Genomic DNA, 72,089 nt, shown 5'->3' on the forward strand with positions numbered 1-72,089 from the left:
TGAGGCCGAACAAAGATCGTTTGAAGGGGACAACCAGCAAGACTGCCCCAAAGAAGAAGAAGAAAGTCCCCCAGACCTTAAAGGGGGCTAGTACCATTGTTGCCGTTGTCTAAGACAAGAAAGCACTACCTCCTCGGTTTGAGAAGAAGAGGTCGATTGACGACCATCTAGTTCTTGCTGAAGAGGAGGGGGATATACCAAACCTCCTTTGGAACCTATCTCCCAGAAGGCTCGGGAGGATACTACAATATCTTAGTTCCTCCTAGGCTCCTCTATTGTTGAGGCTTTCTCGTCTCAGGGGTTGCATGCTCTCCATCCAGATTTGTCATCAACTGCAGACAGCACCATTCTGAGGGACCCCTAGGGTCCTCCACGGCTAGGGAGTGGTTGACAGGAGTCACTCTCGTCAACCAAAAGTTCCTGTGCGGTCTTGCTTGCAAAGATGTATACGATCTAGCCACCCGGTAAGTATCTCTTCACAAGTCCTCTTGTTCAGATATACCCTTGTCTTATTTCGTCTTATACTAAAACTTTTTCGTCCTGTGTAGGCTCCTGTGTGCTGCCATGCAGCCCATTGGCGAGGCCCTACACTGTGGCTAGACCGACTCCCTCTCTATTTTAAAGCTGCAAGAGGGTTTGAGAGAAAAAGAGGTCAAGCTTGAGGCTGCTAGCTCGTCCAAGAAGAAGTTGCATGAGAGGGAGACTTGAGTCCTCAGGGAGGTGTATGTCCTAAAGAGCAATATGGAGGAAATAAAGAGCGAGACAAACACCCTTCGCAACTGAATTGCCTAGCAAGATGAAGAGCTGGCCGCCAAAGACAAAGCCCAAGCCTTCAAATGGTTCTGGCAAAAAATAACTAAATTTCTCCCAAGACTCCAACATGGAAGCAGCAGACTCTTAATGATAACATAAGCAAAATATGAAATGAAATCCAGAACTGGGTGGAAGAAATCTCATTAATAATACAAGGGTGGTTGCTGCAATTGCAGTGCCAAGTCCTTATGAACCTTCAGGCAATCACAAAAACAAGCATACAAAGAAGCAATTAATCTTGATATTGACTATGAACAAGATGGACCAAACAACCCATAATACAAAATCCTTCACACCATCATACTTCATTATTTTCAGCAGACACGCTGTCTCTGCTGTCAAGAAACGCAGAACCAGTCTCATTGTTGCTCTGTTAAATGCTCAATCACATGAGGTTGTCTCATGGGTTTTTGTTCTAAACAGAGCTCTGCATGCACTTGGGTCCCATATCCATCATCAGGACTGGGTTCAGCTTGGCTTGGTCCAGCAATTAGATGAGCTTCATTTTCCAAGTTGTGATCTTCATAAGGGGTAGAAGAAATGGCATCATCTGTTGTATGAGCCACAGTGGACTTTTCAGAAGGCAGTTTGGGAAGAGACTTCCTACAAGGTTTCCTGTTTTGTGAAGGGGATGGTCCTTTTGTGAAGCCATTTTGGGAGACTCTCTCATCAAGACTCAGACGGCCCACTCTGCAACTGCCGCTGCTATTTCCTTCAATGTTTACTGTTGAGTTCTTATGGCGGCCAAGCTTGGGAGATTTTGCTCTCGTTGGAGGTATCTGCATCATCAGTTAGTCAAATATATAAAGCCCAGATAATTGTGGAACACTTAGTAATTCTTAAAGCTATACCAGCAGCAAACTTTCACCAGTAATTTTTAGGACTAATAGAATCAATCAAATGCCAAGCATCAACTCCTGGGCTGCAAGCTGAGCTCTTAGACTAAAAGCAACCTAATTTTCATTTTCTTAGCACCCTTCCCTTATTTATTTATTTATTTTGAAGGATGGTGGTGGTATTGAGGTGGTGCAGGTTTCCCTGTGTTTATTAGGCTTTTAAGTTGGGGTTTAAAATGAAAAATGATTGTATACAGATTAGAATTGGCTGTCAAACAGATTAGAATTGGCTACAACTTTGACAGAAGGCAGGGGAGATGTCAAGGTTTACGTGGAAGTTTGGTATGATCTTAATGGAGGGTTAGGCAGATATGAAGCTTCTTGATTATGAAGGAAGAATGGTTTGACCCAGTATGGGCATCAAGAATAGAAGTTGAGGGTGTAAGATGGAGGGGATGGGATCTAGGCTGCCAGATACCTACATGGGGGAGCCTTGTGAAGCTTTGAATTCAAGTAAAAAAGAGTCTTGAATGGCGCTTGTTCAGGCATGGCAAAGGTCTTGACTTGATCCCACCAAGAATCTTAAAAGTTATTTTCAACTCTTGGAGGTACTTGTCTGAGGTTCACATATCCAGCAATTGCAGTAGCAAACAGAACCACACACAAAGCACTTGCACTTGACAGAATATTTTTTATTAATCAACTGTGGCCTCCTCTAATGTGTTGTTTTTATTTTTATCTTTTATCTTTTTATTTATTCGTGTCTTTTTTTGGAGGGTTGTTCTACTTGAAACACTTACAATCCACAAATAACTAAGACCTAGAAACAGCAACCAATTAGGTCTTATAATCTGCCCTACAAGGACCTGAGCACCCAAATCATGGACTGCTTTATTGAAACAAAACTCCTGCATTAACTGCCTTTAAGTTTGTGCAGAATTAATGAACTGCCCCTGCCCAACCAAGAATTACCACGCCTTAAAAAGACTAGAATGCTATCCATTTGTCGGTGTGCTGCTGGGCTGCAAGCTTAGTGACTTCTCCAGGCCCTGGACTTCCACTTGGTGTGGGAATTCGGTCCTGCATGACCTAGACCTGTTCATGATGAAAGAAGCCTACTTTGGAGATGAATCTACATCACCTACCAAGCCAAAGCTCTCATTTTATAACTCAAATTGTGGGCATTTATTTATAATGAAAGAATGGGTTACCAAATAGAAAGTGTTTGCCACCATGTAGCTTACAATCAAATAGGAACTTCGTATAAAATCATGCCTAACACTATCTCCACGCCCTCACCCCATCTCATCACAAGAAGCTGCTATAATAGGAGAGAAAAGAAGAGGTGAGAAATCGATGACAAGGGGGTTGTTTTCGAGTTCTGACTCATGAACCATTCTGATGCAATCTTGCATTGACATCATCCAAGCTTGGAAAGCAAAAAGAGTTGATTTGGAAAGCCTTGGCTAAATTATGCTGCTGCACATATCTTTAATTTATTAGTATATTCATTATCCACCCAATTAAGTAACTAGTATATTTGCTATCTTCAACTCCGCCAGTGTTTTGCTGCCGGTCCCAAGCCTGGGTAAAGGAGGAGGGTTGGTGCGTCAAGTCAGCAGCCAGCCCCAGAAAAAATCTAGCCAAACCCTTTTCATGGATTCGACCTTATCTGATAACCGTTATGCTAGGCATCCCCCAACAAAAGAAGCAACACACTACACTATGGCCTGGGTGTAGTGATAAGCAGGCAAGGGTTAGCTAGGGCATCCCTTGTAAGCGACGCATCTCATCGATGCCTGGATGCGATGATAAGTAGGCAAGGGTTCCTATGATGTGGACAAGTGCAGGTAAAGAAGCTAGTCCAAAAACGTAGGATTAGATTGACATCTTGGAACATAGGATCTTTAACAGGTAAGAGCGTAGAATTAATAGATGTCATCAGGAAAAAAAAGATTAATATAGTTTGCATTCAAGAGACTAGATGGAAGGGTAAAAAAGCTAAAGAGTTGGATGACTTTAAACTTTGGTATACTGGAGATAAAACTAATAAAAATGGAGTAGGTATAATAGTGGATAAGGATTTAAAAAATGATGTGGTGGATATTAAAAGAGTGGGTGATAGGATCATTGCTATCAAACTTGTAATGGAGAAAGAGTTCATAAATATAATTTGTGCATATGAACCTCAAGTAGGATTGGATGAAAGTCTAAAGCTAAAATTTTGGGAAAATATAGATGAATTAATGCAAGGAATTCGTCAAGGAGAAAAGATTATCATAGGAGATGATCTAAATGGACATTGTTATGGACAATTTATAATAGATATACTTAGGTCGACCCAAAGAAGAACTAGACCGTTCAATCCTTGGGCGGACCACGAATAAAATAAAGGCACAAAGCAACGTGTACAATTTGAATCGTATCTGACCTCCTTAAATATAGGGATAAGGATTCCGATCAAGTCAGGTATTTTGAATTGCTCTTAGAGTCCAAATCAGATTCCACAACTACAATCCAAGTAATACACTCTTTGAGGATAAGATTCTTCTCCCCAGGAAGTTAGCAACAATTATAGAGTTCCATTTGAACTCCATTACTGCATAGTTAAGGTAACATCTCCTAAGATCATAAATACCCACACCTTTATCATTATTAGGTATGCACTTTTGGGTTACTCTCTGGCATTGAGAGCTCTACAAGTTATTTTCTTCTTCTAAAGCTATGAACTTCCACTAACTAGATCGTCGTAGACGTTCCTCAACCAACCAGGTCAAGCATATTTTCTGCAGGTTGTTCGCTCGCATTGCCGAACGGATTTTTGCAACAACAATTGGTGCCGTCTGTGGGAAAATATCAAGAAGTCATCGTGCAAACCAGATTAGAAATACGACTTGGGAGTAACCTGAATAAACAGGATGGACCATGTCGATGAAGAGGATGCAACAAGAAGGAAGAAAAAATATCCCTCCTCATGATACTCTTGCAGGTTCATCTAACCACTTTGTGATCAATCTCTTCTATTATTGGATGAAGCCTAGAACATTAAAATTTATAGAAGCAAGTGGCTAGAGCCTGCCAGGGGAAATTTAAGCCAAAAGGAGATGGTGTTTGTCAAGGACACCTATCCAGAGTACCGTTGATGATCTGTATAGTTACTTCAGATTCATCAAATATGATCCATATGCTTTCTATAAGTCATTCTGCTCAATGATAAAGGTGCCAATCACTAAGCATCCAACAACTGGCTACAAGAAGCTACAAGCTGTGCTGAAAACAACAAATTTGTGCTGCACCAAGGCCACACTTGTTGATGGGCAACCAATTATTAACTTGCCCCCAAAATCAATAGAATTAAAGATGATGGATTTCTCGATGGAGGAATGAGAATTCTATTACAAAATGAGGCTGATTCACGTGCACGATTTGACGTTTATGCAGTTGCTGGCACCATTAAACAGAATTATGTTAACATTTTGTTGATGCCCTTGTGTCTTCATCAAGCATGCAACCACCCTCTTCTTGTGAAGGAATATGATTTCTGATTCCATTTGTAGATCCACTGAAGAGGTGGCTAAGAAACTTCTTGGGGAGAAGCATATGGATCTGTTGAATTGTTGGAAAGCTTGTTTAGCGATCTGTGGCATCTGAAATATGCTGATTATCATGATATGTAGCCATGTTTTCTGCAGTCACTGTATTTGTGAACACTTGACATACGCTTGACAGGTGATGACAATCTGTGCCTTGAAGCGCTCCGCAAACTTCAACCCACTGCAACATTGATGTTCTCTAGAGCCGCATTAAGTAGTTCTCTCTCTGTCAAAATTGACGAGGAATTTGCCCCTGAAAATTCTGGTACTGAACAATTGAAAAAATGTAAACCGTCTCCAAGAGCGGTTTCACTGCTCCAGCAGTCGCGGTCCTCTCTTTGTTCTGCCGCACCGTACAGAGCTTGTAAAGCGTAGTAAGGACTAAGGAAGCTTTTCTTCCCGCAAAAAGAACCTTTCAAGAGAAGAGACATCAATGGTGGAATAGCTCCACATGTAGCGATTGGGATTTTGTTGTCTTCAATCAACGCGAGACTAAGCAGAGCACAAGCAGTTTCTGCTTGTACATCTCAGTGCCGGTTTTAAGAACATAAATGAGAGGCTTTATAGCTCCAGCATCGGTAATCAAGGATTTGTTGTCTTCATGGAGAGAGAAATTCAAAAGAGCTCTACGGCATGTTCTTGCGCCCACGGATCACTGCAACGGAGAAGCAGAATCAAGGCTGGAACAGCACCGAATTTACCAATAACTGCTCGATTCTCAGATCTGTTCTTAGCAAGAAGCCGTAGCTTCGTGGCAGCCAGGAGGTCCGTAGCAATGAACAAAGATTGTAGACGTTCAATGCATGCCTTCACGGCTGGTTCAAGATTCATCGGAGCAGCACTAGCATCATCGAGGATTTCCAAGGAGAGATTCTCTTGCTGCACTACCTCTAGCCGACTCAATCAACATCTCAATGAAGGCCGACAGGAATCTTTTAACTTTGATCATTAAAGCTCTCTGGTTCAACTGCAGTGTTTTTTAGCTCCTGAACACCCATGGAACTAGTCACCGTCGTTTCTACAAGCGTGGAGTGACACTAGTTCCATCATCGGAGTAAATTATTCTTGTGTTCTCTACGAGACTAGCAAGTCCTCTTGCCATGACTTTGCTACTGTGACTTCCGATAGCTCAACTAACACCAAACGCCTACATTATTGCTGAGATCATCAACACTCCCAAGTACCAATCATACATTGCATTCCTTGATTTCGGGGTCAAGAAAGTGATTGGAGAAGCAAAAGCTCCATGACTACAACCTTTTCGATCCAGAACTCGAACTTGGGGTATTCAAAGTAGCGCAGAAAACGAAGCCAACTAATAAGCCCAACCTTTTGACTTTTATGATGGCCGGTGATGGAGTCAAGGAAAGAAACATTGTTCATCAACAAAAAAAATTCAAAGAAGAATTCTCCTCCTAACGGCAAAGTTTCTTCAAGAGCTGTTTTCATCTTCTTCAGAGAAGATGAGTCTATATTAGAGATTTCTTATCATCATTTCTTTTTCTGACAGTATTTGAAATCTTCAATTTGTAGAGATTCTTTCTACATTTGATGCGTAATCAGGAGTATTTGCCATATACAACCTAGAGTTGCATGTGGAATATCAAGCAGAATATATTAAGAATTCCAAAGGAATGCGACTCTTTACCTGCAAATGATTACTTACTTTTGGCCAAAAAAAAAAAGATTACTTTATCTTCGTCAAAGGCCTTAGTTTTCGTCATAAGGCCTTAGTTTTCTTCTACGATGGTTGATCCGCTGTTTAACCATCAATGTAAATTCCTCTTTTTGAGCAAGCCTTTTCAAGATGGTTCGAGCACTAGAATAATTCTACTCAACCGGCACTGGAAGGACTATGCTTGACCAACACTAGAGTGTTTATGCTTGGGCAAGAACCAGTTCAATGACTATCAACAAGTCGCTTCCAGAGCATATCATCTACGAGACCCAAAAACTGGGCAACAAGTTCCTCGATCATGAAATTCAAGCAATCTCAGAAAATACAATCAAACGAATACCATTCGCTGCAAAGATGAAGTGCTCGACCATGGATTCTTTACAAAAAGTGCTCGACCAAGGAAAGTTCAAAGGATTCTGCAATCAAAGCTGCGTCCGACCAACAAAAGTTGTGATTACATTCACAAAATCACAAAGGAGTAAGACCTATGAGATTAGGCTTCACAAAAAAGACCTATAAAATTAGGCTTCACAAAAGAGTAAGATCTATAAAATTAGGCTTCACAAAAGAGTAAAACCTATGAAATTAGGCTTCAAAAAAGAGTAAGACCTATGAAATTAGGCTTCACAAAAGAGTAAGACCTATGAAATTAGGCTTCACAAAAGAGTAAGACCTATGAAATTAGGCTTCACAAAAGAGTAAGACCTATGAAAGAGCAGGGCAGTATCCTAGGGAACTCCCCTTGCTCGAGAAAGAAAGAGCAGGACAGTATCCTATGGGAACTCCCCTTGCTCGAGAAGAGAGGAAGGTAGTATCCAAAGGGAACTCCCCTTGCTCAAGAAAGAAAGAGCAGGGCAGTATCCTAAGGGAACTCCCCTTGCTCAAGAAAGAAAGAGCAGGGGGCAGTATCCTAAGGGAACTTCCATTGCTCGAGAAAGAGAGGGCAAGGTAGTATCCTAAGGGAACTCCCCTTTGCTCGAGAAAGAAAGAGCAAGGCAGTATCCTAAGGGAACTCTCCTTTGCAAGAGTAAGGCAGTATCCTAAGGGAACTCCTTTGCTCGAGAAAAGAGCAAGGCAATATCCTAAAGGAGCTCCGCTTGCTCGAGATATATCTAGAAAGAAATAGCAGGGCAGTATCCTAAGGGAACTCCCCTTGCTCGAGAAAAGAGCAGGGTAGTATCCTAAGGGAACTCCCCTTGGTTGAGAAAAGAGTAGGGTAGTATCCTATGGGAACTCCCCTTGCTCGAGACGAGAGTAGGGTAGTATCCTAAGGGAACTCCCCTTGCTATCAAAGCTATCATACTCGAATCAATACATCAAATAATTGATGATAAAGACTTCAGCATCAAGTACAAAAGGATTATGCCCAATTTGCAAAAGAGGACCCACTAAAAATTGGGCTTGGCAAAAGAACAAAGATTTGCTATCAATTCGCTCTTTGAGCAATTCCCAACTTACCATGCTCAGGGGAAGTGATCAAACATATATCTACATATATCAAACAAGTAACTATGGCAACTTGGCAAAATCATCGTTCAAAGAGGAGGATGATCAATGATAATTCAATGAATGAGTAACCATGGAAACTTGGCAAAGTCATGAACAGGATTCCATAGCAACTTGGCAAAATCATCGTTCAAAGAGGAGGACGACCAATGGTAATAGCCAAAGTGGCAATGAAGAAGACCAAAGGATTTATGAAAGGGGATTTATGAAAGGATTAACATAATGCTTAACTAATACAGGGTCAACCAAACAACTTGGAATGAAAGTTCAAAAGCTCGACCGATTTGATGATTCTGCTCGACCACAACTAGTTTGACCAGATCAATGGTTTGAGCACTATGAAAATTCAAATGCGTTCGACCAGAACATTGGCTTAAATAGAGATGATACAAAAAATCTTATCCCCATGAATGCACCACTTGCAACATTGGTGGAGCAAAAGTCAGATAAACTCTACCCAACCAAATCAAAGCTAGATTAAGAGAAAAACTTAGGCTGCGTTTGTTTGCAAAGGTGGGGTGGGAAAAAAGGGATGGGAAAAAAAACATGTGGGTCCCATGTGTAATGGGGTGAGGGAGAAGGAAAGGAAAGGAAAGGGTTTTGTGGAAAAGTGATAGTGGTGGGTCCCACTTTTTACTTTTCCCAACTTTCCCACAAAGTCCCACCAAATATGTGGGGTTTTAAAATGGCTTGGGGTGAGAAAGTTGGGTTGCCACATCACCAGACAAGTTTCCTTGATTCAAGGAATCAATCTACCATTTTGGAATTTAAGGGAAAAGTAAGAAATCTACATTTTTTTCAAGAATTTTCCCACCCCACCTTTATTCCAGCAAACAAACGCAGCCTTAGTCCCTTGGTCCGAGCATGGAGCCACAATGACCAAATGGCTTATGGTCGACCTCAAATAGATTGACCAAGGTCGAGATGACAAAGCAAAGAAGTTGCAAAAAAAAAGGTGAAAACCATGATCCAGGGCAATGAAGGAATTTTACTACTAAATAAAGTATAAATCAACCGAGGGCAAGATCAACCAACAAAAGTGGTTGATCCAACACAAGCATTAATGCAAATATTTCTCTTGCTGAGCAACTCTTCGCCTCGCTATTTAGCATGTGCTTCTCAACTACAGAAACATGGTGACTTCTCAAACAAGTATAGAACATTTTTCGACCACAAAAACTGGTGGTTGATGAACCAAATCAAAATATTCCACTCTCCGACCATCCAAAATGATCAAGCAATTTTGAGGTCATCATAAAAGCCAGGGTCAAAGGTCACTCCACAAATTAGTAAGCCGCCTAGGTTGTCTTCAAATTTGATTAAGCACAAGTCAAGCCAAAAATTGCTTGACTAGATCGAATCCTGGTCAGGAGAAACTTAGTCCCATGGCCCCGAACACGGAATTAACGTGACCACTGACTGGGGGGTTCATGTTATGGACAATTTATAATAGACATACTTAAGTCAACCAAAGAAGAACCGGACCGTTCAAACCTTGGTCGAACCATGAATAAATCGAAGGCACAAACCAACATGTACAATTTGAATCATATCCAACCTCCTTAAAGATAGGGATGAGGATTCCGATCAAGTCAAGTATTTTGAATTGCTCTTAGAGTCCAGATCGGATTCCATAACTACAATCCAAGTAATACTCTCTTGGAGGATAAGATTCTTCTCCCCAGGAAGTTAGCAGCAATTATAGAGTTTCATTCGAACTCCATTACTGCACAGTTAAGGTAACCTCTCCTAACATCTATAAATACCCACACCTTTATCATTATCAAGTACGCACTCTTGGGTTACTCTCTGGCATTGAGCTCTACAAGTTATTTTCTTCTTCTATTACTATGAGCTTCCATTAACTAAATCGTCGTAGATGTTCCTCGACCAACCCGGTCGAGCACGTTTTTTGCAGGTTGTTCGCACTCGCGTTGCCGAGCGGATTTTTGCAACAAGAGACATATTGGAAAATATCAAAGAGGCTACAAGAGTGTACATGGAGGATATGGTTTTGGAGAGAGGAATGAGAAAGGGATCTCAATTTTAGATTTTGTTATTGTTTTTTATCTATCCATTATAAATACTTACTTAAAAAGGAGAGAGGAGCATTTAATTACCTTCAAAAGTGGACATCATAAAAGCCAAATAGATTTCTTCCTAACTAGAAGGAAGGATAGATTGTTATGCAAGGATTACAAGGTGATATAGGGGAAAGCTTAACTGCACAACATAGACTTGTGGTCTTGGATATGTGCCTAACCCCAAAAACTCATAAAAGGTGCAAGGCTAACTATCCTAGGATAAGATGGTGGAACTTGAAAGGATAGTGTTCGAAATCCTTTGCTAATAAAGTAGTCAAACAAGGAAAGTGGGATTTTAAAGGGGATACAAATGCGATGTAGAATAAGATGGCTATATGTATCAAGAAGGTGGCTAAAGATATCCTAGGTGAATCAAAGAATAGCTCTATTTTTATAGAGAGACTTGGTTTGGTGGTAGGATAATGAGGTTCAAGCTGCCATTAGGAATAAGAAAGCTAGTTTTAAGATACGGCAAAGAACTAACGATGTCGAGGATCTTCAAAGTATAGGTTTGATAGAAATGAAGCTAATAAAATTGTAGGAAAACCAAGGGAAAAGAAGTAGGAAGAGTTATATAATAAGTTGGACAGAAAGGAAGGGGGAAAATCTATTTATAAGATAGTTAAGATGAGGGATAGGAAGAGTAGGGATCTTGTGTTGGATGTATTAAAAATGGAAATGGCAAAGAACTAGTATGTGATGAGGATATTAAGAAAATATCTACTAAACGAGCATACTTCAAGCACCTACGATTCAGACAATTACACCATTCACCAACGCACAAATTTTCAAACTTATATACGGAGAATTTCGATGTCCAAAGTAAAAGAAGCACTAAGGAGGATGAAACTTGGCAAGACAGAAGTTCCTAATGAAATCGCAATAGAAGTATGGAAGAGCTTAGGAACCTATGGAATAGTTTGGTTGACTAAGTTGTTTAATAAGATTATGAGCACAGGGAAAATGCCAAATGAATGGAGGAGAAGCATCGTGGTTCCAATTTACAAAAATAAATATATTCAAAACTGTATAACTATAAGGGCATTAAACTGATGAGTCATACTATGGAATTATGGGAGAGAGTAATTGAAACCCATTTGAGACACTTAACTACAATTACGGAGAACCAGTTTAGGTTATATTGGGAAGATCTACAACGAAGGCTATATACCTAATTAGGAGACTTATAGAAAGGTATAGAGAATGTAGGAAAGACCTTCAAATGGTATTTATTGACCTATAAAAATGTACTAGAGAAAAGAAGTGTTGCAAGTAAATACGTAGACATAATTAAGAATATATATGATGGTTCTACATAGTTAAGAATATGTATGATGGTTCGGTGACAAGTGTAAGAACAATAGGGGGACAAGGTAATGAATTCTCAATTACAATTGAGCTACATCAATGATCAACTTTAAGCCCATATCTATTTGCACTTGTAATTGATGAATTAACCAAAGACATTCAAGATGAGGTCCTCTAGTGTATGCTTTTTGCTGATGATATTGTATTGATAGATGAGACTCAAATGGGGATTAATATAAAATTAGAATAATGGAGAGCAACTTTGGAATCAACAGGCTTTAACTAAGTAGAACAAAAACAGAATATCTAGTTTGTAACTTTAGTCATAATCGGGTAAACGATAAGGTGGTGATACTTGATGATAAGGAGATTCCTTAGAGTGATTGTTTTAGGTACCTAGGTTCAATCATAAATAAAAGAAGTGACATAAAGGATGATGTTTCCCAAAGAATTAAAATAGGGTAGATGAAGTGAAGAGGTGCATCCGGGGTTTTGTGTGATCGGTGTATTCCATTAAAGCTTAAAGGAAAATTTTATAGGACCGTTGTTCGACCAACTATGATGTACGATGCAGAGTGTTAGGTTGTTCAAAAAAATCATACAGATAAACTCAGTGTAGCAGAAAGGGGTTCAGCCAGTGAGATTTCGACCTTCTAGCCCCTTTTTTCTTTTCTTTTTTTTCTTTTTATTTCTACCCCCATTTCACCTCATTTCCACAACTCTTTTGCCTTTAAACCAAGGATTGAGGTTTTAGTTTCAAGGCTGGTTTCAACCTAGCCAAAAACCGAAATTTCGAATGAAACCTACTACTTTTCCAGCATAGTTTCGACCCTAGGTTTTTAGGCCTTATATATGACCTCCATTTCATCTAATTTCTTGCTTCCTACCTATTTTAAGCATAATAAACACAATAGAACTAGTAATTTTCCCTAAAAACCAATGAAAAGTAATCATTAAGTATACTAGCAAATGACTAGTTCCGAGAAATACAAACTATAATCATGCAGGCATAGAATCATCAACATAGATGAATTGTTTGATAGAATGGTTACATAGACAACAAGTCAACAAAAGTTAACAAAATTTCCTTATAATCCATCCAAGTTGAGTGCCATGGTGGATCCATCCTATAAGCCAAGTAGTATTGTGCTTGTATGATTCTCTCCTCCGACCATTGGACATACACATCCCATGACATGTTCCCCTATGGTTGTCGATGTAGTCTACCATTGTAGCTCTATAGGGCTCATCATCCACATGCCTAAGATATCTTGCCTAAGGAAAAATGTAATACAAATATAAAAGAGGAGATGGCTCTCATGGGGGGGGGGGGGGGTCGTGCCGAAGATAGACTCCACAAATGTATGTGCCCCTGACCCAGGATCCACAAAAGTAGCACCTTAGTACCAATGTAACATCCCGTCAGGGCCTAGAAAATAACTTCGAGTGTGTCCCACTAGTACCTGATAACCGGGAAGGATACCATAAGGTGCATAATAGTACGCCCCAAAAGTAGATGCACCATCGTAGGACTAGAAATCTATGAGTCTCTAGCATCCGGATCCTCTAGCTGTGGAGCCTCTAGACTCATCCAAGCTCATGGATCCCATCAAGCCTACCAAGTTGCCCACTTCTATAGGATGGTAAGACTCATATCATGAGTTGTCATCCTCATATCCATGTCCATGCTTTTTCCCCTTCCCCTTCCGATTATATGTCAAAGCACAACCATGAAATGTTGCTCCTCTTTGATCTTCATTCTATGTGGCATGGCAAAACTGACTCTCCCCTATGAATCTCAGTGCCCTCCCTGTCCCTGACTCTCAACAGATGTTGGTGATAGTGGCGGTGCTGGTGATAGTGATCTCTCTCCCTAGGATCAGCCGAATCCTGATCACCAGGTCCATCATCATCCCCTCTACCAGATCCATCCTCATCATCATCATCATCATCCTAAGTGGGTGCCTGAGTCGCATCATCCTTGGTGTCCGACCACAAAATATTATCCTCATTGTGGGTGGATGCACCAGGGTGTGGCACGAAGGGATAGGTGGGCTCTATATGCACTCTCCCCACCTAGGCCAAGAAGTCATGCACATCATCCCCCATCTGCTTTACAATATGTCCACTGGGACAACCTCCCTACACATCCAACAACAATTGTCCTTTATCCCTGACCCACTCAAATAGTAGGTTCTCTAGTTCTGGTCACACCTAGTGGCAGAACATGCCTGTTAGAGCACTTATATGCAATCATAAACAAGTTGAATGAGTCAGTCCCATATTGCAACCACCATTCAGTTTGCAACAAACATTTGCAATTCAAATAGAGTTTGTCATAGACTCAGAGTCATATAATACTTAAGTAACTAATTAAAAGATCATATATAAATATATAGTGAACTGACTTACCCCCAGGGATGGTTTTCTGTGCCAATATTGTCACGGAGCGACCGAAACTCCCAATAGGATCCCTAAATGACTTAATCTAATATAAAGCAAAAGCCATAACTAGGTTAGTATCTAACTATGAAACAATGAATTATAAAATCACAATCTCACCTCTGAATTGATGATTGTTGTCTAGATCAATCTGGTTCCATCCTCTCTACTACAATATGGACAGCATTTATCAAGTCTTGCCTCCTCCTAAGCATGTCTTTGTAATGGTACTTGGAATTTAGATAATATATTGAGTAACAAGTGACAAAAATAAGTGGGAATAATTTGATAATAAATTGAAAATTAAATCCACCACTATACTTAATAACTCACCAACCTCGTCTAATGGATGATGCAGTTGCTTCTCCCATCTGTTTTGGATGATTTCGAGGATTTTCTTGTTGCCCCATGGGTAGACCATCGCAATATACTACTTCATCTTATCTTTTGCAGCCATATGTGTAGTAGAGTTGGTCTTCTTTATTTATCTATCGTCCTAAAAACATGGAAAACGGGCTCAAGCAACTTCACTACAATCCTCACATTATCCCAGAAGGTGTCATTCAGTATAGTATTCTATGTTATCCTCCCTCCTGGGGTTGAAGAACCCTCCCAATCAAACCACTGCTCCAATGCGAACATGGACTTGAGGCCAACCTACTTGCTCTCAAGCTTGGCCTCAGCCAATTTGTTGCAAACCTGGTTATGCTTGGCCTCACCAAGTCACCTTAACACTAGTCCCTCATCATCTGAAGTGCATATCCATGGTTATAAATGAATGTGCTAACTTGTCGGGCTTGATACACCACTTTCTTCACAATCTTGCTTTAACCCATGTTCTTCAAAATAAGGTCAATTCAATGAGCAGCACATGAAGTTGAAAAGAGCTTATATCTGTCCAAAAAAGCCTGTCTAAATGAGCTTTTTAGTAGAAGGCTAGAAGCAAAAAGCAATGAACCATTAAGCATGTATGTATTTAAAATTAGTACTAGAAGCATGTATTTAATACCTAGGATTCTCCATCATTTTTAGCCCAGTTTTTTGTAGTTGGATCCATTATCTATCACAAACTCGATTAGATGATCCACTCCAACCTCTATCACCTCCAGCTTCAACAACTTATGTATGCCTTTTGCATCCTTCTCCTTGGATGCATCCATTGACTTAGAAAAATTGTCCTCCCATCACAATTCAATGTAAAATTGATGGACTATCTAGTGGGACCAGTCCAACCATCACACATAACAATAACCCTATAATGAGCTCGTATAAGCTTCAATCAGGCAATCTATTGATTCAAATCTTCCTCATGCTTACGGAAGTACACATTATAGATCTCATGTGGGTGGGCCCTGTATACCACTCCCAACTCTACCTATCTCCTCAAATATATCCATGTGGTAAGTGGCCCATTTGGAGAAAATGAGCCCCCCTTTCTCCTTCACATTGCCCTACATGTGCTTTAGTTTCTCTACTTATGCTCTGGCCTCCTAAATAAGGCCGATCCATACAAAGAATCTGAATATCAGGATTTGTAGCTGCTTAGGATGAAGCTCAGTCCCATGTTGGGGCCCATGCGGGTGGGATAGCATTTCCTCCTTAACATTCTGGCTCCTCCTCATAGGCTACTAGGAGCTACCTCCTAGAACCTTTGGCTCTCTAGAGGACCCTACTCTCATGGCCCTTTGCTGCCTCTCATCTCATCCATCCTTTGTTGCTCCCTGCTCATCCTCATTATGCTCCTCATTTGTGTTGTCTCCGAGTCACCATAAAGTTCATACTCTTCTGGCTCCTCTGGATCAAAGTCCTACTCTCCTAGCTCTGGGAGGTCATCTAGGCAAGTATCCTCAAACTCCTCCCTCTATAATCTCTTCTCCTTCCTCTTTGGCTTTCCACCTCAAGCATTGTGCCATTGCCTGCTTGGTCTCTACGAGCACCTTGGGACATCCTGTGACATCCCTATCTCTGCCAGCTAGATGAATCTTCAATCTAGTGGCCCCACCTCCTCCTATCTTTTTCTTTCAATAATTACACTCTCTTTTCCCTAAGAGCTGTCAATGGCCTATGGCCAAACAATGTCTGACATCTTTCAAAAAGTATGCTAGATATAAGAAATACACACCAAGTATCTTACAAATACTACAAAAAATCCGAAAGTTATATACATCTTCTACTAATATTCTCCTATTTTTAAATATAAATCAAAAACACATTAGTATTTTTAATATTTAAATAATTATAAATAATTTAAATAATTAAAACAATAAATTCACAACAATAAATTTAATTCAATAGCAACACAATGTAAATCAAGTGATAGTGTCTCACATATATTAAGTTCAAACCCATACATCATGTATACATATGAATTTCATCAAAATACATAATTTAGAAAATAATTTTTAAAATAAATAAAAAAAATAAAAAAATAGTAGCAATAATCAAAAATAAGTTTGAAACCACACAGTCAACACCCTAGACTAAACATATATTAATTTGAAAGCAAACAAGAGGAATTGAGGCTTGAAGAAAACAAAACAAGAAATGGGAAGTTTGAAATCTCACCTAGTAAGACTCTTAGGGCATGTTTGGTTACTTGAGTCTGGAGATTTCAAATCTATAGAAACTGTTTGGTTAGCTTGAATCTTTGGAATCAAATCTGTAGATTCATCTTGAAAAAACATCTATGGAGTCATGGTTTAAATGTTTAGCGTTGTTATAGTAGGGATGAAATCTCTGGATTTCACCTCATACCCATAAATCTACAGAATTACGTTTTTAGTGTAAAAAGGTGAATCCCTAGATTTCATGAGTCCAGGTATTCACATAACCAAACGGGTATAAATCTCCCATTTGTGAATGCAGAGATTTCAAATTTCTGGATTCATGTAACCAAATAGGCCCTTACAAAATCCCCAATGGATGACAAAATAAGTGTTTGAAGCATGGTACTAATCTTGCTAGAAACGGCCGAAAATTTTGGTTTTGAAACCTCGTAGATTCCGAAAAAATACAATGTTTCAGCTGGTGCAATACGAAATTTAGAACAAAACTTGTCAAAACTTGGGTTCAACCAATTTTGGTCCAAACTTGTTATAAAACTTAACTTTTTCAGTCAAAACCTGCGAAATAACACAGGTTCCGACAGTTTTAAAGGGGTTCTACCATCGAGATTTCGACCTTCTAACCCCTTATTTCTTTTTCTTTTTTTATTTTTATTTCTACCCTTATTTCACCTCATTTGCATAATTCATTTGCCTTCAAACACCTTTTTTGCTCCTCTATTGGGATTTTTTGAGATTCCAAACTTCCCATTATTTATTTTTGTTTTATTCATGCATCAAATCATCTTGTATTGCTTTTAGATTAATATATGTTTAGTCTAGGGTGTTGATCTATAATTGTGTTGTGTTGAACTTAATATATGTGAGACACCATCACTTGATCTACATTGTGCTAGTGTTGAGTTAAATTTATTTTTGGTAACTATTTTAATTATTTAAATAGTAAAAAATATTAATTATTTTATATTTATATCTAAAAATAAAAGAATATCAATAGAAGCACATATGTAACTTTTTGGGGTTTTTGTAATGCTCTTTAAGATACTTAATGTTTATTTCTTGTATCAGGCACACTCTTTGAAAGATGTCAAATATGACTTGGCAACAGTCCACTGAAAGTTGATTAAAAAAAAAAGATAGGAGGAGGTGGGCACATCAGACTGAAGATTCATCTTGTTGGGGGAGATAGGGATGTCACAAGATGTCCCAAGGTGCCTGTAGAGATCAAGCAAGCAATGGCACAATACTTGAGGGGTGGAAAGTAAAAGAAGATTGAGAAGAGATTATAGAAGGAGAAGTTCAAGGATGCTTGCCTAGTTGACCTCCCAAAGCTAGGAGAGCAAGACTTTGATCCGAAGGAGCCACTCGGAGGTAGCACAGAAGAGGAGAGCAATGATGATGAGCAAGGAGCAGCAGAGGATGGATGATATGAGGAGGCAATAGAAGACCTTGGGACCAAGGTCTTCTAGACAACCAGAGGGTCTAGGAGGTAGCTCCTAGCAGCCAACGAGAGCCAGCGTGTCATGAAGGAGGTACACATCCCACCCTCACCGACCCCAACACGAGGCCAAGCTTTATCAGTAGCAGCCACAAATCCTGATATTTAAATCCTTTGTATCTTACCTTATTTAGGAAGCTAAATCATAAGCAGAGGAAGCAAAAGCACATATGAGGAATGTGAAGGAGAAAATGGGGCTTACTTTCACCAAATGGGCCTTCTACCATAGAATTTCAACAAATGCAGCCCAAGGGCCCTACTATAAGGATATGTTTGAGGAGATAGGCAGGGCTGGGAGTAGTATACAACGGCCCACCCCATATGAGATCTATAATGCGTACATGCCTAAGCATAACGAAATTTTAAATCAATACATTGTAGGATTGAAGCCTATATGGGTTCATTATGGGGTTGTTGTTATGTGTGATGGACTAGTCCCATTAGACAATCCATTATCAATTTCCTGTTGAATTATGATGAAAGGACAATGTTCCTCAAGTCAATGGATGCATCCAGAAAGAAGGATGCAATATACATATATAAGTTGTTGAAGCAAATGGTGATGGAGGTTTGAGTAGATCTTGTGATCAAATTGTGACAGATAATGGATCCAACTACAAAAAAGTTGGGCTTAAGATGATCGAGAACCACAAAAATTAAATACATGCTTCTAGTACTAATTTTAAATACATACATGCTTGATGGTCCATTACCTTTTGCTTCTAGCCTTCTACTAATGAGTGCTCAGGAGGGAGGACAACACAGAATACGGCAATAAGTGACACCTTCTGGGGTAATATGAGGATTGTAATGAAGTTGCTTGAGCCCGTGGTCCATGTTTGGAGGATGATAGAGTAACAAAGAAGACCAACTCTACCACACATATGGGCTACAGTAGATAAGATAAAGCAGCAGGTCGCGATGGTCTTCCAATGGGGCAAGAAGAAAATCCTCGAAATCATCCAAAATAGATGGGAGAAGCAGTTGCAGCATCCACTACATGAGGCTAGTGAGTTACTAAGTATAGTGGTGAATTTTATTTCCAATTTATTATTCAAACTATTCCTTCTTATTCTTGTCACTTGTTACTTACCATATTATCTAAATCCCAAGTACCACTACCAAAACATACTTGGGATGAGGCAAGACTTAATAAATGTCGTCTATACTGTAGTGGAAAGGATGGAACCGGATCCATCCAGACAAGCAATCATCAATTTAGAGGTGAGATTGTGATTTCATAATTCATAGTATTATACTTTGTTACTAACCTAGTTATTATCTTTACTTTATATTAGATGAAGTCATTTAGGGATGCCATTGGGAGTTTTGGCTGCTCCATCGCAATATCAGCACAAGAAACCACCTCTAGGGGTAAGTAAATTCATTATATATTTATATTCTATATTTTAGTTAGTTACTTAAGAATTATATAACACTGAGTCTACAACCAACTCTATGAATTCCATATTTTGTTGCAGCAAAATGGTGGTTGCAATATGGGACCGACTTGCCCAATGTGTTTGTCATTGCATGTAAAGTGCTTACACAATATGTTCTACCACTGGGTGTGAGCAGAATTGGAGCACTTTCAACCTCATCTACTCAAAGAGGCATAACCTATTGGGTTTAAAGCGTCTTGAGGACACTGTCTACGTGCATTATAATATGAGACAGAGGGAGGATCATATTAGACAGGTGATGGACAAAGAGAATAACATAATCGAGTTATTTGACATATTTGAGGTAGGGAATGATGATGACAACCCATTATTGGAGTGGGTGAGGGATAGAGGAGAGCCATTGCTAGATGAGGAGAGAGGTCATCCCAGAGACATTACAGAGTAGATGGGGGCTGATATGGATGACTATCATAACTTCTTAGCCCAAGAGGGGAGCGTGTATACACAGCCCGCCTGTCCATTCGTGCCACACCCCAATGCATCCACCCACAGTGAGGATAATATTGTGTGGTCGGACAATGAGGATGATATTGTGTGGTCAGATACCAAGAATGATGCGACTCAGGCACCCACTCAAGATGATGATGATGATGATGATGATGATGATGATGATGATGGACCTAGTAGTGAGAATGATGAGGATGATTACCTGCACCACCACCACCAACACTAGCACCAAGTGAGAGTCAGGGACAAGGAGGGGCACTAAGATTTATGAGGGAGAGTCAGTTATGCCATGCCACACAAGATACAGATCATGGAGAAGCAGCATCTTGCAGTCGTGCTTCATCATATAGCCTGAAGGGGAAGGGGGGAAAGCATGGATATGGGGATGACACCTCATCATGCAGATCTTACCATCCTATAGATGTGGGCAGCTTAGCAGGCTCGATGGGATCCATGAGCTTGGATGAGTCCAGAGGCTCCACAGCTAGAAGATCCGAATACTAAAGAACTACAAATTCCCAAACCTACAACAGTGGTATTTAGAGCATTGGATCTACTTCTAGGGCTTACGGTTATTGACCTTATGGTATCCCTCCCAGTTATCAAGCACTGGTGGGGAACACTTAAGACTTGTTTTCCAGGCCCTAATGAGATGGTATATAGGTACCAAGGTGCTATTTATGCAGATCATCAGTTGAGGCCACGTACATTTGCAGAGTCCATCTTTGGCGTGCAACCACCACCACCAGAGTTGTCTCCTCTTCCATATCCATATTGCATGTTCCCTCAATATCTTAGCCACAAGGATTACTAGACCTATAGAGCTACAATGATCGACTAAATCGAGAACCATAGGGTGTAACATGTCATGGGATGTGTATGTCCAATGGTCGAAGGAGAGAATCATATAGGCACACAGTACTACTCGGTTCACGAGGCGGATTCACCTCAACACTCATCTTGAGATTGATTACGGGGATATTTTGTAACTTTTGTTGACTTGTTAAGGAGTTTCTTGGATCTTGAAGGGTTATTGGGCACTTTTTCTTTCCTTTCTTTTCTTCTTTCTTTCTTCTTTTCTTTTCTTTCTTATCTCTTTTCTTTCTTATCTCTTTTCTTTCTAAATTTTCTTTTCTTTTTTTTTTCTGGATTTCAGATCTGCCGCAAGAAAGAGGGAAGAGAGAAACATGGGCCGAATGGAGGGGGGAGGGAGGTGCGGGTGGGTCCAGGTTGCTACAAGGTGGGGGTGGGGGGAAGGGCTGCAGGGGGTATCATCAGGTTGGGAGGGCGTTTGGGAAAAGAAATAAGTAAACAAATTAGGGAAAGGAAGATCTATCCTTTTGATGAAAGAGGACTGCACAGTGAAAGTTCCACTTCAGCAAGGATCAGACTTCAGAGCTTATTTATCCCAGGTATGTCTTCTTTCGCTGCTTTATTCCTTCTCTTCTGGTTATCACCACTCCTTGATATCTATTGTTTTTTCTCTGAAATTTTTTCCTGATCTCTTTTTTATTCTCTCTGGTTCTGTCCTTCAACCTGTCTCTATTGTTTAACTCTTTTTCTTTTCCCTTCTTATAGACTGCATCTCTTCTACTTTTTTTCTCCTTTTTCTTCTTCTGCTTCTTGTCTGTCGTTCTCTGCCTCTGCTGTTTCCCTTTTATCCTTTTGATTCTGAATTTGCCGCGCCTCTCTTCTCTGCTAACTGCTTTTTGACTTTTCTCTTTCTTTTCCTTTCTAAATTGTGGTTATCTTCTGTTTCTATCACTTTGTACTACTGCTGCTTTTCTTTTTTTCTTTTCTTTTTCTTTTTCTTTTTCTTTTTCTTTTTCTTTTTCTTTTTTCTTTTCTTTTTTTTTTTTTTTTTTAAATTTCCTCTTAAGCGCTGTATCACATGGCAAATCAGCAAAGGAGGAGAGGGACTGGAGGAAGGAGGCAACGAGAAGGGATTTTAGGCTCTGATACCAGACGATGCAGGCCTAGTAGACAGTAATGGTGGGCTGTAACAGGAGAATTATGAGAATAGAAGAGGAAGAAAGGAGATGTAAAAACAACAGAGGGAAAACTCTCAATTCAACAACACTCAATTCGTTTTATTCAATCTGAAATTGTATCCCAATACAAACTATTTAAAAGGAATTACAACCAAATCCTAGTTGAAATATAAAACTCAAAACAGAATCCAAAACGTCTTAAACACTCACACAGGAACACTAAAAAAAATAGAAGACTAAAATTAAAAATGAAATAAAATACTTAATCAAGTCCAACTCTTGTTGGAGAGTTGGAACCAACCCCATTGGACGGGTTCTTTTTAGGGCTGGACCACAACCGGATGAACCGGTTTGATGCTGCATCACCATGCCTAATGCCACTTAAAGAAAAAATCACTTCTAATTTTTGCCTCCAGAAGAAGATGAGGACAGATACTGTTAATTGCAAGTAAGAACAGATCCCTATAATTACTCAAGAGCCTCTTCGAACCTGTCTCATATCTAACATATTCTGATTATGATCCCTTAAAAGTTAGTTACCAGTCTCTTACTGGTCCTCAATGAAGTCCTGAATTGTTCAAGTCGTTTACAGAATTTCGACAAACCATTTTACTGTTGAATTTCCTCTGTGGGCCAGAGAGACCCAAAATCTAGTATGTTGGAACCCAGGATCACATTGATGAACTTATTTTTCCCCTTTTCAAGAACGATTTTCTGACCTGGACCTCGACAACTTGGCGGCTGGTGAACTAGGTCTAGGAAAACCACCTTGTCATCTAGGCATCACACTATCAACTATAAAAAGACGCTAAAACCCATAACATGATTTAACATATTTCCAGAAATGTGAGCCCTTACATCCCTTTTAGGGATGGTCACACCAGTTTTAAGTTAACCTGATGGCTCAGGCGCTGGATAGCTGATGAAAACTAAACTAGAAAGATCAAAACTAATTTACCGCTGCATTTAGTATCACAATCTCTGTAAGTGCAAATTAAGCAACTAAAAGATGTCGAACCCGGTACAGAAGGCCTCTGCACAAGCAGAGTCTGGAGGGACAATATCCGTACAAAGCCTCACCCCTGAAATATTTGCTGAGAGGCTGTTTCGATGCCTTGACCTCAGGCTACAACTGTGGTCCACCAACCATTGCACCAAGGCCTGCCCCTCAATTACGCAACTAGCATGTAGCCAATATCAGAGCAAGTGGCTAGCATTTTACTGAACTTGAGAAAGAAAAGAAAAAAATTATGTCGTGCATGCATATTTTTACTTTTACTAGAAGATTTTCCTCTTGTTTTATTTATTTATTCAGTCTTCTTTTTTTCTTCTTCTTCTTTTTTTGTGGGGTTGGTAGAGGGGGGTAGGGGGGAGCAGGATGGTTTTAAGGGTGGAACCATTAAAACTTTGAGCAATACAAGTAGCACTCTATTTTAAGTCTTTCCTTTCACTAGACACTGTAGAGGATTACAAAAGCACTAAAACTGGATTTACCTTTTTCAACTCCACCTTGGGAGGTGTAGGGTCCTGATAGAAACTTGGCATTGGTGTAGCTCTAAATGTTAAGCTCTTCCTTAGCATCTTAATCTCTGCTTCTTGAGCCTCCTATAAAAGGGTTCAACATCATGTCATTTAAAAGAATGCATTTCTTTGTGCCAATCAAGATCTAAGAAATTTCATCTGAAGTATCCCGGTTCAACCTTTGACTTGGCCTGCAATGTGCTTTTCTCAATCTCTTTTGCCTGAATCTTTTCCTCAAGCTTTGTGTAAAACTACAGAAGTGATTAAAATAATCTCAAATTTATAAAGTACATCTGTTAAAAAGCATATGCTTATTGAACAACGTAAGAACTTTTTCAGAAGATCAATTAACTAACCTCCTTTCGTTTCTCAGCTCGTTCATCACACTTGAAACTAAAGCCATAACTAGGAAGAGTACCAAGCCTTCGGGGAGTTAGGCCTCCTGCGGAGGGGCTTCTACAACGTAATTAAGGATAAACATAGCTACCATAATAAATAAAACCAAGAAAGTGTAGCAGCTCAACTATGCAGTTAGATAGGATACGAAGAAGCAGAATTTGTGTTTCCTTCAACTTTGATGGGTGGTCCTCGTTTCAGAGGCTTCAGGTGTTTTCCAAGCTCCCTATATCAAATGATAGCATTCTTATATAAGTCATAAGGCATGAATCAGAAATTAAAACATCACTCAGACCTAGACAAAACAAATCTTAAATGATTATTAGGACTAAGGAATCCTCAGATGCTGTCCCTAATGAAAGCAAAATTTGAAGCAAGCAATTAAGAAATCGAGGAAAATGAACGGCAGAGGGAAAGAGTGCATAAAAAACTTACTTCAGGCCTTCAGCATGCAAGACATCTGCTGCAGAGGATGCTGCGGCAGAAACTGTGGATTCCTGGTTAAAGAAAAGATTAGATGAAACAGAAAAAGTTAACTTTAAATCACCAAATTATCCAAACATAAGACTTTGAAAAAAATAAAGAAAAAACATATTGAGGTTACCCAAGTTAGAAGCCTAAAGGGGGACAATGAATTACCCTGGATGCCCGAGTAGACGCTGACTTTGTTAGCTTTCTGGAATCCGCAATTGTATTACCTTCAGCTTGCCTCTCATTAGACAATCTCTTGTTTGCAGGAAGTGCAAAAGATTGCTTCACATTTGAAGTTGAGGTGGGTGAACCATTCTGAACAGCGGAGGCCACCCCTAAATGTTTCCCATCTTTGTTCTTCTTCCCAAAACTTGCAACTACACGTTTGGGGCTTGAAAGCTTCTCAATCTTGCTTTCCTTTTGAACCATTAATTTATTTTGGTTAGTCAGGTCCTGGTCTTTCTCTGTCAAAAAATCCTAGGAAGTAGCACGGGCAGTGAGGAGGATTGCAAACCAGGCAAAAAAAATCATATTCACCCAAGCAAAGTTTCAGACATACCGCACCTTAGATATGGGCAAACCATTGCTTTGCTCATGGACGATTGTCCAATCTCCAGATTCCTCTGTAGAAGAGTATAAGTTCACACTCTCTTCAAACTGTGCCACAATTTCTGAACTTCCATCTAGTTCTACCATATCTGTACTGTTAACTTCCTTTGACATTGGAACTTCCTCACCAAGGGTAGAAACTTCCCTAAGAACACCATTTTCATTGAATGTCTTGATCTCGGAAACAGCTATTACGTCCATTGCATGCTGAAAAGTGCAAAAAGTCATAGATAAAATTTTACTCATTCATATAATAATATCTGCTCTTCTACCAACCCAATATCCTGGGAATTCAATACATGTCATATATATTTACAAGAATTAAGAAAGTAATCTGGTTTTCTTTTCCTTTTGATGGAGAGGTTTGGGTGTGGAGTGAAGTCCAATGGCTACAATCAACATAGGGATGCCCTAATCAAAACCTGAAAACCGACAAACTTTGTTTAATTTAACTACCATCCTTTCACAGCAAACATCTTCTATATGCAAAAAATTAAAAATACATAGTTGTACCTAAATATAAGAATGCACCCATCTGGCCCCAGAAGTCTAGTTCCTACTTGAATAAAGATTAAAATAGAAAATGGAATTTCTCCTAAACGCAGCACCATCCTCAAGGTGTATTCTTTCTAGAGATTAACATCAAATTACGAACAACTAAGTTCAATCCACAAAGGGATGAATAAAGTCCAATCCTGAGTATTTCAGACTACAAAAGGAAATTTTCTAAGAAATTATCAAAGACTCCCACACAAAAATTCTACCGCATTCTGTCTTTTACCCACCGCCAACCGATGGGAAGGCCTCTCATTTCTTGGAAAAAGCATCATTTCGACAAGAACTTTGTAGGATATAATGGACATAAAACTAATTCTGATTCCTTTAGGCGAACAAAAGCAGAATCTTGTAGGGCATCAGAGTTTAGATCCTCCAACTAGAAGTGACAGAAGAATTCCACAACAGATTTGAGAGGAATCAAGCATGGAAAGATCTCCAAGACAAATTTGCATACTTAAAAAAGTACCCAAAGATCGAAATGAATGAAACGAATCCCAGCACCCATTGTTTCCAGCAACGAAAATGCGGCACATATATTAAGAACAAAAAAATACGATCTTGAACAAATTTCACTCTCACCTGTACAGAACCAACAATCATTAAAAAGCCATTATCGCTGCAACTAGAGAAGCTTCAGCTGGAATACAGGGATCTATAGATTTGCTACACCAAGACAAATTGAGGGCGAGGCAAAGCGGAAGAGAAGGAGATGGTACTATCAGATCTTCAACATTCTATAATCGCACTGGCTTAGGAAGCAACAATCGAAAATCAAATTTGAAATTTCTCTTCTTTCTATTAAACCCTCGAAAGATAGGAAAATTAACCCCTTACACCTCAAGAATCCAAAAACTTCTTATGAGTTCTGCAGCGGCTTTGAGTTTTCACAGAATGGCAGGCCACAAAGAAGAAGAAAATTAAAAATACGGGTATATATTTAAACACTAATAAACTGTTTTGTATTTTCTTTATACCCAGAATGCCCTTCTACACACAAATATGCATGATCCACTCGTTATTTGGACATTAATATTAAACGAGTTTTTTCCCGGATAAGTATCTAACAAGTTTACACAGTGAGAGAGGATATACCGCTTAGGAAAATGGTTATCATAGTCATACTTTTATTTTTCCTTTTTTTTTTATTTGATAGTAAGAACGAGGTCACGCCGGACCCAACCGAAAACAAAACAAAGAGTAAACTAATTTGGCCTAGCCAATATATCAATCTAAAGAAGTTCCTCTACTTTCCAAGGTGGCTTTCTTAGGATTTTCAGGATTTCCATTTCATTACAGAACATCCTTGAACACCAATCGGCTACTTGGTTTCCTTCCCGTCTAATGTGGATGAAATGGACATGTCCATTTGATATGAATCTTTGATGGATGTCATTAATAATATTCTCAAACTTTCCTTGGATCTTCGAATAAAGATGATGATATGGGAGTTTCCTACCCGACTGGCTCAGACCCGGGCAAGGGCTTAACATGTCATATAGTCGGGACGGTTACCAACCAGCTTGATCAAGGCGCAACATACGCTGGACTTATATGGCAACCACTCTCAATATGGAAGGTCAACTCGACAAGCCAATTGAGAGGGACCAATGACAAGGAGGCATAATCCCAGGAAAAACAACAGCCCTCGTTGGGTAAACTTACCAAATATAGAAAATGTAACACTTACTGTATAAAAACAAGGACAACCCTCTCCGGTAAGCATCCAATACATTCTAAACATAGTCTTGTGTAATTCCTGTACAAGACCTCAATCTATTCATTGTCTGACTTAGCCATCGGATGCGGCTACCGGGCACATGAGCCGGCCCCGCGTCTAACCTTTCTTGCAGGGCACATCGTCCCAAGAACGAGAGGAGGCTTGGTCGGAACTAGAAGAATAAATGTGATGCATCAGTTTTGCGTTATCTATGGGAACGACAATCTTCAAGTCATGGCAAGAAGAGGAGCTAACAATGGACGTTCTCGGCAGGAAACTGCTGGCGAGAACCCGAACTTAGAAGATCAAACATGCCAAGACAAGGGAATCGGACGCTCAACTCGAGTGGAACAAGATCCTCCCGAGGATAATCTGATTCCGAGAAAATGCGACAAAGCGAGGGCACATCCAAAGGCCCCTAGGGGCATGCTACTACAACAGGTGTAGATGAACTTCGAAAGCGGATGCTCGAGATGCAAGGGGTGTTGCGGGACTTGGTCCATTAAATTAGAGTTGAGCAGGAACCAAGACAAAACACTCAGATAGGAAGGCTACTGAGAGCTTTCCAAAATACCAGAAGAGCCTTACAGAGGAGAGGTATTCCGAGAGGAAGACAAGCTGAGGGTCAAAGATCCATCCATACTGGTCCTAACCATCGTCAATGAACACCAAACAGGACAAGGATCAGCACACTAGACTGTATCTCGATACCTTCTAAGACCGTATCTTTGCCTCAAAGAAGTCGTCGGGAAGAAATAGAGCATCAAGGTGTAACAACCCCCATATTTTTAACTCGGGATCCGTATTGCAGGTCCGAGAACCTGAAGGTTTAGTCAGGTAAATTTGTGGAGTGTCCGGATAGAAGCCCATGATCCGTACCCTGAACCCATGGATCTGGATTCTCTTGATGAAGAGCCTGCCTTGCTTGGTAGTTGGACTTCTGGAAGGCAAGTGATGTCTGGAGATGTCAGGAATAAAGGTAAGACCTCCCCCATGTGTTCATTAAGGTTAGGTTGTACTTGGACATCAACCCCCTGAGCAAAGCACCCTTGCATAGCAATATACTAAGGGGCGGTTGCTAGTGGCTGTTGATTAGACCAAGCGACCGCCCCAAACGACCGCCTGGTCCTGGTTGCGGGGTTTTGCCCTAATTTGCCCCCAGTGTCACATCCCCCCAGCCGGTACCCTAACTAGCATACCCGGGAGTGTGATCCACAGCCCCGAAGATCAAGTATCGAGGAAATCATCCTCCCACATATACAATAACATAATCATAAACAGGAAATAATCAAGGTTTAAATATTATAAACAAAAGGTTTAACTCAAGAAATGAATAAATAATATAATCAGAGTGCGGAAAATGATACCAGATATCCGAAGATATCAAAAGAAGTAAAGTGAGGCGGAAACTCACTCCACAAACATAGCGGACGCAGTATGAAAGTCAAAAAGGAAATTTCAACTGAAACAAATGTACTAAGAAATAAACTAGGAACAAGAGTCTTCTAGTCTATAGATAACGTCTTCATAAGTGTGGACTTCATCAACCCAATGAATCCTTTTTAACTCTATGCTGTTTTCAAAAGTAGTACGCAGCTTAATCCACCGGGGGATCATCAAAGTAATCTTGATCGTCGCCAATACTTTGCGTGTAATACGCTTCATCGGCTTGCGCTTCACTGTACTGCTCGTCATAATAATCTGTACCTGCAAGATAATCTAACAAGAAAATATACAAAAAAAAGGAATGAGTTTCGAAGAAACTGTAAGGCAAGTTAATCCATAACATCATAGATAACATGTGACAAAACATAACATGATGCAATGCAATATGAAACAGATAAAGTATGAATGCATCTAAACTCTATGTATGGTAGACATGCTTTAAGTCATAGCACCGTACTTCTTTGGGTAGGTCAATCACTCCCCCTCAGCCATCCTGGCATCTTGGGTCTGCCGGGTAATTGGGTAAAGTCCTCATCAAACCATGGTAGGGGATTTAGTCAACACACTCTCTCACAACCATTTGGCATAAGTACCGGCGCATGTCAAGGAAAAGCCTAGCCCAATGCAAGTCATCTAGTTAGTTATATCATCTCAGTTTTAGATACGTTCATTCCTCGTCCTTGACGATCCTTTCCGGTATCCTTCGCACTAGAGTCATCGTATCCTATGGCACCGACCAACTCGGAATACGGACTCATCAACCCTATCGGTTATCCACATATGGTAAACGGGAAGCTCTCATGTCCTCTCACGGGTTGGTTACCTGTCTTGAGCGCCCATGAGCCCAAGTCTAGCCATATGCAACCCTCCAATAAATGGCCCCCACAATATGATTCCCGTCCTCTCACGGGTTGGTTACCGGTCTTGAGCGCCCGTGAATCACATTGCTACCACAGGTCGTTCGGTCTCAATACCCTTCCGATTCGGGTTTGATATAACAGGGGTATATCCTAGCCAAACACTGCTAGACATCCCTAGGTATGACAACCAATGATTCGGGAAAGCGTCGATGGGCATCTTCGGAAAACAGCCCATACTATTCCCTCCGATGTCCAAGGACAGAAGTGTCAAAAGGACACTCCCCAATCCCAAACCAAACTTAAGCAAAAACATTCTCAGATCAGTCATGACATATACAACCAACAGTTCATCATATACAAGAGAATGTAAAAGCAAAATCAGATTAGGTAATAATAAGTAATTCATATAACATGAATAATGAAAAAGATAATATAAACAAGTGCTATTGTTCTCACAGTAAGAGATCAAAATTAAATTACAATAACAGTAAGTAATCTCATAGTTTCATAAGGTAGAAACCAGAGAACAAGCTGATGCGTCCAAAATCTGCTCAGCCCTTAGATCTCCTCTCGATGACCTGCAAAACCAAAGCGTCAGATGTGGCCCGACCGCGAGGGTCAGGAGTCCACCTTCAAAGGCTAAGTCAGTTGATGAACTTAATCACAAACAGCTCTGCTAGAAGCACAGAGCTAAGGAATAAAGAACTGGGAAAGGTGATCTAGATCATAAGCCGCTGATAGTTTACGTCTATCAATATGTATCTGAATCTGAGTATGAGTCTCAGATTGTGTGTGTTTCAGATCCCCCTCACCTCGTATGGCAGTGAGGTTTATATAGAGTGTACCTTCGAATCTCCTTCGTTGGATGCACTTGAGCCTTCTTCGGGTAGTCGTTGGATCTTAATAGTTAGATCCGTTGAGCAATAGACTTCTACTAGTTTGGACTAGTAGAGGACTTCTGAGATAACCTTTAGGTTATGCAATGATTATCCCTTCGATAATGATTAGCTGCAGCCGTCAATTCGAGTCTACCATCGTTAGGGTAATTAACCTAATCCATAAGTTGGATTAGGGCGTGCTTGTAGCTGAATAAGTTTTCTTCCTCAGCAAGCCATCTTCTGGATCCGGTTCGCTCGGGAGCGAGTCGGTTCCCTCTGACTCGACCGGGGTCGAGGGTCGAACCAGGTATGAACCCGGTCCGATCATAATTTCTCCATATCACGAGCCCCCCAGACCAAGCGTTCGGTCGATCCCGAGGGCTTGGTTTTTAACTGGGTTCTTCGTCAGGCGATAGTCTCTGCGTGTTCCATTAAATGTCATATCACATTTAATGCGGTGGTCACTTTTCCTCGAGCGTTGTGAGGGTAAGGCCACGTGTCTCCTTGCAGTCGATCTGTCGTGGCTCATGTAATCCAAGCGACGGTTTCCGAATGCCTGTTTAGGATTCGTGAGTTCAAACTTTCAAAACGTCTTCTAATCGCGATTGTCGATTTTGAATCAATCTCAATCGTTCAGGTTCCCGAACACTCATGGAGGTGTTTTAAAAGCGGTTCATTGTCTTCATAGGTTTCATTCTTCCTGTCCGGAATTTGAACATTTGTTGTCTGCTTCGCGCCTTCCTGCTCTCAAGCTTTTGCCTCACTGAATCAATAAGTTTATTGGTCTTTTTCTTTTTGTAGTTTACTGAAACAAGTAATAGCAAATAATAGGGCTTCTCAGGTACCCAGTGTTAGTAATAGTAGTGGTAATGAAGCTTTTGCTTCTCCTCCTTCCGAACATCGGATGGTGATAACAAAACCCTAACTGTCCTCTAGCGCGAGTTTGCTGAAGTTTCTCAAAAAGGTTTAGAGAGAAAAATCGAAACTCCTTCTGTCCTCCTCGAGTCTGGATCTTCCAAGACTGCCGAGTCTTCTAGGTATCCTCAAACTTCCGAGTCCGATGGTGGACTCGGCTCTGCTTCCCTCCATTTACAAGGAGGAAACCCTTCTTTCACCATCCAAGATTTTGATTTTCCTTCCTCTTATCAGGTTAGGGCTCCCCATCCTGATGAGAGGGTTGATTCAACCCTTTCGGGTGAATTTTCTCTGTACATAGATGCATTGGAAAGCGGGGTTCGCTTTCCCTTTTTTAATCCTTTGTTCTCCGCATGCTTCGAATCATTGGGACATTTGTCCCAGAATGCTCCTTCCCAATAGCTGGCGTATCATCGTCGGCTTCTTGGGTTTGTGTTTTGAACTTGGCATTACGCCATCTCTTTCTCTCTCTGTACATTTTCATGTTCTTTCTATCTCCCATCCTCCCGGATGGGTTTTTCTATCCAAACGCAATAAGGCTGAACTTGATTGGAGGGGCAGCATCCTTGCCAAAGGAACTTGCCCTTCTAACCACAAAAGATGGCGCGAATGATATTTTTTCTGTCGAGCGCCTCCATCGGATCTTAACTTCCTGACCGCCTGGAGGCGGTGTACTTCTTCTTCCGAGAATAATCGAGGCCTTCCCTTATCCAAAGAAGATGAGGCGGCCGTCAGGAAGATCAAATCCATTCCATGGTATCAAGAGATACATGGACTTGAGGTGGAGTATAACTCCATTCTTCAGTACTGGGGCCTGGCTCATTGTGAGTTTCTAACCATCATCTTTTAATTTTACTGAAGTGATATGTCTTTAATTCTGACTCTTGCTCTTCTTTGCAGTGCCTCCAAGAATGAACCCCAAGAACCTACGAGTGAAGGCTGCTAGGGCCGTTGTGACAGCCGAGCAACGATCACCCAGAGCCTTGACCATTGATCAAGAGGCTTCTGTTCCCTCTCCCGACCCCTCTTATAGGGGTATCAGGAATATCAGGCCCGTGGCTGATGCTTCGGGTAAAGGGAAGAAGCCAATGGTGGAGAGGTCTAATGTCTCCTCCTCTGCCCGAACCAAAAGGAGGCATAATACAATTGATGCTTCCTCCCATAAAAAATCCAAAACCTCAACAGATTGTGAGGAGGTCTTCACCCCCCAGTGGACCCTGAAGTCGACTGACAGGGTGACTCGGGACCCTGAGAAAGCTGCAGAGTGGAGCTCCCTCAGTCTTGTTCCTTCCGGTCGCCAGGAATTTGAAAACCTGGATGACATTGCCCTTGTTAGTCAATCCATAAGGTACCGGTCTTCTTGCTTACTTATTTTTTCATAATTTCTTATGACTTCTTCTGATAATTTCCGCCTTCCCAGGAATGCTGTGTTGAGCTTCTATCAACACATGGAAGCATTGAGCCGGGGTTGGCCGCAACAGCTCCTTGCTGCAAACCTGTGAAGAGAATTTGGCCAAGGCCAATTCTGAGATAGACCGGCTGACTGCAGCTGCCGAGGAGTTGCAAAGAAAGCATAAGGAAGAAGTAATCTCCCTCAAGGAGGCCCTTGATGCTTCAAAGGCTCGTGTCGCTGCTGCCGAGCGCGAGGCCAGGAAGCAAAAGAAGGCTGCCACGTTGTTTGGTGACAGGCTTGAATTTCAATGTAGGGAGAACGAAGAATATCTGAAGTGGGCGGTCCCTAGCAAGCCCGAGCATATCAAGCCAAAGCATCAGAAGGAGTGTGTTCGGAAATACCTGAACAACGTACCTTTCTCCGAGCTGCTAGGTGCCTACAACATTCAAGCTTATCGCTTGGGGCATAATGACATTTGGGAGCGAATTCTCGCATCAAACCCTTCCTTCGATACTGCTCCCTTTCGTGAGGTGTGCCATAAAGAGGTCTTCGGGAAGTTAGGCATGGATCTTCCAGACTGAGCTCGGGAAGAAAATGATCCTTTTCCAGCTGACCCACAATATGAGGCATATCTGGCTGACGAGCCGGCGCTTCCAGAGGAGAAGTCACAAGCCGAGTCACAAGCTGCTGCTAAAGAGGACTTTGACAATGTTATTCTTGAGGAAGGCTCTTCTCAGGATCCTGAGAAAAGTCCTCCCGACCAGGGTCCCTTGGGCAACAATGAAGAAGAGGCTTAGGGAGTTATCTTCTTTTTTTTTTTTTTTTTTTTTTTTTTTTTTTTGTAAAGATTGACCTCCTTGCTAATGAATTGACACTTCTTTTTTATGTTGGCCTTCCCTGTCTCCTGCTGAAATCTTGTCTTGAATATCAAAATATAAATGATAAAACTTATCACTTAACTTCACATTCTTCGACGAATAATAATCTTGTAGATATATTATGAAGATGCGTTTTGGAAAGATGCATTAATCTTCCCCACTACTTCATTTACTGCAAAGTCCACACGTTTCCCTTCTCGTATTTGCGAAGTCCAAACTTTTTCTTGCTTTGGTATACCATTCACTGTTTCCAATGAATCGGAAATACATCCATTATTACAATGGCGGTGCGACGATTGGAGGTATCCCTGCATCGGGTGCTTGCCTCCACATGTTTCCATTTGGCATCCCTCCAACCGTTGATCTTGCTTTCTGCGGATTTCAAAGCGTCATTTCGATCTGGGCCATTGGTTGTCCTTAGCTCTCAACCGTTGTCTTAATACCTGAGGCTATTTAAAGCCTTCGTGGGTACTCTCCATCTATCCTGCTATCTACAAGTTAGATTTGCTAAAGCGACATTCTGTCCTCCTGTTTGCTTCCGTATTCCTCGTACTCCAACAATAACTCTATCAACCTCTGAACATGTGAGTTTTTTGATTACTCATCTCTTTCCCCCTTTCCCCCTGAGTAAACTGCACAGTAGTAGTACTTGGGGTTTAGTTAATCGGGTTTTCATAAGTGATAGAGAACTAGGGTTTTCCCTCTTTTCTTTCGTCGTTGGATTTGTGTACTGATACGGCTTTTCTGTTTATATAGTGGCTCCCAGGATTAACCCGAACTTTATCAGAGCGAAGTCTAGCAAGAAAATCGTTCCGTCGGCGATGGTTGGGGCCAGTGAGGTGGTTTCAGCTAGTAAATCCTCCAAGCGTAAGGCGGCTACTGTTGGTGAATCTTCAAGTCAGATTTCCACAGTTTTTATTGATGCCGTCCCTGCGCCTCTTTTGCCCGAAGTGATCGCTCGTCTTTCCCAGGAAGATCTTGATCACTCCGTTGTTGATGGCGCTGCTGACGCCCCTGTTGCAGAGACCGTTGGTGCACCCCCGAAGGAGACTCTTCGGGCATCTGAGGCAACTATGTTGGCATCTGATGAAGGTGTGGTCCCAGCAGGTGCTGCTCCTATTTCCAATTCTAGTGCTTGTTTGGCATCCTCCTCCTCTCCTTTGGAGTTGGAGGATTTTGCCACTAGGAAGCACCGTCGGGTGACAAGTGATGCAGCTCATCCTTCTCTTGATGTAGCTCATCCTTCTCATCCTTCGCCCGAATTAGTGTCAAACGAGTTTGACAGAGCGTTGGAATGGTGCACTGCTGCTCGAATGACTTCTGAGAGCGCAGTTCTTTCCAAACTTCCAGATGAAGTCTTTATGAAGTCACTGGTGATGTAAGTCTTTTTCATTATCTTTCGATTCTGAATATTACTCTTCTGCTCCTTTTTAACTCAGAATTTGTTTGCAGGAGTCTTACTGGTAACTTCCACAACCAAGTGGAAGCAGCCTCTAGGCTCAATAGGTTGAGCAATGAAGTTTCCAGGCTTCGGGACATCTCTGAAGCTAAAGATGCTGAGATTGCTTGCCTTAGGAAACTAGCTTGGGAGGTTGTAGGAGAAAAGAATTCGGTGATCGATCGTCTCCAGTCAGACTTGGATGATGCCAGGGAGAAGATCCGGCAACTTGAATGAGCAGTTGGAAAGTCAGGAGCCAAAGGATCTGGAACGTTACCCCAAAGGCAAGCTGTCGTTCCTTTGCCCGAATCCCTTCCAACTGATGTTCGCAGAGCCTGCGTCTTCAAGTATTTACACAGTAAGCCTTTTGTTGATATGCTGAATGCTTATAACTTGCAAGTATACCGGGATGGTGAGAACGAAGTATGGGAATCAATATTAAGGAAGGATCCTCATTTTGATACGACTCCCTACAGTGCTGTTTGCCATCCTCAAGTGTTTACCAACCTGGGCCTTCCTCCTCCTGACTGGACCAAAGATAAGATTGATCCTCCGCCTTCTGATCCAGATATTATGCATTATCTGGAAGACTCTCCTGTTTACTCTCCCTTGGAAGGATTCAATTATGACGAGCTCGCCTTGAATGCAAGTTTGGTCGAAGACCATACTTCTCCTGGACAAGCTGAACAAAGAGTATGAAATTGCGGAGGATCTTATGCATACCGAGATATTTTTTGTAATCCTCATTTCTCCTCTTCTTTTCCTTGAATCCACACCAATGGTTGACTCATGTGTTTGTTCTAGCAAAGTTGTGCCGATCTTGTATGACTTCTTAATGATCACCGATGATGACTTTCTTTTTTGATCGAAGATTGTATCCAGCTCTTGTAATCTTATGTTTGATGTTGAGACCGGCCTCTTCTGGTCTTTTGAAGAAATAAGAAATTAACTTCATCTTGAACTTTGCTAGCCACTTGAATCGCTGTTGCATTAGGTCTTAGTTGTTTGAAACAATGCCTTTACTTAAAGATTTCCGGAGAAATACAATAAGCCTGAGAAGGAACTCACTCGGGTTTTAAACCGATGCCTTTACTTAAGGATTTCCGGAGAAATACAATAAGTCTGAGAAGGAACTCACTCGGGTTTTAAACCGATGCCTTTACTTAAGGATTTCCGAAGAAATACAATAAGTCTGAGAAGGAACTCACTTAGGTTTTAAACCAATGCCTTCACTTAAGGATTTCCGGAGAAATACAATAAGTCTGAGAAGGAACTCACTCGGGTTTTAAACCGATGCCTTTACTTAAGGATAATTCGAAAATTCAATAAGTTTTGAAGGAACTTACTCGGGTTTCAAACTGACGCCTTGCAGAAGGAACTCACTTGGATTTTCATCCGATGCCTCGACTTAAGAAATTCCGAAAAAAATCCATAAGTGTTGAAGGACCCACACGGATTTCCATCCGATGCCTTATAGTTGGATCTTGTTCTTGAATGTGGTGTATGATGCCCTCCAATCAAAAGATAATTTGTTGAAAGAAAAAAATTGCATTGATTGAGTTGAAAATGTTTACATCACGAACAAAATTGAAATCATCATCAAGGATAAAAATTTTTGAGATGCCTTGCATTCCACGAACGATCCAACTCTTTCTGGGTGTTGATGTTCTTCAGCCTGTAAGCTCCTGAACCAACTGGTTTTACAACCATATAAGGTGTGAAACCCGGCCCTAACCTTAACCCGGATACTCTTTGATTGTAGGTCCGAAGACCCGAAGTAGAAGTGAAAGTCAACTATGGGCCATATTGGTAGATGATATTAGTAATCTATCTTTTATGTTAATGATTTATTCTTTCTATGATCACTCTCATCTCTGAACTGAGATTATGATGAAGATGCTGCAACCATGTAGTCATATCTTTACAATCTCTTTTCATTCTCTTGTACTATGATCATCTCATTCATTCTTAACATGATTCTTATGATTTCTTCTTAAACTATGATAATATTTCCTATTTTGATTCATTCTAGCATTATAGATGCTTCTCTATGATTATTCATACCTCTGATCTACTGTGTTCTTGTACTAGAATGAGATCTAATCATCTCTAGTTCATCTCTTTCATTCATAGCATGTTTCCAATGAAAACTATGATTTTTACCAAAATAGAAACTATGGTTCTAAATTTGGAAGTAATGTTTTAATGGTGGTTTGATGTCTAAATTATGCTTTCTAGGCTTAGACTATTTGTGTTAGACAATCCCTCCAAGTTTCGTCGCATTCCGGTTTGTGTAGCATAGGTTTCGGATCAAGATTCCCTTTTTATTTTCGGATTTGCCCTTGGGCAGATCGACTGGTCGTGCGGCCAATGCTACCCTGACCAATCAACCCGCACAGCATGAATCTGTTTTCTTCGTCGATTTGATTCGAATCATGCTTATTCTTTTAGGACTACTTCCTAATGATTGTGTGATGCTATTTTAGGGATTATTTGCTAACTTTGGATTCATCCTCTTGTTCGTCTGGAATATTCTCGGATCTATTTAAGGTAAGGAAAGTTGTTACCATATTAACATAGATTTGCATAGATTTAGTTTCTAATTTAGGAACTACTTAGATTTGCTACTGTTATGTTAGTTTCTATTATGATATGAATGCTGCAAGTACATTAGGATCTTATTTCTTTATTTACTTTATGTACTTGATTATGTATGAATACTTACTCATGTATGTTTCCTTATTTATTTAATCTTGTCTTATTATACTCTTTCATATGATGTGATATTTTTCGTGGATGATATGACTGAATTATGATTGTGATTGCTTAGGTATGATTTGGGATTGGGGAATGTCCTTTTGACATTTCTGTCCTTGGACATCATTGGGAGTAGTATGGGATATTTCCAATGTTGCCCTTTGACGCTTTCCCGGATTATTGGTTGTCATACCTAGGACTTGTCTAGCAGTGTTTGGCTAGGTTATACCTCTGTTATATCAGACTCGAATCGGAAGGGTATTGAGACCGAACGACCCGTGGTAGCAATGGGGATTTATGGGCGCTCAAGACCGGTAACCAACCCGTGAGGGGACATAAATCACATTGTGGGGGCCATTTATGGGTAGAGTTGCATATGAATAGACTTGGGCTCATGGGCGTTCAAGACCGGTAACCAACCCATGAGAAGACATGAGAGCTTCCCGTTTACTATATGTGGATGACCTATAGGGTTGATGAGTTCGTAGTCTGGGACTATGCTGACTCTAGTGTGAAGGATACCGGAAAGGATCGGCTGAGGGCGAGGAATGGACGTATATGGATCTGAGTTGATATGACCAAGTAGAAGACTTGCATTGGGCTAGGCTTTACCTTGACATGCCCCAATACTTAGACCAATGGTAATGTGAGAGAGTGGTGACCTAAACCCCAGCCATGGAATGTCCTGAGGGATGCCTTAACCAACTACCACCGGCAGAGCCCAAGATGCCTAGATGGTTGAGGGAGAGTGAATGACCTTCCCAAAGAAGTATGGTGCTATGACTTAAAGCATGTCTGCATATAGAGACCAACATACATAGAGTTAGACTCATACATACATTGTTGCCTCATATCATATCACTTATTGCTTTGTTTGTGATACTATGTTATTTATGCTATTATGGAATAACTTGCCTTGCTGAGTTTCTTTGAAACTCACTACTTTTTGTACAATATCCTTTGTTAGACTATTCTACAGGTTTTGATGGCTATGAAGCGCAATATGAGGAAGCGCAAGATGAAGAAGCGTACCATACACAAAGTACTGGCGACTACGAAGATTACTGTGAGGATCCCTCGAGTGGTCTCTCTTGTTACCAGGATTAGCCCTACTGTGGAGTGGGAGCGTTTGAGCATCATCGATGAAGTCTATGTCTATGAGGACATCCTTTATAAAGTAGAAAAGACTCTAGTTTAGATTATATCTTTCTTTCTTGTCTTTAGAATCGGTTGTAATCCCATTTGATTTTCGAACTACATTCCGCTGTACTCGTGGAGTGAGATTCCGCCTCACTCTACTTTTGATTTATATATTCATTGGTATCTTTTCCGCACTCTGATGAATATCTCGTTACTTTACCTTGATTCATTTCAATAATATTGTTAACATTGATTTAGTCTTGTTCTTGATTATATTGTTGTGAATGTGGGAGGTTGATTTCTCTAACTACTGGATCTTGTGGACTGTGGATCACACACTTGGGTATGCCAGATAGGGTACCGGTTGGGTGGATGTGACATAAGGTCCTTCCCAGGAAGGGTCCAATTTTCTTTGGTGACGTGGGTCGGAAGCTAAGGTGTTTCTCAACACCAAATCTCCGGCTAAGTACCGACGATTCTTCACTCGAGTATTATAATGAGATGCTATCCTTCTTTGATAATGTTGAGTTCGTGCTATTGCCTTTGCCCGAACTTCATCCAACAGATCAAGACTATCAAGCAGTTTGTGCTCATTTGCTTTTTCCTCGAATTCTCGATCCCGTAATGTCCTTGCCATTATCTCCACTGGTGCCAATGCTTCGGACCCATATGCCAACCTGAATGGAGTTTCTCCTGTGGGTGTTCGAACCGTAGTTCTATAGGCCCATAGTACGTTATGAAGTTCTTCGACCCAAGAAGCCTTATCAGCTTCAAGTCTTCTGTTTATTCCTTCCAGTAGCGTTCGGTTAGTAACCTCTACTTGTCCATTGCTCTGGGGGTATGCCACTGAGGACATACGATGCTCGATCATATATGTTCTGCAAAATTGCTCAAATTGCGGACAGTCGAACTGAGTACCATGGTCAGTGACGATAATCTTTGGAATCCCAAAGCGATATATGATTGACTCAAGCACGAATTTCTCCACTTTTTTCTCAGTAATTGTTGCCAGTGCACTGGCTTCAACCCATTTCGTGAAGTAATCAATTGCTACTATCAGATATTCCCGTCTGCCTGACGCCTTGGTGAATTTGCCCATGATATCAATTCCCCACATCGCAAAGGGAATGGGATCTAGAGTTGAAGTCATGGTTTCGCCGGGCGCTTCGATACTGTAGCATGAATTTGACAGTTGCCACATCGACGAACGTATTCCATAGCAGCCTCTTGGACCTTAGGCCAATATAACCCAAGTCTTAGAATTTTGTGGACCAGGGCTCGTCCACCCATGTGAGCCCCACAAATTCCTTCTTGAACCTCAGCCAAAGCTGACTTTGCTCCTTCGGGGCCTATACATCTCATAAGGGGTCCCAAATAAGATCTTTTGTATAGTCTCCCATTCTGGATGACAAATCTCGCCGATCGTATCTTGATCAACCTTGCCTCTTTCGGATCCTCAAGTAATTTGTCATCTCTTAGATATTCAATTATTGGATCCATCTAGCAACGCTCTGCTTCAATATAAGAAATTTCTTTCTCATGATAACTTGGAAAAGTTATCTCTTCAATATAAACCGAAGGGTCTAAATTCTTTTCTTTGGCATTGGCTAGTCGGGATAGCTCATCTGCCACTGAATTTTCATTCCTCGAAATCTGAGATATCTTCAAATTCCGAAATTGGTTTTGAAATGCCTGCACTATCTTTTGATATTTCTGCAAGCGTGGTTCTTTAATACCATACTCCCCCTGAACTTGGTTGACTATAAGTTGAGAGTCACTATAAATAGTAACATCTGTGATAGATAATGCTTTTGACAACCGAAGTCCAGCTATCAGAGCCTCATATTCTGCTTCGTTATTACTTGCTTCAAATGCAAATCTCAAAGCATATCGAATAATAAATCCTGCTGGACTTTTCAATAGAATTCCAGCTCCTGCTCCATCTTTATTACTCGAACCATCCACATATACCTCCCAAATGGTTGGTATAATGGGATCCTCGATGGTGGATTCCACCGGTGCAGTAGTTTCTACTACAAAATCGGCTAGCGCCTGAGCCTTGATTGCGGTTCTGGGCTTAAAGCTCACTTGGAACTCGCTGAGTTCAACCGACCAGGACACCATCCTTCCAGATAAATCAGGTTTATTAAGAACTTTACTGAGAGGAAAAGTTGTAAATACCTAAATTGGATGAGCCTGAAAGTATGGCCTTAGCTTCCTGGCGGCCATCATGAGAGCCAGAGCTTGCTTCTCAATCTGCGAATATCGTGTCTCCGCATCTAGCAATACGTGGCTCACATAGTAAATCGGCCACTGTTTTTTTATCTTTCTCACGAACAAGTACTGCACTGACCGCTGAAAGGGACGTCGCTAGATATAGCTGTAATATTTCCCCCTTCTCTAGTCGGGACAAGATCGGCGGTTGTCCGAGTGCTTCTTTTAACTCCTCGAAAGCTTTCTGGCATTCTTCGGCCCATTTTGCCTCCTTGTTACCCCTCAAATCGTTGAGTGCCTTGAAGAATGGCAAACACTTTTCTCCAGACTTGGAGATGAATCGACTCAAAGCGGCAACTCTCCTTGTTAAACACTGCACATCACGAACAGTTTTGGGAGCCTCCATATCAACCAGAGCTTGTATTTTGGCAGGATTAGCCTCAATACCTCTCTGTGACACCATGAAGCCCAAAAATTTTCCTGAGGAAACTCCAAAAGCGCACTTTTCTGGATTCAACTTCATTTGATATTTTCGCAGTAGTGAGAATACCTCAGTCAAATCTGCAATATGATTTGCTTTTGTAAAGCTCTTTACAAGCATGTCGTCAACATAAGCTTCAACATTCTTCCCTATCAAATCTTTGAAAATCTTGTTGACGGCCCTCTGATATGTTGCTCCTGCGTTCTTCAGGCCAAAAGGCATGACCTTATAGTAGTAGCTTTCACGATCAGTCATGAAAGTCGTAAACTTCTCATCTTCCTTATTCATAAGGATCTGATTATACCCTGAGTAGGCATCCATGAAACTTAGAGTTTCATGTCCCGCAGTCGCATCTATCAAGAGGTCAATCCGAGGTAACAGATAGCAATCTTTAGGGCAAGCTTTGTTGAGATCTGTGTAATCTGTACACATTCTCCACTTCCCATTCACCTTTTTTACCATTACCACGTTAGCTAACCAAGTTGGGCATTCAATTGGTTCTATGAAACCAGAATTCTTCAGTTTTTCAACCTCGCCCCGAACGGCTTCATATTTTTCAATGGAGAAATTTCTCCTTTTTTGTATCATTGGTTTCACCTTCGGATCTATCCAGAGTTTATGCTCTACGACAGCCCGATCGATTCCTGGCATGTCTTCAGCAGACCATGCAAATACGTCTTTATTCTGTTGAAGAAATAACTTCAACTCATCTTTGAATTCCTCCAGCTGTTCAGACCCGATATAAGTAATCTTTTTCTCATCCTCGGTACACAGCTGGATTTGCTCCAGCTTCTCCACTGGTTCGGGCCTTTGCATCTCTGCTTCTTCCTAATCGTCTCGAACTTCTATAGGTAGGGCAGTCACCTTCCTCGGGCCCTCCTTGTCTTTTAAATAGGCAACGTAACATTGCTGAGAGATCCTCTGGTCGAGGAGACTTGACCAATTCCCATATCAGTCGGGAATTTTATCTTCAGGTGTTTTGTCGAAACAATAGCACCTATCTTGGTGTTTTGAAGTGAGAATGAAATGAAAAAAATGTGATTTTTTAAGGTGTTTTTCGCGCACTGTTTGCGTGGGTCGACTGCTTGGGTCGAATTGAAGGCTCGACCCAGCCACCCGACCCAAGGTGCAAAATTTGAAAATTTGGATAAATTTCGGGATTTTGATAAATAATTCTTGGATGACTTTATGATGATTAAAGTGATGATTTTTAGTCTTATTTGGATATGCTAAGACTAAGGTTAAGTGGTTATTGATGGTATGTTGGAAATTTTCGATGTTTTTGACTTACTTTGATTTTGCAGAATGGTTGTGCTAAGGAATCGCAATATTGGTTCTAATAGTACTGGAAATGAGGAAGAAGTACTTCATGGAGATACTCCCAATGGTAGCACTGGTCAGCAAACTCATGCGAATGGCGATAATACGACTGGTATACCTAATGCTCCGGAAGTGAACAGTTTTCGTGATATTGCCAACATCATAGGCAACATCATGTAGCAGCAGTCGAATCAATTCAACCAGATGATGACGGGTTTCATGACTCTGCATACTGAGACTCGTCCTGGTGTGAATGGGACTCCTCATACCGCAGTTCCTAATGCGGAAAGGTTAGCTGGAACTCCTCATACTCGTCTGATGGAAAGTTTTCTGAAGATGCAAGTGCCTTCTTTCACTGGTGTTACTAAGGACACTTTGTTTCCTAATAAGTGGCTGAGGGAATTAGAGAAAGCATTCCGTCACTTGCAGTGTTCTGAAGCATAGAAGATCTTGTTTGCCGAACAGAAGCTTCAGCAAGAAGCAGATGCTTGGTGGACCTCCACTCGTCCTATTTTGGAAACCTTGCATGTTGGTGGAATAACCTAGGAAGTTTTCAAGGATGCATTTTGTAAGAACTATTTCTCTGAAGCAGTGACTGATGCAAAGGAAGCTGAGTTCATGGCCCTTACTCAAGGACTTTTGTCTGTTTTGGAATATCAACAGAAGTTTGAGGAATTATTTTACTTTGCCCCTGAATCTGTAAGACCTGATCGTGCCAAGGCAAATAAGTTTTTCAAGGGATTGCGTCCTGCAATCAAGGCTTATTTGACTGTGATTCCGATTGAGAGCTACGCTCAGGTAGTTCAAGTTTCGAAGAAGATTGAAGAAACTGAAAAAGAAAGTGCACGTGTGCAAAGGACGTGGCAGCCATGGAATAATGGTTTGGTTGACCATTCGGAAAGAAGATTCGTTAGGCCTACTCCGTATCCTACTCCTAGTTTTCAGCCTAGAAGTGTGAGCCAAAATTCTAGTTTTTCACCAGCTGGACAGCAGCGTCAATTCGGGGGGAACAGGACCAATTGCGAATATTCCAAGTGCTAAGTCGGTGAGTGTGAATCCTCGACCTATGGGTCGGAAGCCTCCAGTAGTAGTACCTTCAGTTGGACAGCCGGTTTGTTTTGTTTGTAAGCAGCCCGGTCATTTTGCTCGTACTTGTCCCAAGAAGCCTAATGAGCCCTATGTTCCTGTAGCAAAGAGTGTATCTGCCCCTGTGCCTGGAAAAGTGTTTAGTATATCTGGTACTGAACAAAATGCAAGTCATGAAGTTGTGACAGGTACTTTGTTAATCGCTTCTATTCCTGCATTTGTATTGTTTGATACGGGTGCATCTCATTCGTTCATTTCATCTGCATTCATTAGGAAGACTGACTTCATACCTAAGAATTTGTCTAGTTGTTTAATGAATAGTACTCCTACTAGATCACATGTGAAACTAGATAAAGTGATAGAAGATTGTCCCGTTATGATTTGTGAGAAGAAATTGAAAGCCGATTTAGTGATTCTTGACATGAAAGATTTTGATGTGATTCTTGGAATTGATTGGTTGACAGCCCATAAGGCTGTAATTGTTTGTTCTTCGAGGAAAATTCAATTTTAGATTAGTAGAAATTCAGCCCTTGAATTTCAAGGTGATAAAGGAAGAATTATTAAGAAGACTTTGTCTGCTTTGATGCAAGTCTGTGCATTAGTGGAAAGTGCTGCAGCTGAAAGTGAATTCAAGGAAGTGAAAAAGAAGCTTGAAGAAGTTGAAGTTGTTTGTGATTTCAAGGATGTCTTTCCGGATGATTTATCAAGATTACCTCCGGATAGAGAGTTGGAATTTTCGATTGAATTAATTCAAGGAGCCGCTATGGTATCTAAAGCTCCATATAGAATGGCGCCTACCGAGTTGAAAGAACTACAAGACCAACTGAATGAACTCTCAGATAAAGGTTATATACAGTCTAGTGTATCGCCTTGGGGAGCCCCAGTTTTGTTTGTTAAGAAGAAGGATGGTAGTATGCGTATGTGCATTGATTACCATGAGTTGAACAAATTGACCATTAAGAATAGGTATCCGCTGCCTCGGATTGATGATCTTTTCGACCAGTTAAGAGGTGCAGTAGTGTTCTCGAAGATTGATTTGAGATCCGGATATCATCAGTTGAAGGTGAAAGCTTGTGACATTTGTAAGACAGCTTTTAGGACAAGATATAGGACAAGATATAGTCATTTTGAGTTTAGAGTTATGCCTTTCGGTTTGACTAATGCTTCTGCTGTGTTTATGGACTTGATGAATCGAGTATTTCATGATGTGTTAGATAAGTTCGTTATTGTCTTTATCGATGACATTTTGATTTACTCAAAGAGCGAAGAAGAGCATCGGAAGCATCTTGGTATTACTTTGCAAAGACTAAGAGAGAAGAAGTTGTATGCCAAGTTTAGTAAGTGTGATTTCTGGCTTCCAAGAGTGGTATTTCTTGGTCATGTTGTTTCAGCCGAAGGTATTCGTGTCGATCCCGACAAGGTTAAGACAGTTGCCGAGTGGGAAAGACCGAAGACGGTGTCTGAAATAAGAAGCTTCTTAGGTTTGGCTAGTTATTATAGGAGATTTATTGAGAACTTTTCTAAGTTGGCTGCTCCTATGACTAAGCTAACTAGGAAGGAAGAGAAATTTGTTTGGTCTAACGCATGTGAGAAGAATTTTCAAGAATTGAAGGATAGATTGACAAGTGCCCCGGTTTTGACAATACCCGATAATTCCGGTGGTCTGACAGTCTATACTGATGCGTCTAAGATTGGTTTGAGTTGTGTTTTAATGCAACATGGGAAGGTGATAGCTTATGCTTCAAGGCAATTGAAGGTATATGAGCGGAATTATCCCACTCATGATTTGGAACTTGCAGCCGTTGTTTTTGCCCTAAAGATTTGGAGACATTACTTGTATGGTGAGAAGATTGCGATTTTCACAGATCATAAGAGCTTAAAGTATTTCTTTACCCAAAAGGAGTTAAATATGAGACAAAAAAGATGGTTGGAATTAGTCTCTGATTATGATTGTGATATCCAGTATCATCCTGGTAAAGCAAATGTCGTTGCGGACGCTCTTAGTAGGAAAAGTAACAAGAAGGATTTAGATTTGAATGCTTTGAGCAAGTCGTTGTTGAAGTCAATTTCAGATTTTGAATTGGAAGTTGTTTCGCAAAGTTTAGATGTTGTGCTTTCAGCCATGACAACAAGATCCACCCTTAGGGATCGAATTGTTGCCTTGCAAGATTCGGATCCGGAATTGAAAGAGAAGAAAGAGAAGATTTCTTTAAATTTTGATTTGGACCCTGATTTTAGTACATCTATGGATGGTGCGTTATTGTTTAGAGGAAGACTTTGTGTGCCTGCAGTTGAAGAAATTAAAAAGGAAATTTTGAAGGAAGCACACCAGTCAATTTTTACCGTACATCCAGGAGGTACAAAAATGTATAAGGATTTGAAAGAACATTTTTTGTGGATTGGATTGAAGTCGATGTGGAGGATTTTGTAGCTAAGTGTGAGACTTGTCAACGTGTTAAAGCTGTTCGACAACCTCCGTCTGGATTATTGTAGCCCTTGCCTAGTTGGAAATGGGAGAACATTACTATGGACTTCGTGACTAGTTTGCCTCGAACGAGTAAAGGTAATGACACTGTGTGGGTAATTGTTGATAGATTGACCAAATCAGCCCATTTTATTTCTATGAAGATCACTCACACTATGGATAAGTTAGCTAGGCTTTATGTGGACAATGTTGTTCGTCTACATGGAGTGCCTGTGAGTATTGTGTCAGATCGTGACCCTAGATTTACTTAAAGATTTTGGAATAGTTTGCAGAAAGCTTTGGGAACCCAGTTGAATTTGAGTACTGCTCACCACCCTCAGTCTGAGCGGACAATTCAGATTTTGGAAGATATGCTTAGATCATGTGTTGTTGACATGAGTGGTAATTGGGATAAACATTTAGCTTTGGTTGAGTTTGCCTATAATAATAGTTATCAGTCTACAATAGGCATGGCTCCTTTTAAGGCTTTATATGGAAACACTTGTAGAACACCTCTGTATTGGACCGAAATTGGAGAAAGGAAAGTGTTAGGACCAGAAATGATTGAAGCTACCAGTGCGATGGTAGATATATAAGAGAAAGGATTAAGACTGCTCAGTCAAGACAAAAATCTTATGCTGATAGAAGAAGGTCAGATTTGGAATTTCAAGTTGGTGAGAACGTTTTTCTAAAGGTATCGCCTATGAAGGGTGTAATGAGGTTTAATGTTAAAGGAAAGCTTAGTCCTCATTATATTGGACCTAATGAGATTCTTGAAAGAATTGGATCAGTTGCTTATCGTTTGGCTTTGCCTCCGTCACTCGCTGAGACTCATAATGTATTTCATGTTTCAATGCTTCGAAAGTATGTTGAGAACCCAGATCACATACTACAGCAAGAACCTGAAGGACTTTGTGCTAATTTATCTTATAAGGAAGAATCGGTTAAAATCTTGGATAGAAAGGACAAGCAGTTAAGGAATCAAACTATCCCTTTGGTGAAGATTCAATGGAAGAACCATACCCCTGAAGAAGCGTCTTGGGAAAAGGAAGAAGATATGAAGGAGAAGTTTCCTCATCTTTTTGGAAGTTCAGGTATACTTTCAATTTCGAGGACGAAATTTCTTTTAAGGAGGGGGGAATGTGAAACCCGGCCCTAACCTTAACCCGGATACTCTTTGATTGTAGGTCCGAAGACCTGAAGTAGAAGTGAAAGTCAACTATGGGCCATATTGGTAGATGATATAGTGTTCGACTCCGAACCTATGGAGATTGAAGATGATGCCCCATACTTGAAGACAGTGTTGGATATAGAGAAGAGACTGCACCTTGATGAAGAGAAGATTAGTTGATGACCTTAGAGCTTGGTGGGATATGATTTAAAGTCATTTTTCCATGCTAGGTATGTTATAGAATATGTGTTTAAAGTTTCGTTTGATTCCGAGTAGTGGAAGACCCTCAAATCCCTAGTTTTGGCTTTGCTGTCAGCCTGGGTCGAATGCTTGGGTCGACTGCCCAATGCTACCCAGCCAATCGACCCAGAGTTGCTGAACTCGAACAGAATCTTTTGTTTTGAGAATCTTACTATATATACCCTAACACTTCGTGATTTTAGTATCCCTAGCCTCCATAACACTTAGAGAACGAAGGGAAACCATCTCCAAGCCTCCAAGAGTGAAGAAGAAGACCTAATCTTGCAATCTTCCAAACTCTCTCTCTTGTTCTTCAATTAAAGGTTAGTAATCTATCTTTTATTTTAATGATTTATTTTTTCCATGATCACTCTCATCTCTGAACTGAGATTATGATGAAGATGTTGCAACCTTGTAGTCATATCTTTACAATCTCTTTTCATTCTCTTGTACTATGATCATCTCATTCATTCTTAACTTGATTCTTATGATTTCTTCTTAAACTATGATAATATTTCCTATTTTGATTCATTCTAGCATTATAGATGCTTCTTTATGATTATTCATACCTCTGATCTACTGTGTTCTTGTACTAGAATGAGATCTAATCATCTCTAATTCATCTCTTTCATTCATAGAATGTTTCCAATGAAAACTATGATTTTTACCAAAATAGAAACTATGGTTCTAAATTAGGAAGTAATGTTTTAATGGTGGTTTGATGTCTAAATTATGCTTTCTAGGCTTAGACTACTGTGTTAGACAATCCCTCCAAGTTTCGTCGCATTCCGGTTTGTGTAGCGTAGGTTTCGGATCAAGATTCTATTTTTACTTTTGGATTTGCTCTTGGGCAGACTACCTGGGTCGACTGGCCAATGCTACCCAGCCAATCAACCCGCAACAGCAGAATCTGTTTTCTTCGTCCGATTTGATTCAAATCATTGTTATTCTTTTAGGACAACTTCCTAATGATTATGTGATGCTATTCTAGGGATTATTTGCTAACTTTGGATTCATCCTCTTGTCTGTCTGGAATATTCTCGGATCTATTTAAGGTAAGGAAAGTTGTTACCATACTAACATAGATTTGCATAGATTTAGTTTCTAATTTGGGAACTACTTAGATTTGCTACTGTTATGTTAGTTTCTATTATGATATGAATGCTGCAAGTACATTAGGATCTTATTTCCTTATTTATTTTATGTACTTGATTATGTATGGATACTTACTCATGTATGTTTCCTTATTTATTTAATCTTGTCTTATTATACTCTTTCATATGATGTGATATTTGTCGTGAATGATATGACTGAATTATGATTGTGATTGCTTAGGTATGATTTGGATTGGGGAATGTATTTTTGACATTTCTGTCCTTGGACCTCATTGGGAGTAGTATGGGATATTTCCAATGTTGCCCTTTGACGCTTTCCCGGATTATTGGTTGTCATACCTAGGACTTGTCTAGCAGTGTTTGGCTAGGTTATACCCCTATCATATCAGACCCGAATCGGAATGGTATTGAGATCGAACGACCCGTGGTAGCAATGGGGATTTATGGGCGCTCAAGACCGGTAACCAACCCGTGAGGGGACATAAATCACATTGTGGGGGCCATTTATGGGTAGAGTTGCATATGGATAGACTTGGGCTCATGGGCGCTTAAGACCGGTAACCAACCCGTGAGAGGACATGAGAGCTTCCTGTTTACTATATGTGGATGACCTATAGGGTTGATGAGTCCATAGTCTGGGACTATGCTGACTCTAGTGTGAAGGATACCGGAAAGGATCGCTGGGGGCGAGGAATGGACGTATCTGGATCTGAGTTGATATGACCAAGTAGAAGACTTGCATTGGGCTAGGCTTTACCCTGACATGCGCCACTACTTAGACCAAACGGTGATGTGAGAGAGAGGTGACTTAACCTCTAACCAAGGAATGTCCAGGAAGGATGCAAGACCCAACTACCACCGGCAGACCCAAGATGCCAAGATGGCTGAGGGGGAGTGATTGACCTACCCAAAGAAGTATGGTGCTATGACTTAAAGCATGTCTGCCTATAGAGACCAGCATACATAGAGTTAGACTCATACGTACATTGTTGCCTCATATCATATCATCTTATGCTTTGTTTGTGATACTATGTAATTTATGCTATTATGGAATAACTTGTCTTGCTGAGTTTCTTTGAAACTCACTCCTTTTTGTACAATACCTTTTGTTAGACTATTCTACAGGTTTTGATGGCTATGAAGCGCAATATGAGGAAGCGCAAGATGAAGAAGCATACCATACGCAAAGTGCTGGCGACTACGAAGATTACTTTGAGGATCCCTCGAGTGGTCTCTCTTGTTACCAAGATTAGCCCTACCGTGGAGTGGGAGCGTCTGAGCATCATCGATGAAGTCTATGTCTATGAGGACATCCTTTATAAAGTAGAAAAGACTCTAGTTTAGTTAGATTATATCGTCTTTCTTGTCTTTAGAAATGGTTGTAATCCCATTTGATTATTGAACTACATTCCGCTGTACTCGTGGAGTGAGATTCCGCCTCACTCTACTTTTGATTTATATATCTATTGGTATCTTTTCCGCACTCTGATGAATATCTCGTTACTTTACCTTGATTCATTTGAATAATATTGTTAACATTTATTTAGTCTTGTTCTTGATTATATTGTTGTGAATGTGGGAGGTTGATTTCTCTAACTACTGGATCTCGTGGACTGTGGATCACACACTCGGGTATGCCAGATAGGGTACCGGCTGGGTGGATGTGACAGCAGCAGCAACAATCGATGCTACATCCCCAATATTCTTACTTTCCGAAAGCTCTTCTATTCAAGTATCAACTCCTCAAAGAAGCATTTCAAAGATTCTTGAAGAATTCGAGTATAGAAAGAGATCATGGAGCAAGGAATCTATTGCAATAAAAAGGTTGAACATTAAAGCATTGATTATTGTGCAACTTTCTTTAAAGCATTGAAGAACTTGAATGCTTAGAATGAATTCAAATGAACTGGGGAAGGCAAAGGTGAGACATTATGTCTAGAGGGCTGGACTGACTCAGCTACCCCCTCTGTATTCCTTTCACCCCCAGGATTCTCTTCTTCCGCACACCTTTTTTCTCGTCAACCAAATTGGTTCTTCATCAGCAATGAAGGTTTTCGTCAGCCATTCTCTAAAAGCTTCTCTCAGCCACATAAAAGGTTTATCTTGGCTATGAAGGCTTCTGACCAGCAATTCTCTATATAGCAGAGGGCCACCAAAGATTTGCATAGAAGCTGTTTAAGGCGACCATGAAATATAATCCATCTCAAAAGATATTATCAATAGCAAGAGCAGAGGTTCCTTTTATTCTTGAAGATTTATTTTATTATTGAAGATTTATATTATTAATAGCAATAGTAGAGGTTCCTTTTATTCGTGAAGATTTATATTATTAATAGCAAGAGCAGAGGTTCATTTTATTCTTGAAGATTTATATTATTAATAGCAAGAGCAGAGAGGTTCCTATTATTCTTGAAGACTTATTTCTATCAATTTGTTATCACTTAAAGATTCTTCTTCAATCATGCAAAAGGTCTTCTTCATCAAACTAGCCTTTTGATCATGCTTTTTGAAGCTGATCCAGGATCATTCCTTCCTAGGGTGATCCCGACTTTCCGAAGTCAGGCTCTTGTAAGCCAGCTTGACGAGGCCTTGTCATGCTTTCCGAAGCTGACCACGGATCATTCCTTCCGAGGGTGGTCCCGACTTTCCGAAGTCAAGCTCAAGTAGCCAGCCTTCCGAGGCCTGATCATACTAGATGGTCAAGGATCATTTTTTCCGAGGGTGCTCCCGACTTTCCATAAGTCAGGATCAAGTAGCCAGCCTTCCGAGGTTTGATCACATTTTCCAAAGCCGATCAAGAAGATTTCTCATAAGACAGATTATATTGAAGATTCTAATCAAAGTTGCTAAGACTCTCTTCAACTATAGTCTAAGGACAGAAAGTTTCTGATAAGCTATTAAGGCTCTCATCATCCGTTTTCTCAAAAGACTCCTGATCAACTATTGAGGCTCTCATCAGCCGTTTTCTTTGAAGTCATTTGATCAGTTATTAAGGCTTTCGTTAGTTGTTTTCTCAAAAAGCTTCATCAACCACTCTTTCCTAAGAATACTTCATCAGCAACTGATCAAAGATACAGCAAGTGATCAGTAATACAACAAGTGGTCAGAAGTATAGTATGTGGTCAGATGTGCAACATATTAGAGATTGTTGCCCCCTCTATGTTCCTTTCATCCTCAAGATTCTCTTCCGTCGCCCATTTTTTCCTTTCTAAAATGATTTGGGGGCTGAACATTTTCCAAATGCAAGAGAAGATCAAGATTGGATGAAAAAGCAATTTTCTCAACTGAAGGATGAACTCAGCGTTCAAATAATCCCTCATAACTGGAGATGAGCTCAAGTACTGAAGAATTCTCACAGCCAATACAAGATACGGAATAATTCAAAGTCATCTTTCATAAAGATTCAAACCTCCTGACCAGAGTCTCATTCAAGTTTGACCTGATCAACAGGCTTGGGGGCTCGTGTTGTGACTAAAATATCCACTTCCGGTTTATACTAGTCTAACCAGGTTCAACTGGATTCAGCTGATGAGATGAATGAATTTACGGGTCCGCCCAAAGGTTAAACAAAGGCTTAATCATAGCCATCCGATCTATACTTTCCATCCAACAGTCATCAGTGATAAGAGACAACGTATTAAAGTCTATAAATAGGACCAAGATGCTCATGAGAGGTAGGTCATTCAAATATTCACACTTTTCTCGCTTGTTTTCCATTAAAGCTCTCTGAGAGCTTTGAAAACCCTACTTCTGGTCAACTACTGACAAAATCGTCGGAGACGCGACGCCGATCAAGACGATTGGCTCTGTTTCTGATCAGTTCATTGTTTCGCAGGAAATCTGAGCTTGATTCAGTCCAGTGAAGATCCAGATTTTAGATTCGCACCAACAATAGGTCAGTAGCTTTATTGTTAGAAAATTCTTCTATAGTTAGCAAGTAAAAGAAAGTCATTCCATCGAGTAAATATGAGATGATTTATTGTTAACCCCCGAAGAACAAAGAATACTAAACAGTAACAAATTTCCACCAATGTTCACTCTTCTTGTATGGGAATGGGACATATTAAATCAGATAAGAAATTCGATAATTGAAGATAAAAATTCAGGTGTGCAACAGACGCAAGAACAACGTTCATCAATGAGAAGATATATTAATAGAATGCGATCATATGACATAATCTGAAGAGAACCCTTGGACAAAAAAAAAAGCAATAGCAAAAACTAACCTCAGATGTCGTGAAACTGAGTGAAGCTATCATCTTAGCTCGGAGAAGCTTCAAACAAGATGAGTTCAAAAAAGGGCCCTATTCTGTAACTCTCATGAATATGTTTGCCAACCTCCCATACCAAGCTTTGTAAACTTGACTTTTTCAGCAAAAGATCATAGGTCTGGAAACATTGGTTGACAAAACCAGTTATTAGATATAGAGAAGGTAGATGAAAATGGAGGTAATGATTTGACAGCATACCTGCTCCATCTTAAAGTACTGAATTTAAGAGACTGGATATAAGAGAATGATGAGGAGACACAGAAGACTCCCAAACACTTTCATGCTTTCTACCATTTTGGGTTTTCAAAGCCTGTGAGCTTGGTACCTTTTAGCTGTAGTGGACTCTCGGATTTTGTAAAGTTTTGAGAGGTTGAACCTGAAGTCATGAACTTGAGCTTTTCAAAATTTCAATAATAATAATTTAGGGACAAATTTAAGGGAAATTTTTCATTGATATCCTTTATTGTAAATTTTACAGCGACTTTCCAATTCATAAAACAAACAGAAGAATTTTTTATTTTACTGTAAAATATATCTCAACAATCATTTTACAAATGAAACAAATGGAGCCAAATGAATAGGTGACAAGAATAGATTTAGTAAGAAGCCATCAAATGACTAACCATGATACCCTCATATATTTTGTATCTGCTACATTTTGAATTTTCTGCATCAACCTCTGAGGAGCCAATTTTGCTTCAGTGGAGCGTCATTAATGCGCTCCACGGTGGAGCCAGCCGTCCGATTAGATCGGACGGCTGGATTCATCCTTCCATTAAAATATTCAAAACCCACATTTTTTTCTTTGTTTTTTGCTAACGGTTCGGTTCAACGAACGACCCAGCGGTCCGAGTTGGGTGGTTCGAATGAATGTATAAGTAAAGTATTAATATTACATACCAATTAGTTAATACTTTTTAAAAACACAACATACATAATACACGTATATACGAATTCAAAAACCAGTGGTTTGAGTTTAGATTTTCAAAATATTTTGAAAAACACAAAATCCAATCTGGAACCGCCCAACCCTCATTTCGTTATTTCGACTCTGATGCATCTGGAGAAGGAGGAGGAGGAGGAGCCAAGAGGTTGAAGAAGCTGTTGGTGCAAGAAACGGTTAGAACAGTTCTTTGATTTTAGGGTTCCTGCTTCTCAAGCTTGAGTTTATGACGGAGAAACATTAGGGGCCTCCACCCAAACCCCTTCCCTTGACTGTTCTGGGTGCGAGAATTATCAGATCTTTAGTTTCGAGCTCGATGCCATCGTTACTCGGTCTTGTCTTGCCGCAGCCTCTCTGCGGCCGTGTCTTCTCTAGAATTCCTTCTCTTTCTCCTTCGATCTAACCATGGATCATCTCTGAAGACGAGAAGAAGGTAGGCAAATTAATGTCTCTAAGGAGGGTTTTTCGTCATCGGAAGGGTCTCAGGAGTTCCTCCGAGGATCTCAAAACCCTAAAAGCTGAAGGGATCAAATCGGGTGAACAATCGCAACAGCTCGAAGATGGCGATTGTGAAGCTAAGGAAGGAACCGAAGTGGTTCCAGATGGGGATTGCTGATCCAAAATGCTTCCTGAGCTTCTTGGAGATATCATCCAGCGAGTCGAGGCGAGCGAGGATCGGTGGCTGTCAGAAAAAGCATTGTTCCTGTGCTTGTGTATGCAAGAAGTGGAGAGATGTCACCAAAAGCATCGTTAGATCTCCTCTTCATTGTGGGAAAATCACTTTCCCTTTTTCTCTAAAACAGGTTTTGCCTTTTTCTTCTTTTCTTTCGTCATTCATACCTGTAATGACCTCAATTACTTGCCTTGCCCCATATTAGAATTCAAGTTTTCATGGATGATGCTGGTAATGGATTGGGAACGTTTGCGGGAAAAACAGAGGCTAGAATGCTGATACCGGCTTATCTGTTCCCTCTTTTTCCCTTCCTCTTTTCATGTATTCTTGTTCTTGATGGACAAGAATGCAGCAGATCTGAGCTAATATTTGCTTTGAAGTTCGCTTGTTCCGTTGAGGTACTTTTTGTAAAGTTTATTGCCCTTGGTTTTGTTCAGGGAAAATGTGATCGGTTTTCATTGGTTTTCTCTCGGTGTGGGGGCGGCTCCTTTGCTTGACATTTGTTACGACTCGGAGATTTGTGAAGCTTTGAAAAGATTGTTGGCTCTTTGCAAAGCGATTCAGGTGGTCTTCACTCTTGAGCAAGATATACACCCGAGATTGTTAAATCCAAAATCGGCCCTCCCGAGACTCCCTCCTCATGCGTCCGGTAATTCTATTTATAATTTTATAGTTTGTCTGTGTGTTCTTTTATTGTAAATAAAATGATAAAATTCTTAATATAATTATACAATATTTCATTATGTATCTTCTTCTTGATTATATTTTTTGGTTTTGGAGATCCGACCAAAAATGTTATTGAATTTCAATTTTTAATTCTCATGTGAAATGTATAGTTATTGAAACTTCATGACTTAAATCTCGTCTTTGTGAGCTTTTTTGTTCAGGGATGTTGTAAAGAGTTAAGCTGCACTGATGTATTGAGCTTAAAAGTCCTGATTTAGGTTATGAAGGCAATTTCTAAATGAATAAAAATGCCCATAATCTCTGCTAGGTCCCATCTCATTGCTCATTTCCATTAGTTTTCTAGCTCTTGCTAAATTCCACTACATTGAAGCAACTTTGAATATTTATATTCAAGTTCAAAATAGTGTGCTATTCTTTTCAGTTATTTGGTTATCGTTTATCTGATTCATATTATGGTTATTAATTTAACTTTTTGTAACTGTATTAAATTAATTGATGCGTTGCATCAGATACATGGTTTTAGATCTGGGAATTAGCCAATCCTCTTTTTAAAGCCTTTCAGAAATTATGAAGGCAACCTCAAGTGCTTGAGATGCATTCAGTCTTGGATTGCGGTGTGGTATTGGGAGGAAAGATCATCAAAGCTTTACTCTCATGTTATCAGCTCCCATCCTATTTATCACAGTAATTCTCCCTGGCTTGTTCTGTGGGTTCAGAATCTCAATGAGCTCCCATCCTAGATCATTTGGATCCATTTTATCGTAACCTGCATTTCTGCATCAATATCACCAAATCAATTTCCTCTACCCAACTCCATCTTTATTAACATGCAAAAAGAAATCCATTTGGTATCACAGTTCAAACAATATTTAGAAAATTCATGTAAACTACCATCTACAATGGATAAAAGGGAGAATTTAACTAAAAGGAACCGAGTGAATTTAAACATAGTGGATCAATTCAAGAAACACATTAAGCACTAAGTTTTGTACCCTTCAGAAAATATGACCTAGATGCTTATACCCACTGCTTGTCTTACTCATGACGGGTATGATGCATTCGGTAGTCTTTAGAATCATCATGTTTTGTGAGGACTGAAAGGACACCATTGGTTGCTGGTCTTAGGCTCTTAGTTATGACATTATCAAGAAAGATCGGACTGAACTACTTGAATTAGAGGGTCATTGATTCCATGGGTTTAAGTTGAGATTTGAATGGATTCTACTGGTGAATTTGGGCTGCTTGTAAGGTTTTGGTGAACTAACATTTCAGAAAAGGAAAACAGTAAAAGGGAGGGTAGTTTTAGGGATTTGGAGGTTTTGAAGTAGAAATTTGGATTGCTTACAATCGAATCTAAACTTGAAATGAGGAATTCTCAAGGTTTATTTATTTATTCTGCTTCTCTTATTTATTTTATTTTTAAAATTTTTTTTACTGCATTAAATTAAGCATTTGTTGCTGTGATTGGGGGGGGGGATTAAATTAAGTCTAAACTGGTCACCAATTGATGCCTAACAGCTAACATCACCTAGATTAAGTCTTGAAGTCATATTATCAAGGCTCTTGGTGATCAAAGTAGTTGAAGGTCGTTTGTTAGGACTGTTATAATTTGTTATTGATTAATGCCAAAAGCTAGAGTATCAATCACAACAGCTAGAGTTTGGTAAACTAGAGTATCTGCTATGGGGTAAATGGCACCTAGGTTATCTAACCTTTCGATATATTGTAGCTAGGTGATTCAGCCACCTTAAAGGGGTATTTTTTTTCTTCTTGGAATCAACTAGGGTTGACATGTGTATGGGTTGGGCCTTCGTTCCAAGGTTTACATTGTAATTGGCCAACTTATTGGGCCTATAACATGGTACACAAGCCGGGTACAAAAATAGGTTTCTTAATTAGTTTAATTTTTTTTGAAGGTCATGTCACCACTTAGAAGTCACATGACTTAAGTAGGATTAGTTAGGTCAATTTAAGTGTAGGGTTTTGAAGTGATTTTTTGTTTAGTTTTGTTAGTTTTTAATTTAGTTAGTTCCATTCCAGTGAGAAACGATATTTCATTTAGGCTGATTAAAGCCTATTTATATCCCATTAATAGATGAACTGATTAATTTGAATTTTCATCATGCAATTGTGTGGCTGCTGCCTTCTTCTCTGTAAGAGGGTGTTGTCTAGTATCTCATAGTCATGTTCAGATAGCTTTAGTGCTGGTGTTTGAAGCCCAGTCTTTGTTCCCTGGCAATTCACAGTCCAAGAGGAGATTGGGTGGTAGGTGTTTCAAACCATAGTTTCTATTTTTGACTCCTTCACTTGATCCAAGTGACAGTCACAATGTAGAAACCCTGGATTTGGATCTTACAAGTGCCTCTTAGGAAGGCCCAATTTTCAGATATTAAATTTTGTCTGTAGTTTTGGCTAATTTTCAGTGAGCAGAACCCTTTCCCGCTCTCCTAGAATTTAATCCAAACCCAGCCCCAATTCCATCGTTAAACCTGGAAATCTGAAAACTTTAAACCTCACGACGCCTAGCCATAGTTCCCAAATGGCTGCAAACAGAGAGGAATTACTCTTATTAAAGAGCTAATTGAGCAGTATGGTTTGGAAACAGTTCAGGCTTACATGACCCATGTACAGACTAATGCAGAAGAAGCTGTGAGAGAAATGCTCAAATCAATCTACACCAGAATTGCAAGTCCTTCATATAATTTTGAAGGAGCAGATTCTGTCACCATTGAAGAAGAAGATTATATGGATGATGGTTCTGTTATACACTTAAAGCTTACTATCAATACTGAGAAGGGTGAGGGTTTGTTTGATTTCATGGGGACTAGCCCAGAAGTGTATGGGAATTGGAATGCACTGGAAGCGATTACAGCTGCAGTCGTCATTTATTGTGTACGTTGTCTGGTCAACGTTGATATTCCTCTGAATCAAGGTTGTCTGGCTCCAGTTAAAATATACATTCCAAGAGGTTCTTTCCTTTCTCCCAGTGATAAAGCTTCTGTAGTAGGAGGTAATGTTCTAACATGTGAAAGAGTTACTGATGTAGTACTCGCTGCCTTTCAGGCCTGTGCTTGCTCTCAGGGTTGTACTAATAATCTCACTTTTGGGGATAATAGTTTTGGTTATTATGAAACAATTGGAGGTGGGAGTGGTGCAGGGCCTACTTGGGATGGAACCAGTGGTGTCCAGTGTCATATGACCAATACCCGTATGACTGATCCGGAGATCCTTGAGCAGAGATACCCTGTTTTCTTGCATAAATTTGGGATAAGAGAGAACAGTGGAGGTGCTGGTCTTCATAGAGGTGGAAATGGACTTGTGAGGGAGATTGAGTTCCGCCGTCCTGTGACGGTAAGTGTGCTTTTGGAGAGGCGTGTTCATACACCAAGAGGTATGAATGCTGGTAAAAATGGGGCTAAAGGGATTAACTACCTGATTACAAAAGATAAACGACAAGTTTACCTTGGAGGTAAGAACACAATTGAGGTACAGGCAGGGGAGCTTCTTAAAATTTTAACTCCAGGTGGTGGTGGATGGGGTTCTATTCCTCGTTGATTCTCTATTAAAACAGACTTTGTTGTGGTCCTCGCTCATTCACCAGGTTATAGAAATAAATGATGAGTTCATACTGGTGAATAAGATGTTATGGTCCATTAAGGTAACAGAAAGGACATGTAAGTTTCAAAAATAAATTGACTTCATACAATCATACTTGTGTTTATATCAAAGATTTCTATATATCAATCTTTCCTGTAGTTACAATCTTCAAGTGTCCCTCTCAATGTTTTCTCTTTTCCTTGTGGAATGATGGATTTGGATCCTGTCTTGCCTGAAACTTGGTGCTACTTGTGCTTCAATCGTTGGGATTGCACCAGGTGACAAGGTTGAATGTTGGTCAGTCAAATAAGCATGTGGAATTCCTCCACTGAAGTAAAAAGAACTGGAGTTGAACCCGAGTTGGACCGAACCTAATATCCATGAACCGAGATCCGTTCCATATCGAATTAACACAAAACCAACAGCTGTCAGAAAAAGAAAAGAGAGAGAGAGAGAGAGAGAGGGATATCCATTTGAGAAGAAGACTGCTGATGAAAGGGATACAGCTAAGGTGACCTTAAAGGGTTATAGTTCCAGCAATTTCACAAGGTATGATAGGTCAGGGCTCTCTCCTTTTTCTTTTCAAGTTTCTGATTCAATGTACCTTTTTGTTCTTTATTCCCCTGCTCTTGGAATCATGTTATTCTATAAATGCTTTTGGTTGGTCAGCACAATGTTCTTTGAAGGTGGCCACCCAAAATATGTTGATGCTGAATGCATTCGTAAAGCCTTATCCTAGTGATAAAGTGTAGGATGGCGGAGGTGGCGGCACTCGAAATTTATGAGATACTGAAGATTTTTGTTAACATAGTGTGAATTAGATAAGACACATTCCTAATGCTGTAAGTCAGAATGAAACTTACGATGCATGACAATTGGGCTTTCCCATGAGATGTCTTGTGCATTTTCTCAGTGTATTATATTGTGTTACTTCATATTGAAGATTTTCTATTGAAAGTGAAGGATTGCTTGGTTAATGTTGTAAATGAGCTGGTGGAATTCTTCGGCTTTAAAACCTGATTTGTTGCCAGAAATGTTTGCTTGTAGACATGTAGTTGTCTAATATACTGATACCTTATATGAATATATGATGGTTTGATCATTCATGGGCCCTTTAATTGCACAGGGTATGGTGGAATCCTCAACTTGCACTCTTTTCCATGAAAATTGGTAATCTGAATAAGGAGCTGGAGCAGAGTACTAATGAGGACAATATTGTATGAGAATAGTTTACTGAGATCAGGTTAATTATGGGATCAATTTGTACTACTTGATCTGTTTAAGGGGTGGGGGTTATGAACTGTGTGCGATGCAAAAATCATAATAGGAAGTGGTAGTAGCATGCAGTAGTTCATGCTTCTCTAGCATATATATTACTTCCATGTGTCCTACAAGTGATTTGATCATGTGAAGGAAAACTTGCCTTGTAGTTCATTTCTAAATATTACTCCATGTTGTGTTTGCTTAAAATTGTTCCAGTTGTTTCATTAATTTCCCCTTACTTTTATGGAGTATACTAGTTCTAGTTGTCTCATTAGTTTCTTCTTCTTGGAGAGTTTACTCGTCAATGCAGTGACAGCATCTCTTTTCTTGAATAATGTTTGAAGACTGAAGATTTTCTTTCTTTCTCTCATGTCCACAAATTTTTATAATGCCATACCTTGGAACTGCAATCATATGTTATGTTCAGGTTCAGCCTGTAAGCCGCTGATCGAAGGAACCACGAGAGCAAGAGGCAGGCCAAATATGACCATATGAAAAGTTGTGACAAAGTTCATTTGTTGTCTAGATCTTGTACCTATTATGACCTTGGGTAGAGCCCTGTTGGAGGACAAGGATCCATGGAGTTGTTGATGCCATCTATGTAGTTCTCAATGTATTATCTTTTTCTTTGTTTGAAAATTGAGATCCAACATGTGTTTTTTAAGGTAAATCCTGAGCTCAAAGAAGTTATCCAAGGTATGATGGTTCCAACCCATCAGGTTCATTAATCAATTTTTTTGGTGTGAACATGTGTCTTGTTCAATCCTATTGCTCAGTTTTCTTTTCATATGCAAAATGAAAAATATAGTCAATGAATAGAACCCTATCCTATTGGACTAGCTTCAGTTTCTATATGAACTTTTTGGTATAGTCAATAACATGTCTTTCACTCTTGCTACCTGATGTAGTTCTAGATTGGTAGGGGACCAAGTAGAAGTTAATGACCAGATCTGCTATGAACAGTGTGGGCTTGACTAGGCCAAAAAATAGTATTTGGTCATATTAGGGTTAGGATTTTATTGGACTGGGGTTTAGTGAAAGGTTTATGTCAAATGAGGGTGTAGTGGATAATGGTGAAGGTCTCACAATGTTTTAATGAGGGTGAAATATATGCAATTGATTTGACAGCAATTTACAGGTAGGGTTTTAGATTTCTAGAAAGAGAATGATGTAGAAATTCTTGGGTTTGTCTGATTAGAACTCAACCAAATTTGAATGTTTTTGTTAGGAGTTTATGGGGGGTAACTAGTTAGAATTGTGGATAATTTTGACAGTTGGTTTAAGTCCGAGTGAGATTAGGGTTTTGGGAATAAGTTGAGATGGGGTTTGCAAAGGTCTTAATGGAAAGAATGGGTTGAGCATTGGATTGACTTCTCAGATGGCCCAAGACAATGCTTTTGAGGTAGTCATTGGGAAGGAACGTCCGGGGCGGGATCGTGGTGCAGGTGTAGGAGTTACACTTACTAGTCGTCACCTCACTCAGAAAGACAATGAGATGCGATTGGAAAGAGAAAAAAGTGAGCAAAAATTTGGAAAGTTGGAGAATGAGATCAAAGACATCAATCAAACATAAATTAGTGGAGAAGGAAAAAGATTATAGTCAACTTCAGCTTGAAATGACCCAATTAACTCAACTTGCATTGGTTGAAAACTTTTGATGATCTTTGGCAGTTTGTATTGTTTGATCATATTTGTTTTGTTTTATTTTGACATACTTGATCATAAAACTTTGTCTTAACAAAGGGGTTAGAATTGTAGATCTCCATATTTGACTCACTAATGTGCTTGTGGACCTGTGAATGTGGTGCAGTTGTGTGATCATTTATCCGGAATGGGTGGATGCTATTGTGAAGATGGGTCATCTACAAGTATGGAGCAACCCACTCCGGGCAAGGGAGGATGTTGCTGCTGACTTCAAACACAACAAAAAATTCAGGTCGGAGATTTTATAGGTGCCCAAATGATGTAAGGCATCCACATTCTTTTATTTGGGTAGATCAGATGTGTGGCAGTGCAGCAGCAACGTACGTCCATTCTAGAGCTTCAACGCCGTATGACAATGTCAATAGTAGAGGACAATATAAACGCCCTACGTTCAAAGTCAGTACTGTAACATAGACAAGAGGACAAGAGTAAAGTTGTTGGGTATTACTGAAATTTTATTTTAACAAAATGTACTGTATCTATGTGAAAGACTGATCACATTGTATTTCAAGGGTTGTAAGTACTTGTCAAAACAATTTCACCTATAATATATGATATTATACAAAATCAATTATATAATCTTTCATATCTATTGTCTATATGACAGTTAGACTGTGATGAAACAAATAATTGAAACCAAAATATGGTTTTTTTTAAAATTATTGATTCCCTTTTATTAGTGATACAACAGGCTTTAAACATTATTATAAGTCTTCAATTTATAATTTCAGTGACTATAACAGTGTGATGGAACATATTAATGGTATGTTGTGTGGTTATTACAATTATTCAATATTGGGAAGTCTGTGCCATTTCATCATGTGAACACAGATAGCAAAGGGGCTGGTTCCCTTTTAAACGGCACCAATCCGTTTCATCTCTGTCAACACAGAGACCAAAGGGGTTGGTACCCTTTAAAAGAAACCAACCCATTTCATCACTGTGAACACAGAGACCAAACGAGGTGATTCCCTTTTAAAATGAACCAACCCCTTTCATTATGTGAACACAGAGACCAAACGGGCTGGTTCCCTTTTAAACGGCACCAACCCCTTTCGTCATGTGAACACAGAGACCAAACGGGCTGGTTCCCTTTTAAAGGGAAGCAACCCCTTTTATCACTGTGAACACAGAGACCAAACGGGGTGATTCCCTTTTAAAAGGAACCAACCCCTTTCATTATGTGAACACAGAGACCAAACGGGCTGGTTCCCTTTTAAACGGCACCAACCCCTTTCGTCATGTGAACACAGAGACCAAACGGGCTGGTTCCCTTTAAAAGGGACCAACCCCTTCACAGGAACAAGAGACCAAACGGGTGATTCCCTTTAAAAGGAACCAAACCCTTTCATTATGTGAACACGAGACCAAACGGGCTGGTTCCCTTTAAACGGCACCAACCCCTTTCGCATGTGAACACGAGACCAACGGGCGCTCCCTTTAAAAGGTACCAACCCCTTTCATCACTGTGAACACAGAGACCAAACGGGGTGATTCCCTTTTAAAAGGAACTGACCCCTTTCATTATGTGAACACAGAGACCAAACGGGCTGATTCCCTTTTAAACGGCACCAACCCCTTTCGTCATGTGAACACAGAGACCAAACGGGCTAGTTCCCTTTTAAAGGGTACCAACCCTTTTCAGCATGTGAACACAGAGACCAAACGGGCCGGTTCCCTTTTAAAGGGTACCAACCCCTTTCATCATGTGAACACAGAGGCCAAACGGGCCGGTTCCCTTTTAAAGGGAACCAAACCGTTTAAGCATGTGATCACAGAGACCAAACGGGCCGGTTCCCTTTTAAAGGGAACCAACCCGTTTCGTCATGTGAACACAGAGGCCAAAAGGGCCGGTTCCCTTTTAAAGGGAACCAAACCGTTTAAGCATGTGATCACAGAGACCAAACGGGCCGGTTCCCTTTAAAAGGGAACCAACCCGTTTCGTCATGTGAACACAGAGGCCAAACGGGCCGGTTCCCTTTTAAAGGGAACCAACCCGTTTAAGCATGTGAACACAGAGGCCAAATGGGCTGGTTCCCTTTTAAAGGGAACCAACCCGTTTCGTCATGTGAACACAGAGGCCAAACGGGCCGGTTTCCTTTTAAAGGGAACCAAACCGTTTAAGCATGTGATCATAGAGACCAAGCGGGCCGGTTCCCTTTAAAAGGGAACCAACCCGCTTCGTCATGTGAACACGGAGGGGGGGGGCGGTTCCCTTTTAAAGGGAACCAAACCGTTTAAGCATGTGATCACAGAGACCAAACGGGCCGGTTCCCTTTTAAAGGGAACCAACCCGTTTCGTCATGTGAACACAGAGGCCAAACGGGCCGGTTCCCTTTTAAAGGGAACCAACCCGTTTAAGCATGTGAACACAGAGGCCAAATGGGCTGGAACCAACCCGTTTCGTCATGTGAACACAGAGGCCAAACGGGCCGGTTCCCTTTTAAAGGGAACCAAACCGTTTAAGCATGTGATCACAGAGACCAACGGGCCGGTTCCCTTTTAAAGGGAACCAACCCGTTTCGTCATGTGAACACAGAGGCCAAACGGGCGGTTCCCTTTTAAAGGGAACCAACCTTTTTCAGCGTGTGAACACAGAGACCAAACGGGCTGGTTCCCTTTTAAAAGGAACCAACCCATTTCATATATGTGAACACAAAGACCAAACAGGCTGATTCCCTTTTAAACGGAACCAACCCATATCATGTATGTGAACACAGAGAACAAACGGGCTACTTCCATTTTAAACGAAATCAACCCTTCTTCATCACTGTGAACACAAAGTATCAAATTTCGTGTTACCAAGTAATTAAAAAAGTATCAAACCCATTTTAACATAGACAAAACGGAATGGGTCCCTTTTAAAAGGAACCACTCCGTTTCATAAGACTCTCAGAGCCAAACGGACTGGTTCCTTTTTAAACGAGAACCACTCCGTTTCGGAAGACTAATTTACCAAATGGAGTGGTTCCTTTTTAAACGGAACCAATCCGTTTTAAAATAGACGAAACGGAATTATTCCGTTTTATAAGGAACCACACCGTTTTATATGACCCATAGACGAACGGAATCGTGCCTTTTTATACGGAACGACTCCGTTTCGTCATCCTTTATAGATAAAACGGAATGGTTTCTGTTTAAAAGGAACTACTCCGTTTCGTAAGACTCATAGACGAAACAGAATGGTTTCTGTTTAAACGGAATGACTCCGTTTCATCATTCCGTTTAAAAAGTCTTCATATTTGGGCACAGAGGCTAACATTGGACGTTGGCAATGACAAGAGAATACCATATGAAGGTGAGTTTTGGTGAAGGTGATGTCACTAGTAAGGTATTTGATCCTCTGGCATTAAAATGGTTTTTATGATCTTGGATTATCCGGATCTCACCTAGTATCTGACCTTCAAGAATGGAAATTTTTGAACCATAAACAAGATTTGCTACACAAAAGTATTTGTACACATTCAATGAGTCTAGTTGGTTAACAAGGAGAATACAATGTTCATATCAAACTAAATGTTCATAACAAACATCAAATCCAGACCTTCCCGCCAACTGTGGGTTGACGAACCAAGGTGTCAAAACTGCAGGAATTTCAACTGTAACCCTACATGTCAACCGCCAAAAACCTACATCAGGACATCGGTGTTGTCCAATTCCCATAAACCATTCCAACCACCAGCAAGCAGAACAGCTAAAATCTCCATAAGAAAAAAGACCACACAAATTTAACAAACAACAACAGAACATGAAGTAACACAGGACATCGAGAAATGCTATCTTCAATGTCATCTTGACCTTCAAAATCAGTGCAATGATGAAACCTGTTATCTCAAACCCAATAAACACTTTCTCAGTTCAACCATGAAGGCAATGTAGGTCCATGGCAAACAACTGCAACCACAATATAAATGACAACCAACAAGATGACTATCAATGCGACCTTGCAAAAAAAGTATATAAACAGTCAGTGGAGCTATCAGGAAGCTGGCCAATGTAGCAACAAATTTAAGAGCTCATTTCTCTTTTCACTAATACAATCTTTTGTTTTTTTTCTTTTTTTTCTTTTTTTTTGGCAGGGGTGGGGGGTTGTATGTCACACACACACACACACAGATTGCATCAGAGCTGAAAATAACCAAATCACCACCCACCCCCGAATTTTTCTTTTCCACCACCAAGTAAAAAATAAAAAATAAAAAATCAATAAGGTGAAGATATAACTTGACATTTGCTATTCAGCTCTGCTGTTTTCCCTTTGAGATTGTCTGCTCTGAGTCTAAGATTGGATCGGTAGCTTGATGTTTAAAGTCCAAGAGGCCTCATGCCTTACTCTAATTTGTATTGACACAACCTCAACCTATACATTGTACAGAAAGATTTCAGTGGTCCTTATTGAAGAAACAAAACTCTGGGCATGGCTTGCTGTGGAATTTAAGAGCTCAAAAAGTTGATATGTTAATATCAAAACCTAATAGTGCAGCATTATTATCAATATGAGCTGAATCTTGTCCTTGTCCCACACTTTGTTTCTTAGTTGTTGGATTTGGGTCCTTTTCTGACTGGCTCTTTCCGTAGAAAATTAAAGAAAAGAAAAGAAAGAAAGCAAGACAATTTGATCTCAGCTTGAAATTAACAACTTGCGGGGAAAGCATAAACATGGATGCTACCTGGATCCCAATTAGTGTGCCATAGAAAACCATAACAAGAAGATGGTAGGAAACCATTTTAGAATTTATGAACGTGAATCATGTACTAGAAGATTTGTACCAAAAAAAAAAAAAGTCATGTTATTGAAGATAATGAGTTATGTTACTTGGATATCCACCGGAATAAATAAACATTAAGTCCAAGACTAATTTACTTGTGAAATTACAAACAAGAGAGCAATTTGATGAGAGCGGACCCAAATGAAATGTGTAGTATTGCTTTTACTAACAAAAGGAATTCTACAAAACTGAGACAATGACATGGTGTGAATGAAAATCTATTTTGCTCTGTTAAACACTTCTATTGCTTTCCTCATGGATTTACTCTGTTTTACTCTGTTAAACTACAGATAATTATAAAATAATACTAATTTCTGCACCCATTTGACAATACCCACTTGTTATTATTTAGTAAACCAAAGGTTGCAATCAGAACAAAAACTTTAGGTTCAACCATAGTTCTACTAGATCATGTCCAAGCAAGCCTAAATCAAGAATACAATTGCAACAAGGATGGCTGTTGCATTGAAGGGCTTGGGCCAGCTCCTTGTTGCCCATATCGCCATTGGACCCACTGTTGAACATGGATCACCCAAAACAGGGGCTACACATGTCATGTGTAGTTGTGTACTCACCTTAAAAGAGGGCAACAAGTGAGGAGTTTTTCCCCGATTGGAAAACTTCGGGAGCTTGAATGACTTCATGCACTAGTTGGACATCTCTACCTCATAGCTTAATGTCTTGAGTTGGATACTTGAACAATTAGAACCAATAAAAATTCATAGACGCACACACACACACAAAAAGATGTCTATTTAACCAAAGGAGTCTTATGTAAAATTTCTACTCGAAACATTTTAGACCGAAAGACCATAAAAAATGAGCAGATTATTTAAGAGATTTCAATTGTATAGGTCACCAGCCCTATAAGAACCACTGAATTCAATAATTGTATATGCCTTGTGGATTACCTTGTATAAAAGCATGAAGCAACATTCAAGCCCAACTTTGCATTAGGATCAAATGAAAATCTGCCATAATGTGAAAGGTCATACAAAAGTTTGGAAACTTCACTGATATCCAGAACATTTACACACAGTAAACGTCTACCAACCCTAAACCAGAAGCAAATGCTACTTACATGACATCATTAGTATGAGAAGGAATGTGAATTTATATACTAGTATAATGTTGTCATCACCTAAGAAACGACAGAGCCAATAGGTAAGTGTGATTGACTAGTGACATACTGCAATGATTTTAAACTTTAAGTGTATAACAAACCCTCACCCTTCTCAGTATTGATAGTAAGCTTTAAGTGTATAACAGAACCATCATCCATATAATCTTCTTCTTCAATGGTGATGAGAATCTGCTCCTTCAAAATTATATGAAGGACTTGCAATTCTGGTGTAGATTGATTTGAGCATTTCTCTCACAGCTTCTTTTGCATTAGTCCGTACATGGGTCATGTAAGCTCGACCTGTTTCCAAACCATACTTGCTCAATTAGCTCTTTAATAAGAGTAATTCCTCTCACGGTTTTGCAGCCATTTGGGAACTATGGCTAGGCGTCGTGAGGTTTAAAGTTTTCAGATTTCCGGGTTTAACGATGGAATTGGGGCTGGGTTTGGATTAAATTCTAGGAGAGCGGGAAAGGGTTCTCGCTCCGAAAATCAGCCAAAAGCGACGGACAAAATTTAATATCTGAAAATTGGGCCTTCCCAAGAGGCACTTGTAAGATCCAAATCCAGGGTTTCTACATTGGATTGTCACTTGGATCAAGTGAAGGAGTCAAAAATAGGAACTATGGTTTGAAACACCTACCACCCAATCTCCTCTTGAGCGTGAATTGCCGGGGAACAGCATGGGGCTTCAAACACCAGCACTAAAGCTATCCGAACATGACTATGAGACACTAGACAACACCCTCTTACGAGAGAAGAAGGCAGCAGCCACACAATTGCATGATGAAAATTCAAATTAATCGGTTCATCTATTAATGGGATATAAATAGGCTTTAATCAGCGTAAATGAAATATCGTTTTCTCCCTTTGGAATGGAACTAACTAAATTAAAAACTAACAAAACTAAACAAAAAATCACTTCAAAACCCTACACTTAAATTGACCTAACTAATCCTACTTAAGTCATGTGACTTCTAAGTGGTGACATGACCTTCAAAAAAAATTAAACTAATTAAGAAACCTATTTTTGTACCCGGCTTGTGTACCATGTTATAGGCCCAATAAGTTGGCCAATTACAATGTAAACCTTGGGAACGAAGGCCCAACCCATACACATGTCAACCCTAGTTGATTCCAAGAAGAAAAAAAATACCCCTTTAAGGTGGCTGAATCACCTAGCTACAATATATCGAAAGGTTAGATAACCTAGGTGCCATTTACCCCATAGCGGATACTCTAGTTTACCAAACTCTAGCTGTTGTGATTGATACTCTAGCTTTTGGCATTAATCAATAACAAATTATAACGGTCCTAACAAACGACCTTCAACTACTTTGATCACCAAGAGCCTTGATAATATGACTTCAAGACTTAATCTAGGTGATGTTAGCGTCGAGCATCAATTGGTGACCAGTTTAGACTTAATTTAATCCCCCCCCAATCACAGAACGAATGCTTAATTTAATGCGGTAAAAAAATTTAAAAAATAAAATAAATAAGAGAAGCGAATAAATAAATAAACCTTGAGAATTCCTCATTTCAAGTTCAGATTCGATTGTAAGCAATCCAAATTTCTACTTCAAAACCTCAAAATCCCTAAAACTACCCTCCCTTTTCTTTGTTTTCCTTTTCTGAAATGTTAGTTCACCAAAACCTTACGACAGCCCAAATTCACCGGGAGAATCCATTCAAATCTCAACTTAAACCCATGGAATCAATGACCCTCTAATTCAAGTAGTTCGGTCCGATCTTTCTTGATAATGTCATAACTAAGAGCCTAAGACCAGCAACCAATGGTGTCCTTTCGGTCCTCACAAAACATGATGATTCTAAAGACTACCGAATGCATCATACCGTCATGAGTAAGACAAGCGGTGGGTATAAGCATCTAGGTCATATTTTCGAAGGGTACAAAACTTAGTGCTTAATGTGTTTCTTGAATTGATCCACTATGTTTAAATTCACTCGGTTCCTTTTAGTTAAATTCTCTCTTTTATCCATTGTAGATGGTAGTTTACATGAATTTTCTAAATATTGTTTGACTGTGATACCAAATGGATTTCTTTTTGCATGTTAATAAAGATGGAGTTGGGTAGAGGAAATTGATTTGGTGATATTGATGCAGAAATGCGGTTACGATAAAATGGATCCAAATGATCTAGGATGGGAGCTCATTGAGATTCCGAACCCTGAGAACAAGCCGGGGAGAATTACTGTGATAAATAGGATGGGAGCTGATAACATGAGAGTGAAGCTCGATGATCTTTCCTCCCAATACCACACCGCAATCCAAGAGTGAATGCATCTCAAGCACTTGAGGTTGCCTTCATAATTTCTGAAAGGCTTTAAAAAGAGGATTGGCTAATTCCCAATTCTAAAACCATGTATCGATGCAACGCATCAATTAATTTAATATGGTTACAAAAAGTTAAATTAATAACCAAAATATGAATCGGATAAACGATAACCAAATAACCGCAAAAGAATAGCACACTATTTTGAACTTGAATATAAATATTCAAAGTTGCTTCAATGTAGTGGAGATTTAGCAAGAGCTAGAAAACTAATGGAAATGAGCAATGAGATGGGACCCTAGCGAGATTATGGGCATTTTATTCATTTGAAATTGCCTTCATAACCTAAATCGGGACTTTTAAGCTCAATACAGGGGGCTTAACTCTCTACAACATCCCTAAACAAAAAGCTCACAAAGACGAGATTTAAGTCATGAAGTTTCAATAACTATACATTTCACATGAGAATAAAATTGAAATTCAATAACATTGGTGGATCTCAAAACCAAAAATATAATCAAGAAAGAAGATAAAAGAAAATGATAATATATTAAGAATTTTATCATTTTATTTACAACAAAAGAACACGGACAAACTATAAAATACAAAGGAATACGGGGCCCCGAGGAGGGAGTCGGAGGGCAGATTTGGATTCAACAATCTCGGGATGTCTGTCCTCAAGAGTCGAAGACCACACGATCGAGCCTGACAATTAGAGCCAGCAATCTTCAAGCTTCACAAACTCTCGAGCGAACAAATGTCAAGCAAAGGGCAGCGCGCACACGGAGAGAAACGATGAAAACCGATCACTTTCCCGAACAAAACCAAGGGCAATAACTTTACAAAAGTACCCCCGCCAGAGCGAACTTCAAACAATAGCGGACGCTGCATCTTGTCCATCAAGAACAAGAATACACGAAAGGAAGGAAAAGAGGGAGCAGAGACAAGCCGGTAGGCATTCTAACCCTGTCTTCCACAACGCCCAATCCATTACCGGCACTCATCCGAAAACTGAATTCTAATAGGGGCAAGGCAAGTAATGAGGTCATTCAGTGTATGAATGACGCAAAGAAAAGAGAAAAGGCAAAACCCATTTAGAAAAAGGGAAAGGATCCCACAAGAAGAGGAGATCTAACGAGCTGGTGACATCTCTCCCACCTCTTGCATACACAAGCACGAACAAGCCGCGACCACGACCCCCCGGAAGGTCTCACAATGTTTTAATGAGGGTGAAATATATGCAATTGATTTGACAGCAATTTACAGGTAGGGTTTTAGATTTCTAGAAAGAGAATGATGTAGAAATTCTTGGGTTTGTCTGATTAGAACTCAACCAAATTTGAATGTTTTTGTTAGGAGTTTATGGGGGGTAACTAGTTAGAATTGTGGATAATTTTGACAGTTGGTTTAAGTCCGAGTGAGATTAGGGTTTTGGGAATAAGTTGAGATGGGGTTTGCAAAGGTCTTAATG

At 40.1% G+C, this 72,089-nt stretch overlaps 1 protein-coding gene and 1 pseudogene across 1 annotated transcript; one reads left to right on the forward strand and one right to left on the reverse strand.

Annotated features, from left to right (window-relative positions):
• Nucleotides 1-913: 913 nt before the first annotated feature.
• LOC149002307 (uncharacterized) lies at nucleotides 914-26,677 on the reverse strand. Its single transcript, XM_089138940.1, has 9 exons — nucleotides 26,358-26,677; nucleotides 25,176-25,427; nucleotides 24,780-25,088; nucleotides 24,576-24,637; nucleotides 24,289-24,366; nucleotides 24,101-24,200; nucleotides 23,924-23,995; nucleotides 23,718-23,828; nucleotides 914-1,592 (listed from the first exon to the last, which is right to left on the reverse strand). The coding sequence occupies exons 1-9, from the start codon at nucleotides 26,376-26,378 to the stop codon at nucleotides 1,173-1,175; spliced, it is 1,425 nt and encodes a 474-aa protein (XP_088995066.1). The 5' UTR covers nucleotides 26,379-26,677; the 3' UTR covers nucleotides 914-1,172.
• Nucleotides 26,678-55,065: 28,388 nt separating this feature from the next.
• On the forward strand, nucleotides 55,066-59,420 carry LOC149002308 (5-oxoprolinase 1 pseudogene; annotated as a pseudogene).
• Nucleotides 59,421-72,089: the final 12,669 nt, after the last annotated feature.

This window comes from Hakea prostrata, chromosome 10 (genome assembly GCF_041222555.1).
Source record: "Hakea prostrata isolate BN-2017 chromosome 10, UWA_Hpros_2, whole genome shotgun sequence".
Lineage (NCBI taxonomy): Eukaryota > Viridiplantae > Streptophyta > Magnoliopsida > Proteales > Proteaceae > Hakea > Hakea prostrata.

Bases quoted from the DNA above. Each gene is read 5' to 3' on its own strand.
- LOC149002307 (XM_089138940.1), bottom strand. From the start codon at position 26,378: ATGATTGTTGGTTCTGTACAG. The intron at 25,428-26,357 runs GTGAGAGTGAAA...TGCACTTTTCAG, and splicing joins TGATTGTTGGTTCTGTACAG to CATGCAATGGACGTAATAGC. The intron at 24,367-24,575 runs GTAAGTTTTTTA...CATTTGATATAG, and splicing joins TTGCATGCTGAAGGCCTGAA to GGAGCTTGGAAAACACCTGA.